The sequence below is a fragment of the Phyllobates terribilis genome, unplaced genomic scaffold, assembly GCF_046119375.1.
Source record: "Phyllobates terribilis strain yellow unplaced genomic scaffold, ASM4611937v1 Scaffold_4__5_contigs__length_816908805, whole genome shotgun sequence".
Taxonomy (NCBI): domain Eukaryota; kingdom Metazoa; phylum Chordata; class Amphibia; order Anura; family Dendrobatidae; genus Phyllobates; species Phyllobates terribilis.
In genome coordinates, this window is record NW_027362764.1 from 803859797 (window position 1) to 803931885 (window position 72089).

Consider the following 72089-nt stretch of genomic DNA (forward strand, 5'->3'; position numbering starts at 1 on the left):
TGATCATTCCTACTGCCGCATCTAAAGGGTTCGACCAAAGAGAAGTGTCAAAGTGATTGATAACGGAAAAGCGAAAAAACAAGTTCTTAAACGGCCATGACAGTGAGAAGATATTCAGTGCTAAGGCCGTCAGAAATGAGGTGAGGCAAAAACTAAAGAAAAAAATTATTTTTTAGTGTTCTCGGAACTGAATAACCAAAAAGCAGTTGTGACAAACCCTCAGCTTGGAAACTCCCCAAAGAAGAAACTATTTAGTCTTTTCCTTTCAATGTTCTTTTTGTTAGAATTTTATTTTACCGGGATTAATGATTGTGAAGACACGGGGTCTTCCGTGGGCATAATTCTACTCAGAGTACATATGGTGAGGGTCTTATTGAGTATATTTCTTATTGGGTACATCCAACATGAGTGGGGGAAAAGTGAGGTAGTGGTGGAAGGGGGAATAGGCTTGATGTTCAAGGTGGGGTGGTTGGTAATGTTAGTGAAAGCACTAGTGAACTAACACAGTCATGTCCTATCCAAAGACAATTGACAACTTGTTACTGGACGGGCTACTCCACTCCCTTTCTTTAGCAGCCGCACAGCGATACTCCTTGGGCAAAAAAGGGCAGGTGCTCCAGTGGATGGCAAGCGCTGCATCAAGTGGCCTCTGCTCCTCTTCCTCCACCTCAACATCACACACAGTACAGTCCACAGAGGTGGCACCTCAATTACCCTTGTTTCTCCCCTATCACAACTGTCCAACCGCCCAACTGACTATAGGGCACCACAGATGGGCGAGTCTGTAGAACTGTTCGCACATTCTATACCATGGGCATCAGAAGTCTTCTCCAAAGATTCACAGACTTAAGAGGAGGAAAGCATCTGCACCGATGGCCAAAATTTTTTCCAGTTGGATCCGGGGCAGGACGAAGTAGGGTCTGAGCAGAATCCAGGCCCTTGTCACCAGACGTTAACGCACGGGGGGAGGTGATCCTGATGAGACTCAGATACCTGAGGCTCATGCGGACTGTACTTTGCTGTCAGGGCAGGAAGAGGGTGACTGTGAGGGCGAGGAGTGAGAGAACAAAGAGGAGAATGAGGAGGTTGTAGATCCCACTTGGAGTAAACCCTGATGCACGAAGATGACTAGCACATCTAAGGAGGAGGAGGAAGATGAGTAGTTTATGTTGCGGCCTCCCGCACAGAGTGATGCAACCACGACAAGCACTGCATCATCAGTCACAACTGTGGGTTTTGCCAGCAGCGGTCACGGGTCTGTAGCTTGCAGGGCAGGAAGGGTTTCTTAGCCTGGGCCTATTTTGAGACCACAAAGGTTGACCCAACTCGTGATATCTGCCAACTTTGTAAAAAACTACTCAGTAGAGGCAAAAATTGCAATAATTTGACTGCTACATGCATTAATTGACCCTTCCACTAGATCATTAATAAATATATTAAATAATATAGGGCCCAAGACAGACCCTTGAGGCATCCTGCTAGTAACCCTGACACCCCCTGAGCTTACTCCATTGATAACCACCCTCTGCTTTCTATCACTCAGCCAGCTATTTACCCACTTGCACACATTATCCCCCAGACCAAGCATTCTCATTTTATATACCAACCTTTTGTGTGGCACGGTATCAAACGCTTTGGAGAAGTCAAGGTCTACAACATCCACTGACTCTCCCCGGTCCAGGTCTGAGCTCATCTCCTCGTAGAAGGCCATCAGGTTTGTTTGGCAGGAGCGATCCCTCATGAATAGTGTTGAGCGATACCTTCCGATATCAGGAAATATCGTATCGGATTGGATCGGGCCGATACCCAAAAAGTATCGGATATCGCCGATTCCGATACCGGAAACCAATGCAAGTCAATGGGACACAAATATCGGAATGAAAATAAACCCTTTCTTTCCTTGTAGGTTAATTCTACATGAAGTAAAACAACTAAGAATAATGTAGAATGACATGAAAAGCCGGCAATTCATCAGCGGCATTCACCGGTACCCGACAATTTACAACAGAAAGAATAGAGCTTCACACATAGATTAGATAGATAGAAACATGTCAGTCACATATATATGAAGTACAGTGACAGTGTTGCTTACTGTACTTGTCATTTAGTGTAAAGGATTTATTAAAAAAAATATTAGTGTTTTCGTGCACCGTCTCTTTAAAAAAGCCGGCCGGCAATTCAGCAGCGGTACCCGACAATTTATAACAGACAGAATAGAGCTTCACACATAGATTAGATAGATAGAAACATGTCAGTCACATATATAAGAAGTACAGTGACAGTGTTGCTTACAGAACTTGTCATTTAGTGTAAAGGATTTATTTAAAAAAATAATAGTGTTTTCATGCACCGTCTCTTTAAGAAAGCCGGCCAGCAATTCAGCAGCGGTACCCGACAATTTAGAATAGAAGGAATAGAGAATCACACATAGATTAGATAGATAGAAACATGTCAGTCACATATATATGAAGTACAGTGACAGTGTTGATTACTGTACTTGTCATTTAGTGTTAAAATAAAGGATTTATTTAAAAAAAAATTGGCGTGGGGTTCCCCTTAATTTTAGTCTCTAGCGGAGGTTAAGCAGATGGCTGGGGCAAATGTTTGAAGCCTGGGAAGGGGGTAATACCCACGGAGCTTCCCAGGCTACTAATATCAGCCCCCAGCTGAATACCTAGCCTTTACTAGCTATTAAAATGGGGGACCCCCCCAAAAAAATGACGTGGGGTCCCCCCTAATTTAATAGCTAGCACAGGCTAGGCAGACAGCTGGGGGCTGATATTAATAGCCCAGGAAGGGTGCCATGAATATTGGCCCCCTCCCAGGCTAGAAACACCAGCCGTCAGCCGCCCCAGAAATGGCGCATCCATAGGATGCGCCAATTCTGGCACTTAGCCTCGCTCTTCCACGCTGCCCTGGTGCGGTGGCAGGGGGTAATAGGGTTGGGGTTGATGTCAGCTTATAATGCCAGCTGACATCAAGCCCAGGTTAGTAATGGAGAGGCGTCTATAAGACACCCCCATTACTAACCCCATAGTCAAAGTTAAAAGAAAACACAAACACCCAGAATAAAGTCCTTTAATTGAAATAAAGACACAATTCTTTATTGTTCTAAATTAAACCATACTTACCATCACGCCCATTCCAGCTGAAGCCAACGATCTCCTGCAATAAAAGAAAAATAATAAAGCAACCTCATCCTTACCTTTCGATGGTTCCCAGGACAGCTCCAGCTCTGCTACATCGAGATGACAGGCTGGACCGCAGCAGAAAGCTGCCATCCAGCCTGTCATCCCGCAGACACTGAGAAGCGCAGGCATGCTTGCGCTCCTCAGTGTCTCTCTGTGACGTCATCCAGATGAGCCGAGTTCATGTCCAATGAACTCAGCTCACCTCATGCACGTCACTGACAGCGTGGGAAAATTCTCCTGCACTCAGCGCTTCAGCGTGAGAATTCTCCCACGCTGTCAGTGACATACATGAGGTGAGGTCATATACCCCCATATAGTGAAAATATATATATATATCCCCATATAGTGAATATATATATATATATATATATACCCCCATATAGTGAAAATATATATATATATATCCCCATATAGTGAATATATATATATATATACCCCCATATAGTGAAAAAAAAATATATATATATACCCCCATATAGTGAAAAAATATATATATATATATATACCCCCATATAGTGAAAATATATATATATATACCCCCATATAGTGAGTATATATATATACATACCCCCATATAGTGAATATATATATATATATATATACCCCCATATAGTGAATATATATATATATATATATATATATATATATATACCCCATATAGTGAAAAAAAAAATATATATATATATATATATATACCCCCATATAGTGAAAATATATATATATATCCCCATATAGTGAATATATATATATATACCCCCATATAGTGAAAATATATATATATATATATATATATATCCCCATATAGTGAAAATATATATATATATATATATATATATATATCCCCATATAGTGAATATATATATATATATATATATATATATATATGTATATATATATATACCCCCCCATATAGTGAATATATATATATACCCCCATATAGTGAATATATATATATATATATATATATATATATAATATATTCACTATATGGGGGTATATATATATATATATATATTCACTATATGAGGATATATATATATATCATACCTCCATATAGTGAATATATATATATATATATACCCCCATATAGTGAATATATATATATATATATATTCACTATATGGGGGTATATATATATATATATTCACTATATGGGGGTATATATATATATATATATATATATTTCACTATATGGGGGGGTATATATATATATATTCACTATATGAGGATATATATATATATATATACCCCCATATAGTGAATATATATATATATACCCCCATATAGTGAATATATATATATATACCCCCATATAGTGAATATATATATATACCCCCATATAGTGAATATATATATATACCCCCATATAGTGAATATATATATATACCCCCATATAGTGAATATATATATATATATATATATATATATATATATATATATATACCCCCATATAGTGAATATATATATATACCCCCATATAGTGAATATATATATATATACCCCCATATAGTGAATATATATATATATACCCCCATATAGTGAATGAATATATATATATATATATATATATATATATATATATATATACCCCCATATAGTGAAAATATATATATATATCCCCATATAGTGAATATATATATATATACCCCCATATAGTGAATATATATATATATACCCCCATATAGTGAATATATATATATACACCCCCATATAGTGAATATATATATATATACCCCCATATAGTGAAAAAATATATATATATACCCCCATATAGTGGATATATATATATATACCCCCATATAGTGAAAAAATATATATATATACCCCCATGTAGTGAATATATATATATATATATATATATATATATATACCCCCATATAGTGAAAATATATATATATATATATATATACCCCCATATAGTGAAAATATATATATATATATATATATATATATATATATATATCCCCATATAGTGAAAATATATATATATATACCCCCATATAGTGAAAATATATATATATCCCCATATAGTGAATATATACATATACCCCCATATAGTGAAAAAAAAAATATATATATATATATATATACCCCCATATAGTGAAAATATATATATATATATATATATATATATATATATATACCCCCATATAGTGAAAATATATATATATACCCCCATATAGTGAATATATATATATATATATATATATATATATATATATATATACCCCCATATAGTGAATATATATATATACCCCCATATAGTGAAAAAAAAAATATATATATATATATATACCCCCATATAGTGAAAATATATATATATATACCCCCATATAGTGAAAATATATATATATATACCCCCATATAGTGAATATATATATATACATACCCCCATATAGTGAATATATATATACCCCCATATAGTGAATATATATATATATATATATATATACCCCCATATAGTGAATATATATATATATATATATATATATATATTCACTATATGGGGGTATATATATATATATATTCACTATATGGAGGTATGATATATATATATATCCTCATATAGTGAATATATATATATATATATATATACCCCCATATAGTGAATATATTATATATATATATATATATATTCACTATATGGGGGTATATATATATATATTCACTATATGGGGGGGTATATATATATATATACATATATATATATATATATTCACTATATGGGGATATATATATATATATATATATATATATTTTCACTATATGGGGATATATATATATATATATATATATCCCCATATAGTGAAAATATATATATATATATATATATATATATATATCCCCATATAGTGAATATATATATATATATATATATATGTATATATATATATACCCCCCCATATAGTGAATATATATATATATATACCCCCATATAGTGAATATATATATATATATATATATATATAATATATTCACTATATGGGGGTATATATATATATATATATATTCACTATATGAGGATATATATATATATCATACCTCCATATAGTGAATATATATATATATATATACCCCCATATAGTGAAAATATATATATATATCCCCATATAGTGAATATATATATATATATATACCCCCATATAGTGAAAATATATATATATATATCCCCATATAGTGAATATATATATATATATACCCCCATATAGTGAAAAAAAAATATATATATATACCCCCATATAGTGAAAAAATATATATATATATATATACCCCCATATAGTGAAAATATATATATATATACCCCCATATAGTGAATATATATATATACATACCCCCATATAGTGAATATATATATATATATATACCCCCATATAGTGAATATATATATATATATATATATATATATATACCCCATATAGTGAAAAAAAAAAAATATATATATATATATATATATATACCCCCATATAGTGAAAATATATATATATATCCCCATATAGTGAATATATATATATATACCCCCATATAGTGAAAATATATATATATATATATATATATATCCCCATATAGTGAAAATAATATATATATATATATATATATCCCCATATAGTGAATATATATATATATATATATATATATATATGTATATATATATATACCCCCCCATATAGTGAATATATATATATATACCCCCATATAGTGAATATATATATATATATATATATATATATATAATATATTCACTATATGGGGGTATATATATATATATATATTCACTATATGAGGATATATATATATATCATACCTCCATATAGTGAATATATATATATATATATACCCCCATATAGTGAATATATATATATATATATATATTCACTATATGGGGGTATATATATATATATATTCACTATATGGGGGTATATATATATATATATATATATTTCACTATATGGGGGGTATATATATATATATTCACTATATGAGGATATATATATATATATATACCCCCATATAGTGAATATATATATATATACCCCCATATAGTGAATATATATATATATACCCCCATATAGTGAATATATATATATACCCCCATATAGTGAATATATATATATACCCCCATATAGTGAATATATATATATACCCCCATATAGTGAATATATATATATATATATATATATATATATATATATATATATATATACCCCCATATAGTGAATATATATATATACCCCCATATAGTGAATATATATATATATACCCCCATATAGTGAATATATATATATATACCCCCATATAGTGAATGAATATATATATATATATATATATATATATATATATACCCCCATATAGTGAAAATATATATATATATCCCCATATAGTGAATATATATATATATACCCCCATATAGTGAATATATATATATATACCCCCATATAGTGAATATATATATATACACCCCCATATAGTGAATATATATATATATACCCCCATATAGTGAAAATATATATATATATACCCCCATATAGTGGATATATATATATATACCCCCATATAGTGAAAAAATATATATATATACCCCCATGTAGTGAATATATATATATATATATATATATATATACCCCCATATAGTGAAAATATATATATATATATATATACCCCCATATAGTGAAAATATATATATATATATATATATATATATATATATATATATCCCCATATAGTGAAAATATATATATATATACCCCCATATAGTGAAAATATATATATATCCCCATATAGTGAATATATACATATACCCCCATATAGTGAAAAAAAAAAAAAATATATATATATATATACCCCCATATAGTGAAAATATATATATATATATATATATATATATATATATACCCCCATATAGTGAAAATATATATATATACCCCCATATAGTGAATATATATATATATATATATATATATATATACATACCCCCATATAGTGAATATATATATATACCCCCATATAGTGAATATATATATATATATATATATATATACCCCCATATAGTGAATATATATATATATACCCCATATAGTGAATATATATATATATATACCCCCATATAGTGAATATATATATGTACCCCCATATAGTGAATATATATATATATATATATATTCACTATATGGGGGTATATATATACATATATATATTCACTATATGGGGGTATATTTATATATATATATTCACTATATGGGGATATATATATATATATATATTCACTATATGTGGGTATATATATATATTCACTATATGGGGGTATATATATATATATATATTCACTATATGGGGATATATATATATATATATTCAATATATGGGGGTATATATATATATTCACTATATGGGGGTATATATATATATATATTCACTATATGGGGGTATATATATATATATATATTCACTATATGGGGATATATATATATATTTTCACTATATGGGGGTATATATATATATATATATATATATATATATATATATATTCACTATATGGGGATATATATATATATATTTTCACTATATGGGGGTATATATATATATATATATTTTCACTATATGGGGGTATATATATATTCACTATATGGGGGTATGTATATATATATATATATTCACTATATGGGGGTATATATATATATATATTTTTTTTTTTTTCACTATATGGGGGTATATATATATATTTTTTTTTTTTCACTATATGGGGGTATATATATATATATATTCATTATATGGGGATATATATATATATTTTCACTATATGGGGGTATATATATATATTCACTATATGGGGATATATATATATTTTCACTATATGGGGGTATATATATATATATTCACTATATGGGGATATATATATATATTTTCACTATATGGGGTATATATATATATATTTTTTTTCACTATATTTTCACTATATGGGGATATATATATATATATATATATATATATTCACTATATGGGGGTATATATATATTCACTATATGGGGGTATGTATATATATATATATATATATATTCACTATATGGGGGTATATATATATATTTTCACTATATGGGGGTATATATATATATATATATATATATATTTTCACTATATGGGGGTATATATATATATATATATATTTTTTTTTTCACTATATGGGGGTATATGTATATATTCACTATATGGGGATATATATATATTTTCACTATATGGGGGTATATATATATATATTTTCACTATATGGGGATATATATATATATATATATATATATATATATTTTCACTATATGGGGGTATATATATATATATATTCACTATATGGGGGTATATATATATATATATATATATATATTATATTCACTACATGGGGGTATATATATATTTTTTTTCACTATATGGGGTATATATATATATATTCACTATATGGGGGTATATATATATATATATTTTCACTATATGGGGGTATATATATATATATTCACTATATGGGGGTGTATATATATATATATATATTCACTATATGGGGGTATATATATATATATATTCACTATATGGGGGTATATATATATATATTCACTATATGGGGATATATATATATATTTTCACTATATGGGGGTATATATATATATATATATATATATTCATTCACTATATGGGGGTATATATATATATATTCACTATATGGGGGTATATATATATATATTCACTATATGGGGGTATATATATATATTCACTATATGGGGGTATATATATATATATATATATATTCACTATATGGGGGTATATATATATATTCACTATATGGGGGTATATATATATATTCACTATATGGGGGTATATATATATATTCACTATATGGGGGTATATATATATATATTCACTATATGGGGGTATATATATATATTCACTATATGGGGGTATATATATATATATATCCTCATATAGTGAATATATATATATATATATATACCCCCCCATATAGTGAAATATATATATATATATATATATATATATATATATACCCCCATATAGTGAATATATATATATATACCCCCATATAGTGAATATATATATATATATATATTCACTATATGGGGGTATATATATATATATATTCACTATATGGAGGTATGATATATATATATATCCTCATATAGTGAATATATATATATATATATATACCCCCATATAGTGAATATATTATATATATATATATATATATATATATATATATATATATTCACTATATGGGGGTATATATATATATATTCACTATATGGGGGGGTATATATATATATACATATATATATATGTATATATATATTCACTATATGGGGATATATATATATATATATATATATTTTCACTATATGGGGATATATATATATATATATATATATCCCCATATAGTGAAAATATATATATATATATATATATATATATCCCCATATAGTGAATATATATATATATATATATGTATATATATATATACCCCCCCATATAGTGAATATATATATATATACCCCCATATAGTGAATATATATATATATATATATATATATATAATATATTCACTATATGGGGGTATATATATATATATATATATATATATTCACTATATGAGGATATATATATATATCATACCTCCATATAGTGAATATATATATATATATACCCCCATATAGTGAATATATATATACCCCCATATAGTGAATATATATATATATATATATATATATATATCCCCATATAGTGAAAATATATATATATATATATATACCCCCATATAGTGAAAATATATATATATATATATATACCCCCATATAGTGAAAATATATATATATATCCCCATATAGTGAATATATATATATATATATATACCCCCATATAGTGAAAATATATATATATATCCCCATATAGTGAATATATATATATATATACCCCCATATAGTGAAAAAAAAAAAAAAATATATATATACCCCATATAGTGAAAAAATATATATATATATATATATATATATACCCCCATATAGTGAATATATATATATATATACCCCCATATAGTGAATATATATATATATACATACCCCCATATAGTGAATATATATATACCCCATATAGTGAATATTATATATATATATATATATATATATACCCCCATATAGTGAAAATATATATATATATATATATATATACCCCCATATAGTGAAAATATATATATATATATATATATATATATATACCCCCATATAGTGAAAATATATATATATATCCCCATATAGTGAATATATATATATATATACCCCCATATAGTGAAAATATATATATATATATCCCCATATAGTGAATATATATATATATACCCCCATATAGTGAATATATATATATACCCCCATATAGTGAAAAAATATATATATATATATATATACCCCCATATAGTGAAAATATATATATATATACCCCCATATAGTGAAAATATATATATATATACCCCCATATAGTGAATATATATATATACATACCCCCATATAGTGAATATATATATACCCCCATATAGTGAATATATATATATATATATATACCCCCATATAGTGAATATATATATATATATATATATATATATATTCACTATATGGGGGTATATATATATATATATTCACTATATGGAGGTATGATATATATATATATCCTCATATAGTGAATTATATATATTTATATATACCCCCATATAGTGAATATATTATATATATATATATATTCACTATATGGGGGTATATATATATATATTCACTATATGGGGGGGTATATATATATATACATATATATATATATATATATTCACTATATGGGGATATATATATATATATATATATATATATATATTTTCACTATATGGGGATATATATATATATATATATATATCCCCATATAGTGAAAATATATATATATATATATATATATATCCCCATATAGTGAATATATATATATATATATATGTATATATATATATACCCCCCATATAGTGAATATATATATATATATACCCCCATATAGTGAATAATATATATATATATATATATATAATATATTCACTATATGGGGGTATATATATATATATATATATATTCACTATATGAGGATATATATATATATCATACCTCCATATAGTGAATATATATATATATATATACCCCCATATAGTGAATATATATATACCCCCATATAGTGAATATATATATATATATATATATATATCCCCATATAGTGAAAATATATATATATATATATATACCCCCATATAGTGAAATATATATATATATATATATACCCCCATATAGTGAATATATATATATATATCCCCATATAGTGAATATATATATATATATATATACCCCCATATAGTGAAAATATATATATATATCCCCATATAGTGAATATATATATATATATATACCCCCATATAGTGAAAAAAAAATATATATATATATATACCCCATATAGTGAAAATATATATATATATATATATACATACCCCCATATAGTGAATATATATATATATATATACCCCCATATAGTGAATATATATATATATACATACCCCCATATAGTGAATATATATATACCCCCATATAGTGAATATATATATATATATATATATATATATATACCCCCATATAGTGAAAATATATATATATATATATATATATATATACCCCATATAGTGAAAATATATATATATATATATATATATACCCCCATATAGTGAAAATATATATATATATCCCCATATAGTGAATATATATATATATATACCCCCATATAGTGAAAATATATATATATATCCCCATATAGTGAATATATATATATATACCCCCATATAGTGAATATATATATATACCCCCATATAGTGAAAAAATATATATATATATATATATATATACCCCCATATAGTGAAAATATATATATATATACCCCCATATAGTGAAAATATATATATATATACCCCCATATAGTGAATATATATATATACATACCCCCATATAGTGAATATATATATACCCCCATATAGTGAATATATATATATATATATACCCCCATATAGTGAATATATATATATATATATATATATATATATACCCCATATAGTGAAAATATATATATATATATATATATATACCCCCATATAGTGAAAATATATATATATATATACCCCCATATAGTGAAAATATATATCTATATCCCCATATAGTGAATATATATATATATACCCCCATATAGTGAATATATATATATATATATATATATATATATACCCCCATATAGTGAAAATATATATATATATACCCCCATATAGTGAATATATATATATACATACCCCCATATAGTGAATATATATATACCCCCATATAGTGAATATATATATATATATATACACCCCCATATAGTGAAAAAATATATATATATATACCCCCATATAGTGAAAAAAAAAAAAATATATATATATATATATATACCCCCATATAGTGAAAAAAAAAATATATATATATATCCCCATATAGTGAAAAAATATATATATATATATATACCCCCATATAGTGAAAATATATATATACCCCCATATAGTGAAAATATATATATATATATCCCCATATAGTGAATATATATATATACCCCCATATAGTGAAAAAAAAAAATATATATATATATATATATATATATATATACCCCCATATAGTGAATAAATATATATATATATATACATACCCCCATATAGTGAATATATATATACCCCCATATAGTGAATATATTATATATATATACCCCATATAGTGAAAATATATATATATATCCCCATATAGTGAAAATATATATATATACCCCCATATAGTGAAAATATATATATATATATATACCCCCATATAGTGAATATATATATATATATACCCCCATATAGTGAATATATATATATATATATATATATATATATATATACCCCCATATAGTGAAAATAAATATATATATATATATTTTTTTTTTCACTATATGGGGGTATATATATATATATATATATATATTCACTATATGGGGGTATATATATATATATATATATATTCAATATATGGGGATATATATATATTTTCACTATATGGGGGTATATATATATATTTTCACTATATGGGGATATATATATATATTTTCACTATATGGGGGTATATATATATATATATATATATATATTTTCACTATATGGGGATATATATATAATATATTCACTATATGGGGGTATATATATATTCACTATATGGGGGTATGTATATATTTATTCACTATATGGGGGTATATATATATATATATATATATATATATATATTCACTATATGGGGGTATATATATATATATTCACTATATGGGGATATATATATATATTCACTATATGGGGGTATATATATATATATATATATATATATATTCACTATATGGGGGTGTATATATATATATATATATATATATATTCACTATATGGGGGTATATATATATATTCACTATATGGGGGTATATATATATATATTCACTATATGGGGGTATATATATATATATATATATATTCACTATATGGGGGTATATATATATATATATATATATATATATATATATATATTCACTATATGGGGGTATATATATATATTCACTATATGGGGGTATATATATATATTCACTATATGGGGGTATATATATATATATATATTCACTATATGGGGGTATATATATATATATATTCACTATATGGGGTTATATATATATATATATATATTCACTATATGGGGGTATATATATATATATATATATATTCACTATATGGGGGTATATATATATATATATTCACTATATGGGGGTATATATATATATTCACTATATTGGGGGTATATATATATATATATATTCACTATATTGGGGGTATATATATATATATTCACTATATTGGGGGTATATATATATATATATATATATATATATATATATATATATATATATATATATATATATATATACCCCCAATATAGTGTATATATATATATACCCCCAATATAGTGAATATATATATATATATATACCCCCATATAGTGAATATATATATACCCCCATATAGTGAATATGAATATATATATCTATATATATACCCCCATATAGTGAATATGAATATATATATCTATATATATACCCCCATATAGTGAATATGAATATATATATCTATATATATACCCCCATATAGTGAATATGAATATATATATCTATATATATACCCCCATATAGTGAAAAAAAAAATATATATATATATATATATATATATATTTTCACTATATGGGGGTATATATATAGATATATATATTCACTATATGGGGGTATATATATATATATATTCACTATATGGGGGTATATATATATATATATATTCACTATATGGGGGTATATATATAGATATAGATATATATATATATATTCACTATATGGGGGTATATATATATATATTCACTATATGGGGGTATATATATATATATATATATATATATATATATATATATATATATACCCCCATATAGTGAATATATATATATATATACCCCCATATAGTGAATATATATATATATATTCACTATATGGGGGTATATATATATAAGCACTATATGGGGGTATATATATATAAGCACTATATGGGGGTATATATATATAAGCACTATATGGGGGTATATATATATATTCACTATATGGGGGTATATATATATAAGCACTATATGGGGGTATATATATATATATAAATCTAATACATAATTTCAGTGAACACAGATAAAGATGAACAGGTCTGTGATGGGAGGATTGTATCCAGCGACTACACTGGATGACATTCCTAAAATCTCCTTAGTTTGGCTCATACTGTATTATGCAGTGGATTTTATGGTCGCATTCTGTGAGGAAAACATTCACCAAATGCGACACGTGTGCATCCGCGATTTTAGAGCGAATTCTCATTTCCCTGCATTATTGTCAGTGTACAGACATCTGAGTGACCTTGTAGACCAGAAATCATAAGAAAACCTGTAACTAAGAAATTGCAAAACGAAGTCAGAATTCTCCAAAATCAGCTTCTTTATTCAAAGTTCTGCATTTCTCACAGCTGAGGGAAGCGCTGGCGCTGATCATGGAGCCCTGGGGATAGTATTGATGATTTATCAGCTCAGCCCAGATGATGAGAATAAATGATCCTCCTCCTCAGCACATGAGGAGGAGGATCAAACATTGTCTGATCGAGGGGTCCAGTTTACTTCGCGCTTCTGGAGAGCTACGTGTAAACTGCTGGATGTCTCCTTGGATTTCTCCTCTGCTTATCATCCTCCGTTCAATGCTCAAGTGGAACGTATCAACCAGATCCTTACCAGCTTTCTCCAGCATTTTGTCAATGCTCACCATACCGACTGGGTTGAGCTCCTACCATGGGCAGAGTTCTCCTATAACAACCATGAGAGCGAATCTTCTTCCAAATTCCCATTCTTTGTGGTCTACGGACAACACCCCCGGATTCCGTTTCCCGTCTTCACTTCTGTGGACAATCCTCTTGCAGAGTCTCAGCGAATTTTCTACTATTTGGGAAGACACTAGATCCGCACTTCTTCAATCCTCTGAGCGGATGAAGAGACATGCTGATAAGAGACGTCTGGATCCGCCTCTATTCCGTCCGGGAGACAGGGTCTGGCTCTCCTCCAAACATGTTCGGCTCAAAATACCATCGTATAAGTTGGGTCCGCGGTTTATCGGCCCGTTTGAGGTTCTCAAGCAATTCAATCCCGTGGCTTACAAGCTAAAACTCCCGGTCAGCTTACGGATTCCCAACTCCTTCCACGTATATTTCTCCTCAAACCAGTTGTTCTTAATTCTTTTTCTGATGATCCAGGTACCTCCCCAGCTCCAGTCTCCGCTGAGGACGTCTATGAGGTAGAGAACATTTTGGCCCGGAGGAGAGGTCTTGGGAACCCAGGGAGAACATCCATGCCCCTCTTCTCCTTAAAGAATTTCTTGCTGGCCTGAAAAAGATGGGGGGTACTGTAGCATCGGCGTCTCTGCCCCCTGCCAGGCTGAGATGCCGTCCCTCTTAGCGCCGCAGTCCTGCTCTGGCGTCTTCCGGCCTCTCTGCAGCTGCTGCTGGTGCACGCAGCTTCCCTGGCTCTGTGCTTAGGGTGCGCGCTCCCTCCCTCTTAAAGGGGCCGCGCGCGCCGGCCAATGGCCAGAGGACTTTCACTATAAAAGGCACCTCCTCTAATATGGAGGTGCCTGTGCAAGGTTGTTGATTTTTGATACTTTCTTTGCTTCAGCCCTCAGGTCCTCTGCAAGTCAATCCTGTCCGCCAGTCTAATCTTCAGTCCAGTCCGCCAGCCTGACTACTCTCCAGCCCGACAGTCTGTCTACAGTCCTGTCCGCCAGTCTGTCTATGGGCTCTGCCCGCCTGCTTACCTGGAAGCACCCACCTGTTACCTGCCGTGCCAGCCTGCATTACCTGGAAGCACCTGCCTGTTACCTGTCGTGCCAGCCTGCATTACCTGGAAGCACCTGCCTGTTACCTGCCGTGCTCACCAGCCTGCATTACCAGGAAGCACCTGCCAGCTATCTGTTGTGCCCACCAGCTTGCCTTCCCGGGACACTCGACTGACTATCTGCGTAATCAGCCTGCTTGTTTACCCGGACCACCCGTCTGCCTGCCGAAGCTCATCCGCTGTACCGGTCAGTTCCTGCCTTCTGACCCATGGGAGTCACATACTCTTATACAAGGTCGGTCCCAGAGTGGCACCTGGTCCCTCTGCTCAGTTCCTCCCTGGTTCGCGGAGTCGACTGAGCTGCCGCGCGACCTTGGTCGGGCCGAGTAGATACTTTGTCACGCCCCTCTGGCCCCTCCTTGCACCGCAGCACAGAGGTCCACCACCCGGACCCGTAACAATCTGTAATATATTTGGGCAGTGTCGGCCACGGGAAATGAGGTGAGCTGTTTTCTTCTGTCTGGCAAGGCCTGCTAGCTTAGACGAGTGACCCCAGAGAGGAACCCGCTTCCAATCTGAGTCAACAACATAAGTTTTACCAAAGGGGAGGCGAGACAAATCTAATGGAGTGATCGTAATTATTTTGGAGGGTTCAATAATGTGTTGAGGCTCCTCCTCCTGATCGGAATACAGAAACTATCTAGAGAGTGTATCCGCCTTGATGTTCTTCTCCGCCGGCTGAAAATATAGAGTAAAGTTGAAGCGTGCAAAGAACAAAGACCACCGGACTTGACGTGGATTAATCCATTGTGCAGACTGCAGATAGTCTAGATTCTTGTGGTCCATGTAGATAACCACCGGATGTATAGCACCATCGAGGAAGAATTGAAACTCCTCCAGCGCCAGGTTTATTGCAAGCAGTTCCCAATCGCCAGTTGAGTCCGTTTTGGAGCACAGAAGATCTTAGAAAAACTGCAAGTCACCTTGCGGCTGTATGAGGTCTTCTGGTTAAGAATGGCTCCGGCACCTGAGGAAGAAGCGTCCACCTCCAGATAGAACTGCTTATTAATGTCTGGATCATGCAGCACAGGAGCAGAGGAGAAAGCCTGCTTTAAAGATGCAAAGGCACTTTGGCCCCTTTGCAGGTCAGGGCTGAGATAGTAGCTGTCCGGGAAGAAAAATGGGGGATTAACTGACGGTAGTAGTTTGCGAATCCGAGAAACCCCTGGATAGCTTTCAGACCATCTGGATGGGGCCACTTCAGGACGGTGGACACTTCTTTGAGATACATTTTCAGACCGGTCTCGAGATTATGTACAGTATCCATGAAACGAAAGAGAATTCTGCTCAAAAACGCACTTTTTATATTTGCCGTGTCTCGCCCAGGGGGATATAGGGGACTCTGTACCCGGGCCTTTTACCTTGTTTAGGATGTCACGGCAGTTGGCTCCCGGGCCCGTACTCTGGGGTCACTCTTAAAAAGGGGTTTTGTTAACAGTTTGTCTCGTGACGCCACCTGTGGCTTCTGGTAATGGGTACCAGCGCTGCTGCAGACCTCCGGGGGTGATGGGATGGCAGCTGAGATGTTTCTGCTCCCCACAGGCGGAGCGGGCCCCCGGGGCAGGGTTGATGGAAGGGATGCAGGTGAGAGATGGCCCAGTCAGATCAAGGGGAATGACGGACACGCACACAGGGGATTCGCTTCAGTACCTTTACTGGTGTAACGGCAGGTACGGTCCAGGGTACTTGATAGGAAGGGTGCACTTCTGGACTCTCCCCAGAGAGCGGGTATAAGGCCTCCTGATCCGTTTCTTCCTCTCACTCTGAAGCTTCTGACCAGCCTGGAACTTGGCCTAGCTTCTGTACTCTTTCACTCTCCTAACCTGTATGCTTGGAGAGCAATACTCGTAGTGGCCATCACAGGTATTACATGCTGTTTTACATTCATCTCCCTGGTGAATTTGAATCCGGTTGTACGCCCCCCCCAAAGGTTGAGTTTCGTGAAGACTCTGGACCCTTTTAAAGCGATCGAACAGCATGGAGATGAGAGGCAGAAGATATTTATTTTTTATCTTTATTTGATTTAGTCCACTATAGTCAAAGCAGGGTCCAAGTGAATCATCCTTCTTTTTTACAAAGAAGAATCCTGCTCCAGCTGGGGAGATTTCTGGATAAATCACCTAGCAGGATTCTCTGATATATTCGGACATGGCTCGGGTCTCAGCCTGTGACGGGGGTAGAATCAACCTCGTGGAGGGGATGTGCCTGGAAGGAGATTGATAGGACAGTCATACGGCATCACGGAAAAAAGCAGCCTTACCAACACCAGATTACCAAAGCACAAGCAGGACGCGACAGACCCCCATGATAAAGGCGGGGGCAGCACAGGTGCGAAATACTGATGCGACAGCCACCTGCTCCATGAATTGGCAGATATGTGAGTGGCTGTGTAATATTAGAAATGCATACAACTGCAGCTTGTATATATCTGACCTGGTGTTGATAAGTCTGTTTTTTTTCTGTGATTTTTTTTTTTTTTTTAATTCTTGTCCTTTTCTGTGAGCTGTTTTTAATTTTAGTGTAGGGACTCACAAGTAAGAGGACCCTTGGCGTTGGTTGCAAGCTTGCGTTTTTTTTGGCCAAAATATCTACCAATACCTCATGTAATGTATTTATCTTATACATTATTTTTCATCTTTTTATTGCACATTTTCCATTTTTTGCAGGATGCGGCCAGGCCCTTTATTGTTGGGTGGGTGAATTTGGGCATCTGTCCTGTGTGGTGCACGTATATAGTGCCGGACAGCCTGCTCAATTTAAATTATGGGCGTCATTAATAGGCTGTAAGCCAGACACTGTGCACCACACCTATATCTGTGACTGGCGTCCTATACAAGCTGCAGTTGTGTGCATTTCTAATACTACACAGCCACTCACATATCTGCCAATTCATGGAGGGGGTGGCTGTCCCATCAGTATTTCTCACCTGTGCTGCCCCCGCCTTTATCATGAGGGTCTGCCGTGTCCTGCTTGTGCTCTGGTAAACTGACCTGGTGTTGGTAAGGCTGTTTTTTTCTGTGATGTTTTTTTTTTTTTAATTCTTGTCCTTTTCTGTGAGCTGACAGTCATACGGCCTATGAAGTGGTAGTGTCTCAGCCTCCAACTTGTCAAAGATGTCAGCGTATGTCCAATATGGTGCCGGTAAACTAGGTAACTTAAATGGAGAGACCGGGGGTTGAGCAGGACGAATGGGAACCAGGCAGGTTATGCGGTATTCCTATTCCCAACGGATTACTTCTCCAGTCCAAGACGAGCTTGTGTCTCCGCAGCAATGGCAAACCCAATAGCAGGGGGTGAGACAGACCTGACAGCACGTAGAGAGGAATCTTCTCAGAGTGTAGCATCCCTACTTCCACGGGCTCTAACTGGATGGTCTCATAAAGAGGCTTTCCATCCACCGATGAAACCACCAACGGATCCTGCAGACTTTGGATTGGGATTTTATACCGCTCAATAACGGCCTGTCAACAGCGAGTCAGTAATGGAGAAAAGTGATTCTTGCCCAAGGTAGCCTCTCCAACAGACTCTAGACACTGGAGTTTTCCGATTTCTTGAGGCCGGATTGGATTCGGGACTGCCACAATAGAAGCATGTTCCTTCTGCACGACGAACCTCCTGATGACCCTTAATCAATTTCACCAGTTTAATCTGCATAGACTCTAGGAGAGGTGCTGTAGCAGGGGCTTGCTGGGTGATTGGCATTTGGAAGGTGGGGGTTAGGTGCCCAGATGTGGGTCGCTTGATTGGCTTGCTACTGCAACCTGATGTCTATTCGGGCTGTCAGGGACACCAGGTCATCCAACGAGGTGAGTATTTGCCGACCGGCCAGCTCGTCCTTAATTCGCCCGGAGAGGCCCTGTCAGTAGGTAGCCACCAGAACCTCATTATTCCAAGGGATTTCAGACAACAGGGTATGAAAACGAACTGCATACTGGCCCACTGGGAGGTTACCGTAGCGTAGCCTGAGCAGAGACAATGCTGGACAAGAAGTGCGGCCCGATAGAAGACCTTATGGAAGGCCTCTAAGCAGGTCTGGAGGTTTGACATCAGGGGATCCCCTTGCTCCCATAGGGGATTGAGCCATGCTAGAGCTGAGAGGTGAAATGGGACATAATGAAGGCCACTTTTGCCCTATCGGAAACAAACTGATGGGCCAAGAGCGCCAAGTCTAATGTGCACTGTTTAATGAACCCTCAACATAGAGCAGGGTCCCCACCATAGTGTGGAGGGGCAGACAGACAAGGTCCAAAGCCTAGTACATAAATAGCAGACTGCTGAGGCACATCCATAGTTGTTGCAGCTTAGGTTGACGTGGATGCAGCCAGAGTTGTCAGCGCGACCAGGCGGGTGTTAACAGTCCGCAGGTAGGACAGGATTGTGTCTTGTTGGGTTTTCTGGTGGGAGACCTCCTGGTATAGGTCAGAGATGGAGGAAGCCTGAAAGCCAGTGGATTCCATGGCCTGAGCAAACTGTAAAAGGGTGGATGGTGGAACCACTTTGCTGTGAACCGAGGAGAGCTTGGAAGGGCGTGACCAGGTGCCTCACCATGTCCGACTTCGCATTCACGGCGGCTGACGATACCGTGATCCGAGGAGGGGCGAGAAAGGCCGGACCAGGTGCTACACCAGGATAGGCCTTGGGTGAATGGCAGCTTACCCCCAAGTGACAGGAGGCATCAACGACCAGGAATGGTAGACTTGGCAAGCACAGGCGGGCACGGCTGATAGGCAGGCGGGTACGGCTGATAAACAGTTAGGCGTTCTGGATACTAGCACTGTGACCTGAGAAAAGTCAAGCATGTTAGTGGCAGACATACAACATTGCTCAGGCACCTCCAAGCAGGAGGAGGTGCCTTATATAGTAAATGTCCTCCAGCTGTTGGCTTAGGACACTAGGACGGTGTGTGCGGCCCCTTTAAGAGATGGGGAGCGCATGCCCCCTAAGCACAGTGCCAAGAGATCTGCACACTGTGCACACACCCCGAGCGCTCGCCGATCCAGAAGGAGTAAGTGCGGGTAAGGGGCCGCGATAGTGAGTGAGCTGACCTCAATGCCGTGGAAGAGGGACGAGGTGCAGGGACGCTGGCGCTACAACAGTGAGGGCAACTGATGTCTTCATATAAGATTTAAGGTCTGTAGATGGGTATTTCTTATAATCCTAAGAATTTATTATAATCACTTAATATGTCAGTAAAAAATTGTTGCTTATCGTGATTTTTTTGAAAAACTCTGCAGAAAAAATAACAGTTAGCAAATCTGGTGCTGACACTTTATTCTGCTACTGGCAAACAGGACATGAGCATCCCTGCAGCCTCCTAGCCCATTACACATGGTACATATGGTGCTCAGTCAGTGCGAAGCACAGTATATATGTAAGGGGATGTAGGAGTGAAGAGTCTAACAAAATAGTGTCTAATAATAATAATAATAATAATAATAATCTTTATTTATGTAGGGTCAACATATTCCGCAGCGCTTTACAATTCAGAGATTCATATACAACAGTCATAAGTAACATAGTTAAAGATAATACAATAATTAAAGCAAAAACAATGATGCCCCTGCTCGTAAGAGCTTACAATCTACAATAAGGTGGGGGTGACACAAAGTATAGGGGCTTATTTACAGTGATGGTCCAGCCATTTTGAGGGGTTGAGGATAGATAAAGGCTGTATGAAATCATCACCAGCCAGTATCTGTAATGCTTTTGGGTTCGGTGAAGTTTGGTGGAAACTTATGTTTGGAGAAATAATGAATGGGCTATAAAAATATAAAAAGGACTTTGATTAGGGAACGTGATAGGCCGTCCTAAACAGGTGTGTTTTAGGGGGCGTCTAAAACTGTGTAAGTTGTGGTTCGTCCTAATTTCTTGGGCTAGAGCATTCCAAAGAATAGGTGCAGCTCGGGAGAAGTCTTGGAACCGGGAGTGGGAGGTACGGATTAGTGCAGATGTTAGTCGAAAGTCGCTTGAGGAGCGTAGAAAACGGGTAGGCCGATAAACAGAGATGAGGGAAGAGATGTAGGGGGGTGCCACATCCAATTTAAACTGGATCCTGTAATTCATGGGCAGCTAGTGCAATGACTGGCATAGTCTAAGCTGTGTGTCTGCAAGCAAACATCGCCACCTGCTGACCAAAGATGATAAGAATAGAGAGAGGAGAGCATGACAATAGTAAGAACCCAAGAGTGAAGTACGTGATTCCTTGGGGAGGAGATTGGAGGAGACACCGAGACAGCTTTGGAGTAGTTAATAATTTCAGAAAGCCCGGGAAGGAAAAGAACGGGAGGAGTCGGCGCCTGGACCTGTAGCAGAAAGGACGTGCGATGCAGGGGAGTTGGCTTATAGCCGAAATTATGAGTACCCATCTGCGAGCGAAGAACCAGGTACCCAGCTCCAAGAAAAGGATTGAATAACAAGATCCGGGTGACCACAGCCAGGGACGAGAACCAGAGCGGAGAGATCCAAGCCAAGTGAATAGAGCCAGGGCCGAGAAAGACGAACAGGCTGCAGAGAGTGAGAGAGAGAAGATCGTGTGAGCTGTTACTTCCAACGTAGACGCTACAGAGTATGGGCCTGGGTCGCACTTCAGGAAACGAAGACGGCCAGTGTGATGAGCGTACCGTGTACCAAGTAACTCACCAATCCGGGACTAGCGGACAGCATCACCGACTCCTGTTAGGGCCTGTGTGAAGTCTTGAGCCCCCTAGAGAAAAGACATCAATGGCGGGCCCGGTAGTGAGAGTGATGCCTGTTAGGTTGGGGAATTAGGACTGGGGACTGATAATAGTCCCTTAACTGTAAATATAGAGGACAGTGTATATACCTATATAACGTTGTGTAGATATCCTGTTTAGTTGCATTACCGTGTTTGGCTTGTGCCATAATTTACTGTACTGTCATTATTCTCCTTGACACCATGGCTACATATATATAGATATTTGTGCTAGCCAAATAAATAGTTGTTCAGTACCATTGTCTCCTCATAGCCTGAGCTGTTGCATCCGCGTACCTGTTAACATATACATGACTATATACATATTTCCATGGCATACTGTATATACCTAACAATTACAGTGACATGTCTGTGTGCCGTTCCCCTGTTTGTAGGGTGTCTTGAGGTTTTGATGATTGGCTGCACCCAGAGCCTATTCTTATCCCAGTATCAGTGACACCTTTATTTACCTGAAAAACAGGACTAATTGCTTCCCAGTTACCCGTCCCCTCCTGCAAACCCGGCCGCACTGATCTCGAGCATGGGGCATTATGTACCTGACATTATTAAAACCACCTGCCTGGTATAATGTAGACCAGGGGTCTCGAAGACTCCTGCGGACCCTGTGCTGTCATCTGCAGCCCATAGGGCACAGGAGCTCCTACGACATCCTCGGGACAGCAGGAATTTTTTAACCCCTTCTCAAAAGCCTCTGTAGATGTATTATGCAGCGGGAAGTAACTACCTGCACATCGATGGAATTGGCTTCATCATGGTGCCACACATGTCTATCATCAGCTACATATCATATATATCATAGCTGACACAGTACTGCAGCACCCAGGATCAGTATCAGCATAGATCGTGCCCGTTTAACCCCTTAGACACTGATGTCAATCGTGACAACGGTATTTAGATAGTTATTTGAGGGAGGGGGCTCCATCTTTAAGCCATTGAGCACTCCGCAATCACCATATCACCCCAAGGCAACACAATGGCATTCAGATAAACCAGCTATGGTGGCCTGCAAGGTCTAACAGGCAAAGTGTAACACTGACAGAGCCGCCATCATTTTGAATCTAAACTTTCTAAAATTATTTTTTTCTGTACACGATAATGATATTTTCATGGTTGTAAACATGTTGTTTTTTTCCTCCTATATATCTGATAACAATATTACTGATGAAGGTCAGTTTTTATGATTGACATAAGACCTTATATTCGGAGACAGAGCGTTTCCCACTTGTGAGTGGTTGGATTGTCCGCTCATCTGAGGACATATTTGGTGTTTGCCATGGTTGACTCTTGAGCCCACTGCTGTATGTGTTTGTGAAGATGAACCAATGGAAGGGTTAGTCTGACCCTAAGGGAAAAGGTAAACATGATCAAAACGCTCCTCCCTTTACTAATTTATCTGGGCAGTGTGTGCATCTTGCCGGAGCCTCTCTGGACTCGGGTCTACAGTTTGTTCTTCCAATTGTTATGGCGGAATAGACTGAACCTGGTCAAGAGGGAGGTTACTTACCCAACCGTCCTAGTCTCCTCGTATGGTATGGTCAACCCTGAGGTATTTCTTGTGAACACCTTCCTTAAGATCAATATTGTAAACCTCTGGAAAGAGAGGGCTCCTCCGTGGGTATTCTCCTGCAGAGGATGGTTTCAACCTTTCTTCCAGGAATGGGAGACAGGAGGGCAAGTGAAGGATCTTCGCACACCGCATGGACAACTCCCGGCTTACGCTGCCGTGGTTCTGAAGGTAATTCTTGGATGGGGTCTGGGAATGTAGGAGATCAGGACTCTTCCAAGGAAACTCCTTGACAAAAGGGTTCTGTTGACCCATTTTCAGAGGCCTCAGGGATTGCCCAATTCGGTATCTTGGGATGGATTTGCATCTTATGAATTCTATGATGATCCCCTCAAAGTTTTGGGACTTGGCATGGTGCTGCTTCCATGGGAAACTGTGTATGAAGGACAATCTGAAGTGTAGGAGCTCTGAGGACAGGAACTGTCCTTGGGAGCATTGTGGTACCATGCTGGAAAGCATGGACCACCTCCTGCTTCGTTGTCCCTTTAACACATAAGTGTACAACAGAGTGGGCGACTCCATTGGCTGGCCCCGGCTCGCAGGTCTCTCTTATGCGAAATGGGCCTATGGAGCATTCGGGGACCTGGGTGGTCGGGACCGCTGCACCTTATTTCTAGTTAGCGCAGTGGTTAGGTATCACACGTGGAACGCACGGTGCTTAGTATCGATGCAACGGAAAATCCTCCCTGTGGACGATGTGTTTAGGACCATAATCGGTGACCTGGTAAAGATGCGCTCTCTTGAGTATGAGAGTCTGGGTGCACGAAGGGCCGCTCTCCTCTGGAGGGGTTTTTCTTTTAGTGTGCCCTAGTCTGGTCATCTTCTTTCTTACTGATGGGCTGTAACTTTTTGTTTTGGTTAGTATGTGTAATATATAATGCAGGGCTGCAGGTGCCAAGCTTGAGCCTTCATGGGTGAGTTGATGGTTTTGTTATGTAATGTTTCTATGTTGTTCAGGCCTTCAGATATATTGTATGCGGTGGTAGTATTTATATACTGTATATATTTCCATTTTGCTGCCTGTGTTTGGGAATGTTTAGTTATAGTCAGGTTTAGCTGAGATTTTGGCACATTTTTTATGTTCTTGTATCTGGTGGTGGACCAGTTTTTCTTTAGGATTAGCTTCTTCTTCTTCTTTCTCTGTTATAATTTTGGATGATGAGGAGTGTGGTGTGTGATAGGGAAGGTGATGTGTTGGGCTGGTGACTGGACATGGCTAGTGGCCTGACAACTTTGACTCATTTAGTTTCTGTCTACATTTATCCCTTTGTTTATGTGCCAGGCTGGCACTAGTGATGATGGCAGAGAGGCAGGATGTCCTAGACTTATGTTCTTCTAATGTTTTCAGAATTTTCTGTAATGGTTTTTGCTTTTATAAATAAAGAGCCCTGACACCTTTCTATCATAGCTGCGATGCTCTGTGTCTCCTGACCTCTTTCTACAGAGTTGCAATGCTCTGTGTGTTCTAAAACCTTTCTATCATAGCTGTGAAGCTCTGTGTGTCCTGACTAGTGATGAGCGAGCACGGAGCTACTGCTCCGTGCTCGCCCGAGCTTCTCACTGCTCAAGATGCTCGGTGCTCGCCGAGTATTACCTGGGTTGCTCGGCGGGAGCTTGCGTCCCCTCCCTGCATGTTTTGCGCACTTTACAGAGCCAATGAACATGCAGGGATTGCCTGCCACTCACTGTAATGCCGCAGCCATGTTGGTTGTGGCATTGCAGTGATTGGCTGGCCGCACAGCGTCATCAGGTTTATATAAGACCTGGCGCCGCCATGCTCGTCAGTCACTCCGGAATCAGACAGCGTAGGGAGAACTGCTGCTGAGCTAGGGAGAGATTTGCTTGTTTCTAGTTAGTGTAGGCATACCAAACTATATTAGAGACACATATCCATCTCAACAAACAGTCCTTCTGAGGACTAATCCATCTGCAGAGATATCAGGCGGGCATTGTATATAGGCAGGCAGTGTATATAGCAGACTGCAGTGCATATAGCACAAGAGGCTTCATTCCAATTCTGCCTTCTGCTGCTGTTAGATATTTCTAGAAATAGGCCCAGGTCTCAGGGGCCAGGAATACATTTTTTTGGATCTTAATCCTCAATATTTGCAAAGCAATCCAGAGAACACCGTTTTTCTGCACCATTTGCTTGTTGACACCTCAGAATTAAAAATTAGTTTCAGTGTGTTAGTGAAGCTATTGACACCAGTTTGCTGTTCAAAATAGTTACCTACAGGCCAGCTATTTAAAGCTGTATTTTCTCCGTCACACGGATCACATATATACTTTTTCAGAAAATACTGCCATTTCTGGCCTCCATTAAAAATTTTGTTTCAGTGTGTCAGCGAAGTTTTTGACATCGGTTTATTTTCAAAATAGTTACCTACAGGCTAGCTATTTAAAACTGTGGTTTGTCCGTCACACGGATCACATATAAGTTCGCTCCCAATTCAGTCATTTGTAGTGAGAGTGGAAGATATTGTCCTCCATTTATAATGGGCAAGGCATGTGGCAAGGGAAGGGGAACTGGACTTGATAGTGATGGTGCATGCAGAGGTCAAGGTCGAGGCCGTGGGCAAGCTGAAATTGTTCCACATCAAACACCCACATCTCGCCTGAACTTCCTGTACCAATTAATAGGGGACCACAGAACACCACTATTGAACACAGAGCAGTGTGAAAAGGTTATTGGTTGGATAGCAGATAATGCTTCCAGTTACTTAGCCACCACCACCACCCTGTCTTCCACACGGTCAAGTCTCAGTAGCCGTGAGTCTGGACTGCATATTTCTCACCCTGATCCTCCTTCCTCCCACCATGCTGAGTGCCCAGAGACAAATGATCCCACACTTGGACACTCCGAAGAGCTGTTCACTTTTCCATTTACAGATTCGGGCCTCTCGCCCGGTCAACTGAAGCGGGGCAAGAGGAGATCACATGTAGCGATGCCCAAATATTTGAGCAGCCACGGTCACGCGAAGGCGACCGTGGGAAAGTGTCACATGAGGTGGACGATGATGAGACACAATTGCCAGAAAGTCAGGAAGGAGGACCAAGGGGGCGGAAGTGGAAGACGAGGTGGTGAATGATATAGTAACTGACCCAACCTGGAAGGAGGATATGCAGAGTGAAGACAGCAGCACACAAGGGAAGAGAGGCAGAGCACCCCAACAGGCAGGAAGAAGCAGTTTGGTGGCCGCAGACAGAAGGCAGGCAACCATTCCCCCTAACACCAACACGATGGAAGTTGCCAATATAACTGTTAGGTCTTCCCGAGTCTGGTTGTTTTTAAAAGACTCTGCCAATAGCCACAAAAAGGCCCTTTGCACCACCTGCCAGGCCAGCATCAGCAGGGGTAGCAAAACAAGCAGCCTGACCACCACCAGCATGATCAGTCACATGGCAGCAAAGCACCTGACTTTGTGGGCCGAACCCCAGGGTCCAGGAACAGTGTCTGCGGGTGACACCACGGCTTCTTCCACTGTTGTGCGTGCAAGCCAATCCCCTGTCTGTAGTGCATGCGAAGATGCCTCCTGCCCTGCACCTGTCATTGCACACTCTCAAGTAGCAACATCAGGAAGCACGCCCACGTCCTTGTCCCAGCGCAGCTTTCAGTTGTCCATACACCAGTCCTTGGAACACAAGCACAAATACGCAGCCAACGCCCCACAGGCCACACTACTAAATTCCCACATTTCGCGACTGCTTGCGCTCGAAATGTTGCCTTTTAGGCTCGTGGAGAAGGAAGCATTCCACAACCTGATGGCGGCGGCCATCCCTTGGTACTCTGTCCCCAGCTGCCACTATTTCTCCCGGTGTGCCGTCACCGCATTACACAAGAACATGTCCCAAAAGATTAGCCATGCCCTCAACAATGCAGTTACCGAGAAAGTCCACCTAACCACGGACACATGGACAAGTGCTTGTGGGCAGGGACGGTACATCTCGCTGATGGCACACTGGGTTAACATAGTCGAAGCCGGGACCCAGTCAGACCTTGGGACGGAAGACACCCTCCCAACACCAAGGATCGCAGGTCCTAGGTCAATCAGGGTTGCTCCCACAGTCTACAGCTCCTGCACCTCATCCTCCTCAGCCTCCTCCTCATCTTCAGCCTCCATCTCTGAAATTACTACATCAGTCACAAGCTGGAAGCAGTGCAGCACTGCCTCGGTCAAGTGGCAACAGGATGTGCTGAAGCTAATATGCTTAGATGACAAACCGCACAATGCTGAAGAGTTGTGGACAGCTCTGAAAGAGCAGGCAGATCTGTGGGTCACACCGCTGTACCTACAGTCAGGCATGGTCGTGTGTGACAATGGCCGGAACCTGGTGGCGGCTCTGAGGCGAGGCAAGCTCACCCACGTACCATGCCTGGCCTTTGTGCTTAACCTCGTGGTTCAGCGGTTTCTCAAATCCTACCCGGAGCTGCCAGATCTGCTTGTCAAAGTAAGCCGCCTGTGTGCCCATTTTAGAAAGTCACCTACAGCTTCCGCCGTCCTTGCTGTGTTTCAGCAGCGTTTGCAACTTCCGGCTCACAGACTGGTGTGTGTGATGTCCCCACGCTTTGGAACTCTACCCTGCAGATGTTGGGAAGGATTTGTGAGCAGAAGAGGGCAGTTGAGTACCAGCATCAACAAGGCCGTCGGTATTCTGTTCAGACTCCACATATAAGACCTCAGGAGTGGACATGGATGTCAGGCATATGTACCATCCTCCAAAACTTTGAGGACTCCACCAAGATGGTGAGCAGTGATGACGCAATAATTAGCGTCACCTTCTCGCTTCTGTCTTCTGAAACGCTCTCTGCTCACAATCCAAAGAGGATGCATTGCAGGCGGAGCATGATGAAATGGAGCTAGGAACCATACAGGGTGATTCCACACAGCCCAGCCTCATCTCATCCCAACGTGGATTGGGTGACAGTGAGGAAGAGGAGGAAAAGGAAGAACAGGAGCTAGTTCCCGCGCTATAGACTGTACTACCTGCACAACTATCATACCGTCTGTTCACCGTGGATGGCCTGAGGACAGAGAGGAGGAGGAGAACATGGTCAGTCATCCTCTTGGTGAGGACACGGAATTCTTGCCTGTTAGCAGTCTGGCACGCATGGCTGAATTTATGTTACGCTTTGTTTCCCGTGACCCTCGCGTTCTCAAAATTTTGGGTGACAGTCATTACTGGTTGCTGACACTTCTAGACCCACGCTACAAGGAGAACTTTATATCTTATTCCTGAGGCAGACAGGTCTACAAAAATGGGGCAGTACCAGAAGGTCCTTGTTGCAGAACTATTAAAAAAAATTCCCATCTGAAAACGCTGGCAGCAGAGGTCACAGTTCGTTGGACAACCAAGGAGTACAGGCGAGAGAGACACATCTTCAATCCAGCAGAGGCAGGGGAACACTGCCAAAGTTCTGGGAGAGTTTTCTCAACCCCTCCCATCGCACAGGCCTTGAGGCGCGGAATACTCTCACAAGGAGTGCAAAGTTTGGGAAGATACTGAAGGAGTACCTTGCTGACCATACCAATATCATCTGTGATTCCTCTGTGCCTTATAATTATTGGGTATCCAAGCTTGATAAGTGGAATGAACTGGCTCTCTACGCCTTGGAGGTCCTGGCCTGCCCTGCCGCCAGCGTTTTATCAGAGCGGGTTTTTAGTGCCGCTGGTGGAATTATAACTGATAAGTGCATCCGCCTGTCAACTGAAAATGCTGACAGGCTGACTCTTATAAAATTGAACAAGGGCTGGATTGGGCCAGACTTCTCAACACCACCGAATGATAGCAGCGTAACAAACTCAAATCCAGTGTCTTTTTTTGGGAGGTGTATTCCCATGCACCTTTTCACATCCACACATGGGTATACGCTTCCTGATTTTGGCTATTTGCTCTTGTCCTCCTCCTTCTCGTCATCCTCCACCACCATATCACCAGGGTGACCGTGGTCCATGATGCAACACCCACATCATTTTTTTAAAGAGTGTTTATGATGCCCGTAATTTTTTTTTTATATATATACAGTATGTTCATGTATACCCCCCAGGGATAAATGTTTGTCAGCTCATACAATTTGTGCATGGGCATTACAAGTATAGGAGACCCGCTCCTTTCTAATGGGAACATTTTTTTTGAGGCCCTCCTACACCTCTTTTCCAAGGGGCATTGGAGTGCCTCCCAATTTTTGGCAGCCATTGCATTCACTGCATAGGCCAACACTAAGGGAGACCCTCTTCCTAATAATGAAAACATAGTTTTCAGGAGGCTCTCCGACTTCTATGTCTCTTCCACAGGGAATTGGAGTTCCTCCAAATTTTTGGTAGCTGTTGCTTCACTGCATAGGCAAACAGTATGGGAGACACACTCCTTTCTAATGGGAATTTGTCGTTACTGTGTCCCTGCTATATGTCTCTTTAAATTGTTAGTGGGGTTTTTCCTAAATTTTGTCAGCTGTTGGACTCACTACATACCCTATAACTGTATAGAACACCCGCTCCTTTGTAATGGAAACATGTCATTACTGTGGCCCTGCTCTGTGTCTTTAAATTGTTAGTGGGGTTTTTCCCAAATTTTGGCAGCCCTTGCAATCACAGCATGGGCATTACCACTATAGGAGACCCTCTCCTTTATAATGGGAACATTTTTTTTTACTGGGACCCTCCTCTATCAAAGGGGTATTGGGTTGCGTCCAAATTTTTGGCAGCCCTTGCAGTCACTACATATGCAATAACAGCATAGGAGACCAACTCGTTAATAATGGGAACCATAAAGCATAGCCGGCTGATGGCTCTCTAACAATAGCGATGGCCGACCGCTGGCCCTTTATGAATAGTAAGGGCCGCCTGATGGCCCTATAAAAATAGGCTTTGTGACTGAGAGTCCCTCCATCATAAATGAAACAGGATGTGTCTGATGATGTGTCACACACCACATGGCCAAATAAGGTTGTAAAATGTTAAAATGACATTTCCCAGTGAATGCATTTGTCTTAAAGAACTTAAAAAAAAAACAAAACAGTAGGATCTTTCTTTAGTATAAAATACAGAGTCGCCAATGTAACCTCAATGTAATCACATTGTTCAGCTCCTGCACCTCCTCCTCTATCTCCGAAATGACCACATCAGTCACAAGCTGACAGCACTGCAGCACTGCCTTGGCCAAGCGGCAACAGGCTGTGCTGAAGATAACATGCTTAATGCTTAATTGACAAACCGCCCAGCGCTGCAGAGTTGTTGAAAGCTGTAACACAGCATCCTGATCTGTGGCTCTCACCGCTGAACATACAGCCAGGCATGGTCGTGTGTGACAATGGGCGGAGCCTGGTGACGGAGAAATGACAGCTGGAGTAGATACGGTTTCCCTCTATGCCAGTCCTTTCACCAAGCTAAAGAATATGACTGTGGTGAAATACAACTCCCACTGAGAAGCTGTTTCAGATTGAAAAACATTGTGCCCACCAGAGGATTTGATTCTGAGGGCTCACCTTTCTCCCCCTCTCAAGAGCCCCATAGCAGCTGCAAAGTTTGCGCTATCATGAACTCTCCTGATGGAGAAGCCAAGGCACACCAGAGGATTCTCTGGTGGGACCATCCAACCCTTCCGAGAAGCAGTCCTGGCTAAGAAAAGTGTGTGGGAAGGTTCCAGGACACTCTATGGCTGCTTTTTTACGGAGGTGGAAATCCACGCAAACACGGGGAGAACATACAACATCCTTGCAGATGATTTCCTTGGTGGGATTTGAACCCAGGATCCCAGCGCTGCAAGGCTTCAGTGCTAGCCACTGATCCAATGTGCTGCCGTTCACCCTCTGATATCTAACAGGCTGGAGAAACTTGCACCTACTGCCACTCTATCTTCAGTTCCTTTGTGAGAAACAAATGTATTTGGGCAGCCACTCAGTCTACCAAATAGAAATCCTGAGAAAGAAATTGGGGATGGCTTCGCTACTGGTACTGGGGGCAGTGCTAACACCATGGCGTCGAACCATAGTTTACTGGAAATATTCCCGGCTGGTAGGAGGCAAGCAGATTCCCACAGAAAAGTACCAGCAGTAATGTTCAGGGACCCTTGCTTGTGGAAGGCGAAGATGATACCGTGAGAAATAGTGGCGGCTGGGGACCGATCATGGACACCCGGCCGCTGCCGGCATGAGGTTGTGGACAGCTTCCACCTCCACAAGCCTAAAAGGCCACATTTCGAATGTAAGCAGCTTTAGAGGACATCCTGGGAGAAATGACAGCTGGAGTAGATTCGGTTTCCCGAGTCCTTTCGCCAAGCTAAAGATAATGGCTGTGGTGAAATACAACTCACCGACAAGGTGTGGTCTGGCTCCGTACCGTCCCTAGCCCCTGTTTGTGGTTAGGTGGTCCTTCCCAGTGAGTGCACAGGGGAGGGCACGGTAATGTTGTGGGACCCATGCTTGTGGAAGGCGGAGACGATACCGGGGGAAATAGTGGCGGCTGGGGACAGAGTATGGACACCCGATCGCCGCAGGCATGAGGTTGTGAAAAACTTCCGCCTCCATGAGCCTAAAAGGCCACATTTCAAGTGCAACAGCTTTAGAGGACATCCTGGGAGAAATGACAGCTGGAGTACATATGGTTTCCCAAAAGTCAGTCCTTTCACCGAGCTAAAAAATATGGCTGTAGTGAAATACAACTCACCGACAAGCTGTGGACTGGCTCCGTACTGTCCCTGGCCACATTCTCCTGTCCACATGTTTGTGGTTAGGCGGTCCTTCCCAGTAAGTTCAGTGGGGAGGGCACGGGTAATGTTGTGGGACCCGTGCTTGTGGAAGGCAGACATGACACAGGGACAAATAGTGGCGACTGGGGACCGAGTATGTATACCCCGTCGCCACCGCCATAAGGTTGTGGACAGCATTCGCCTCCACGAGCCTAAAAGGCCACATTTCAAGTGCAAGCAGCTGTCAAAAATTTGGCAGTATAGTATTGCAGCCTGTGGGAGGGTGGGTGGCTGGCTGCATACTTGCGCTTGCATTCCTAGGAATGGGGTATGTACAACTGAACGCTGTACTGGGACAATGACGTGGACGGTGATTGTTGCAAGTCTGCAATGACACGTGCATGGCGGGAGGCATCTTCGCATGTGCCAAGGATCACTTCTGATGGGCACACTTTTAGGCAGTAACCAGGGTGTCGGAGATGCTTCCAGGGGTCTTCCCCATGCTGTTCCCATGTATCTTCAGCACTGTATGCATGTGTCTGATGTTCAAAAAAGGCTACGTGGCACTCCTATTATTTTGGGTGCCCAGTTAGGATTCCATTCTGTATGTAAACAACAATAAGAACCTGGCACTCCAAGAGATGGTGAAAAGATTTAAGGAATTTATTTACATTATTCTTCAATATTCAATTTTTGACGTTTCGGCCTCATACGGCCTTCATCAGGAAAGGGGAATAGTGCAAATCACTAGAACTGTGCACACAACCACACTTGAACATATGTTATTATTTTTATTTACTTTTATTTCTATTTTTTCTATTTTATATTTTTCTTCATTTTTTTTCATTTTTTCCTTTTCTTTTTCTTATCTTATTCCTTTTATTTTCTCTTATTTTCCACTTTTTTTCTTATTTCATTATTCTTTTCCACAACTTCCCTTTTGATTTCCATTCATACTCATATTTCTTCCCTTATTCTACTATTTCTTTTATCAAGCAGTGTCCGTTTTGGTAATGTAATTCTGTTCCACTTTCTAATTAGCATATGAAATATGTCCCTCATTATGCTGTTAAGCACATCACTCCTTGTATGTTGCACACTGTAGCTCTCATACACCAATAAGACGACCCATAGTGAACATTTCTACCTAGCGCGACACTTCCGGGGACGCGCCTTATCATACACCATGTGATCCCACTCTTAGTCTACCAACATGGCGCCTAGTGGCGACATACTTCCCCCGGCGCGTCACTTCCGTTGACGCATCCAGAAGCTGATCGTGTGACCTCCAAGCGCCGGATCAGCGTCATGATCCAGAAATGCAAACATAACATATAAGCACACTCAGTGTCCTGGTCACACAGCACATTTCTCATAGCACGGCTGTGCTCCTCTCCATTTAGCACCACTACATCTATGCCCTCTTCTCCAATGACTTTGGTGAGTAATACTCAGCTGCTGAGGTCTTGTACATATGTTCAAGTGTGGTTGTGTGTACAGTTATAGTGATTTGCACTATTCCCCTTTCTCTTACAGCATTTGGTTGATCCTCCTTACATCCATTGGGCAGAATCTTGGTAACAATGACATATTTGCTATTTTTTGCTGTTACGTCCAATGTATAGTTATGTCTGCAAATCACGCCTAAAGTATTTAGCCATTATCCTCCGTATAATGAATTTCTCTCTTTGATTATTTATTTCTTTGTGTATAGGTAGTATGTACTTGTGGCGCCCTGCTATGCATTAGTGCCACAGATTCTAGAGGGGTGCATTAAAGGATTTCTCCACAAGAGGCCCCCACAGCATACACACACCTCCACCTTCCACTTCAGACCACCAGAGGGAGCCCCTTAGGGCTATAAATAGGGGAGGTGGAGCTAGGCAGTAGAGTCTGTTGAGAGAGTTCCTGCAGTAGAGAAGCCTGAGCGAGGTCAGCCTGCAGTGAAGCATAAGCCAGACTCAGTTGTAGCTCAGAATAGTGAGCTTTAGGTGTGCTGACGCCATAAGAGCGGTGAAGGACGGCAAGCTGCCGCTAGTGTGTATAGCCTGGTGAGGGCCCCGAGTAGGCCGAAGGCTAGAGGAGTGAGTAGCATTGGGGGCAGAGGAGCTTTACCAGCTCACCCCAGAAACATATACCGGACACCGGGTCCGCATCTACAGGGCCGTATATTCCCCTGTAGAGACAACCGGAGACCCCTGGAAGACTTCAGGTCCCAGGATCACCTAAGAGCTAATACTTACCAGAGCCAGGAGTCACAGAGGCCCCACAAGCTGGGAGCGTGTAGTCCAAGAGAAGGCCCTACCACAACGTCAGCCGGTGCAGGACAGCGACAAAGTTAGGCCTAGCTCCAGGCAGGTCAGAAACTTACTACACAAAGGCAAGAAACAGGAGGCCCTACACCCGCTCACTGGGGAGGATCCTGATAGGCACCCTTCACCCTACAGTGCTCTGGATTGTGCCTTGAATACCACCAGTAAAAGGTACTGAACTGACTATCGTGTCTGTCCCTGTTCTTGCTCCGACCTGGGTGGGTCCCATCTGTCCTGCATCTCTTCCCCTATTCTGCCCTGAGGCCTAGCTCCACCTGTGGGGAGCTATACCACCCAAGCTGCCTTACCACCGGCCTCAGTGGGCTGCCGCAGCGCTGGTCATCCTCACCAGATATCACAGGTGGCGTCACGAACTTTCACATAATTATCCACCCCTTTTAAAAGAGAGGCCCAGGGTACGGGCCCGGGAGCCGACCGCCGCGACATTCCTCCAAAGCTAACAACGAGGCCCGGGCGCCGAGTCCTCCCCATCCCCTGGGTTACACATACTCATTATACAAACTTAGATTCTTATATATTAACTGTTATGTTGTGTATTCTGAGAATGTGTTATATATTCACATGATATTTTGCTGATTAATTTACAGTTCTGATGAAGGCCGTATGAGGCCGAAACGTCAAAAATTGAATATTGAATCATGTAAATAAATTCCTTAAATCTTTTCACCATCTCTTGGAGTGCCAGGTTCTTATTGTTGTGTCTGATGATATCTCACACAGCACATGGCCAGATAAGGTTGTAAAATGTTAAAATGACATTTCCCAGTGAATGCATTTGTCTTGGTTGAAAGCAATGCAAAAGTGCAAAAACGCCTCAAAAACGCTACGTGTGAACATAGCCCAAGGTGTGGAGGAGCATTTTTGTTTTTGGTTATTTATTTTGCCTTATATACAAGTCATTACCCTGGAAAGGAAGTTCCTTAACATATTTCACAGGAAAATCCATTTTGTTTTTGTTTTTGTATGTTTTATTGTGAGTCCGTAAAGTGGTGTAATACTCTGACCACGTTGTTGACAGCAGTGACCTGGGTGTCAGAGATGCTTCCAGGGGTCTTCCCCATGCTGTTCCCATGTTATTTGAGCACTTTTCCTATCGATTTGGGCAATTTTTAGGCCGCCGGGGGGAGCCGCCTGAAAAATGCTCGAGTTTCCCATAGACTTACATTGGGCTCGTTGATCGGGTCGAGCACCCGAGTATTCCAATGTGCTCGACCCGAGCAACGAGTACCCGAGCATTTTAGTGCTCGCCCATCACTAGACTTGACACATTTCCATCATAGCTGCAATGCTCTGTGTGTCCTGATCCCTTTCTACCATAGCTGCGATGCTCTGCGGGTCCTGACCTCTTTGTATTACAGCTTCCAGATGTGAAAGAAAAAATAAATCAATTCACGGACAGCAAGCGGAGATCATGAAAATCTTTATTTCTGTATTCTGCTGGTGTCTCGTCTGCGGTTACAGGACTGAGCTCTTCAGGATTGTCAGGAGGGATCCCAGCGCCAGGATGATGGCGACATAGCTGGACTTGATGCTGGCGCCGCCGCTGACGTTACAGATTTGTGCAGGAGGTGGTGGCGGTGGCGCCGGAGACGCTGTAGGACCCTGCAGTGCAGGTTGTTTCACATGTCTTACTGATGACGGTGGCCGAGATCCCACCTAGAGTGAAGAAAACCGAAATGTGACAAAGGGATGTGGCTACGAACTGTCAGTCATTACCGGGTATATAATCTTTATATATGTACAGTGCCTAGGGGTAGTAGTCCCCCGGATATAGGTGAACCAGGACTGCAACCCCCATAATCATACAACAAAATGGTGAACTCACCGGAGGAGGCTGATCCCACTATGGTCTGACAATACGCTGCACCGCTGCCGCAGGTTGTCGAAGTCTTACAATTGTCGTTGGAAGTTTGTAATGAGCAGGTGTAACAATTCAACGAGTAAACTGCGAGCAAAAGAGAGGTTATATAGTATAGGGTGATAGGAGCACTATTACTCTGCTAAGGACACTATTACTGTGTTAGGGGTACTATTACTCTACTAAGGACACTATTACTGTGTTAGGGCACTATTACTCTGTTAAGGACACTATTACTGTGTTAAGGGTACTGTTACTGTGTTGGGGTACTATTACTGTGTTAGAGCACTATTACTCTGTTAAGGACACTATTACTGTGTTAAGGGTACTATTACTCTGCTAAGGACACTATTACTGTGTTAGAGCACTATTACTCTGTTAATGACACTATTACTGTGTTAGAGCACTATTACTCTGTTAAAGACACTATTACTGTGTTGGAGCACTATTACTCTGTTAAAGACACTATTACTGTGTTAGGGGCACTATTACTGTGTTAGGGGCACTATTACTGTGTTAGGGGCACTATTACTGTGTTAAGGACACTATTACTGTGTTAGGGGCACTATTACTGTGTTAGGGGCACTATTACTGTGTTAGGGACACTATTACTGGGGGGATGGCTATAAGCATGGGGCTCCTGGGCCAGCAACAGATACAATAATGGAGGAAGCTGCAGGGAGGATAGTGTCTCAGGAAGGGACAGGATTTGTGAGAAAGCAAAGATGTCTCCGCAGAAATGAGCTGTGGCTAAGTCGTCAATGAGGTCCTGGGCGGATGGAGAAGAAGTGTGTAAGTCACTCCACTGGAAGTATCGTTACTGTATTTACACATATGGTTTGCAGAGCGCAGGTGCAGCCCTCATATCTACCACTGTATGGTCAGTGTATGGTGGTGTTATAGCAGAAGATGGAGTCGCTCAAGTTTAAGGGCCTCATCTATGCTATATAAGTCTGACAGTTATTTTAGGTGAAAACAGCTATGACTGTTCCTTCTTGTATCAATAGCGTGTCCTTGGGAGAAGATAAAGTGATTCTCCCTGGCCAGATGTTTCTTCTTGTAGCAATAATGTGTTTTTGCAGAAAGATGAAATGACCTTGCTAACTAGATAAGTCTAATTAAATATTTTAAAGCATACAGAAACTAGCTTTTTTCGCTTGTTCAGCTAAACTGTATAATCGAACCATATATGGCAAATCCGTTTCCTGCCTTTAGGGTGTATATTAGCCCTGTGTTTTGTAATAAAGTTTTTAGAGTATGTTTAGACACAAACATCCTGTCCTGTGTCTTCATTCTCTCCGAGCTCGTAATCCAAAGGATAGAAGACCCAAAAATTCAGTGACGACAGCTGGCGCCTCGAACAGGGACCTTGAGTTAATCTACCCAAGGGTGCTCGACCGTTCCAAGACGTGGGACGAGTGAAGCTCTCTGTTGGTGATATATACAGCGCTGAGGTAAGAATAACTGTTATATTCTACCTAATTATATCACTGCATAGAAGAGACTCCCTCACCCCCGAGCGGTCGGCTCCCCAGGTAATTCAACAGATTGTTGTCTGGCTCAGGTCCCTTTGAACCAGTAGAATCCCTCAGATAAATTGACAGTCCTGCCTTCTATCCTTTGGAGAATTTAAGAATGAAAGTATGGATCCAATGATTGTGTTGTGGATGTGTCCCGGGATTGATGTTTTTGGTCTGTTTTTCTGGCTGGCGTATAAGTCCTAGAGAGGCTAGTAGTGGAATGGTTCAGAAACCTTTGTGGCCCATTGTCTAAGTGACTATTGTCTAAGTGACTGAGGAGTCTCTTCTAGGTGAGGAGAACTGGAAAAAATGGGGAACCAAAATGCCAAGGAAGGCATTATAGCCAAAGACTTAGTGGTACACAGAGAAGGGAAACAGGCACTGATTGGAATTGACAAAATATTGTGTAAAGCGGGAATGAATGAGAATGGAGAGATGAATGGAGAGAAATGGAAATCCTTCTTTAACTCCTATCATGGATGGTTGAAAGATAAGGGTCTGTTGGAGACAGTGGATGTATGGATGAATGCATGCGCTTATTTTGAAGGAAAGATTGAAGAATTAGGAGACGGACGTTACAGACTGACAAACTGGAATGACAGATTTTCCTCCCTGTCCGCTCCTGACGTCACCCCCACCCCAGTACCAGAATTCCCAGGAACCTAAATGTTGGGTTTGCCCTAGATGTGGACAGCAGAACCCCTTGACAGTAGACATCTGTGTGGCATGTGGAGGACCGAGACCCCACCCAGCTAGTCTATTCCCAATGAGGACGGTAGTTGTGCCAGGAGCACCACCAGCAGCAGCAGCAGCAGGGGGGGATGCAGTGGTTCCAGGTCAGGAAGCTCGTACAATGTTAATGTATAGACCAAGGAGTCCTTCAGAGCAGTTGGCTCTGATCTCCCAGCTGCCAGATCCGTCCCAGTCCCCTATGGGTTTTGCTAGAATGATCACCACCATACAGGATACGTATCATGCCACTAGAATAGATCTGCAGGGGGTAATTAAGGGAAAATTGGCAGATGAAGCCCGCTATGATAGGTTGATAGATGAGACAAAAAAACAGTATGCCAATAGGACCGGACCTGTAGATGCAGAATCTAATGATGCAGCAGCTGGAGTCCTATTCGCAGCAGCGTTGGTAAAAGCATGTCAAGACAGGCAAGCAGAAAAGCAAATTACACTAGAAGATAGAGTGCAGGGAAAGGAGGAAGATCCTAAGGATTATTTCTATGCAGTAAAGAAAACCTGGTCAGAAATGGGGTTCAACCCCGGGAATAAGACTAGTGAGAGGGTATTAGCAAGTGCTTTCATGAATGGACTAAAGAAAGAGATTGCAGAGAAGGTAAAAGCAAGTATACCGGACTGGAGATCAGTGAAGGCAGAAGATTTTAGCTAGAATAGCTCAGGGGGCACAACATGACATAGCGCAGGCAAAAAGAGCTGCCAGAATACATATAGTAGAGACGACCCCCAGAAACAACAGAGGCAGAGGATGGACTGAAGGAGGAGGACAGAAACTGTGTTACGGATGTAAAAAGCCAGGACATTTTAGAAAGAACTGTAGGACCAACCCGTATCCAAATGCTCAGAGTATGGGTCCTCCAGCCGACCAAACAACGCCCCCATAGGATGAGGGTAGCTTGCACATGAACCCCCTCATCTCCTTACCCCCAACTCCCAGTTGTATAGTGCAGGTGAACCTACCAGGGGGACATGAAATTGATTTCCAAGTAGATACGGGGGCCGACAATTCAGTAATTACGCAAGGTGATTGGCCATACACTGACACTGATTTTTCACATCATGTCATTGCCACCCCCTTCAATTCCCCGTCTGTCCTGCTTCCTGTCACTAAAAGAATTCCCCTGCAAATTCAAGGAGCTACTGTACATAGCCAGCTCATGGTATCGCCCCAAGGCCAATGTAACCTTTTGGGAAATGATGTGTTGTCCCAATTACAAGCACATATTGAGTATCATCCCGATGGCACTGTCACCATGACCCCAGGTTTAAAACCCTTTGCAAAATTATGTCACTAGATATTGCCAGCATAGAAGAGACAAATGAGTTTCCCCCGACATTGGAGCAGGCTGTACCACATGATTTTTGGGCCTCAGACAAAACAGATGTTGGTAGGTTAAGAGTTCAACCAGTAATGGTGAAATTAAAACCAGGAGCCATCTTGCCTCAACAGAGGCAGTATCCCCTTAGCTCGGCTCAGGAGAATGCCATAGCCCAGCAAGTCCAAAAATTACTACACAGAGGAGTCCTAGTCAAAACCCAGTCCCCTTGCAACACTCCCCTGTTCCCAGTAAAGAAAAAGAGTGTGCCAGGACAACCAGCCGCATATAGAATGGTCCATGACCTCCGGTTGGTTAACAAAGCCACAGAACTTCTAACACCAGTTGTGCCCAACCCGCATACTCTCCTGTCACAGATACCTTCTAACTCTCTTTGCTTTTCAGTGGTTGATTTGGCAAATGCATTTTTCAGTGTACCATTACATCCTGACTGCCAGTACCTGTTTGCTTTCACATTCCAGGGCAGTCAATATACATGGACAGTGTTGCCACAGGGTGCCCAGAATTCACCCACAATGTACACTGCAAGTCTGCAGGAAATACTGGAGGGATGGTCTGAACCACATATCGTTGTTTTGCAATATGTCAATGACCTGCTCATTTGTGCCCCCTCCAGGAAACAATGTAATAGTGCAACTATATCGCTTATGTTGTTTCTCTATCACGCTGGCTGCAAGGCATCGAAAGATAAGCTTCAGTTTTGTAAATCTTCAGTCACCTTTTTGGGACATTGCATTACACCAGGAGCTCGTCATTTAACAAATGCACGCAAACAAGCAGTACAGGCATTCACCGTCCCCATTAATGTTGCAGCCCTCAGAACTTTTCTTGGACTTGTTTCCTATTGCAGACAGTGGATTCATGCCGTCTCTATTTTGATGCAGCCCCTCTGACTGTCTTACCCCAACACCTTTTGTACTAACATCAGAGGCAATAGACTGTTTTTATTCTCTCAAGAACCGTATTTTGGCCGCTCCAGCTTTGGGTACACCTAATTATGAGCTCCCATTTACTCTGCACCTTCATGAACAAGCTGGACATGCAGCAGGAGTTTTAACTCAAACACACGGTGATAATCAGAGACCTGTTGCCTACTTTAGTGGCAGATTGGATGCGGTAGCCAGAGGTGCACCATCCTGCGTACGTGCTCTGCATGCTGTTGGACTATTACTCCATAAATCCGCAGACATTGTTCTTGACCACCCGCTCACCGTTCTAACACCTCATGATGTCTACACTATATTGAATCAAGTGCAACCCGCTCACCTCTCAGCAGCACGTCATCTTAGGTTACAATGTGCACTGTTAATGCCTCCCAATGTTTCTTTACAGAGGTGTACTACCCTGAATCCAGCAACTTTGTTACCTCTCTCGGATCTAAAGGAGGAGTCACGTACTGTGCTTTTTAAGGAAGATCCAAGAGAGGAAGTTCCTCATGACTGTGTACAAATGATGGCACAAGAAACGGCAGGTTTACCTACTGTATTTGAACATGAATTACAAAATGCAGATTTTGAATTTTTTGTAGATGGATCCCGTCATCAGGACGATTCAGGTACCTTCCATACTGGATATGCAGTTGTCTCCCTCAATGCAGTAATCAAGGCAGAACCAATGCTCCCACACCAGTCGGCTCAAGAAGCTGAACTTAGGGCCCTAACCGAGGCCTGTAAACTAGCGGAAGGTAGTATTGTTAACATTTACACAGATTCTAGGTACGCATTCGGTATATCGCATGATTTTGGTCCAATATGGAAGTCAAGAGGTTTCCTGACGGCAGCAGGACACCCCATTAAGAATGCTGATGCGGTCCAGCAGTTAATTGATGCGCTACAACTACCCAAACAAGTAGCTGTCCTAAAGGTAAGAGCACATACCAGACGCACCGACCAGGTAAGCAGAGGAAACGTGATGGCAGATGCAGCGGCAAAAACAGCAGCCTGTAAGCCGCAACAAGGGTCAACAGTACGTCAGTTAAGTGCCCCTAAAAACCCCTTTGTGTCGGAGGACATCTTATCCCAAATGCAGGCTCAGGCTCAAAAGGAGGAGGTTGATAAGTGGTTAAAGGAAGGTGCATGCCTGAATGAAGCAAATGGGGTATGGGGGAAAGGGACACAACGATGCCTTCCAAGGGCACTGTACCCAGCAGCTGCCCAGATACTACATGGGCCGACACACCAATCTAAAACGGGTGTGATGCAGAAACATTGGGTGGCACCAGGATTCTCCACCTGTATTGAAAACCTGGTACAAGGGTGCATGATATGTGCTACACATAATCAGGGTAGAGTAGTTAAAACACCACCCAAACACACCCCCCGGCCCCTCTATCCATTCCAGAGACTGCAAATTGATTATATTCAGCTGCCAAAGTCAGGATCATGGGAATATGTGTTGGTCTGTATTGATTTGTTCTCAGGATGGCCAGAGGCTTTCCCGATTGCCAAAGCCACGGCTGCGGCAACCGCAAAGAAACTGCTTGCGGAGGTGGTCTGCGGGTATGGGGTACCAGAGGTAATTGAGAGTGACAGAGGTACACACTTCACAGGTGAAATAATGAATGAAGTCATGTCAGCTCTAGGAATTCAACAAGCATTCCATACCCCATATCACCCACAAAGTAGTGGTAAAGTGGAAAGACTGAATGGGACATTGAAATTAAAAATTCAGAAAGCCATGGCTGAGACAGTAAAACCATGGCCGGACTGTTTACCACTTGCTCTGTTTTCAGTAAGATACACGCCTAATAGACTGGACTCTCTCCATATGAGATATTGTTTGGCAACGTACCCAGCCTAGGGTGTTTCTATCCGCAAGCATTAGAAATGAACAACCATGTGCTAAGTTCCTATGTGAGGGCTTTACACAAAAAGATTAAGCAAGTACATGATAATGTCTTCAGTTCTCTTCCAGATCCAGATCAAGACTCTAGCAGCCATACGCTGCAACCTGGAGACTGGGTGGTTATAAAAAGACACGTGAGGAAAAGCCTAGATCCACGGTTTGACGGACCCTTTCAAGTTCTGCTGACCACAAGTACAGCCGTTAAGCTAGAGGGAAAAGAGACCTGGATCCACGCGTCCCATTGCAAAAAGATGCTAGGAGAACCAGCGGACAAAGAATGATGACATTGTTTATACTTACCTGCATCCTTGCGACCACAGGTGCATGGACTAGGTTGAGCGCCACAGATGGAGACGACAATAGATTCATTAGACACCATCTTGCTCTAATCGATGGACTAAAGGAGCAAAACCAGACCATTGCTAATTGTTGGATATGTACACATGCCCTTGTGACGTCCACTAGCATACCCTTTCTCGCTGTCCCGGTCTCATGGGAAGAGAGAAACTTTTGAGTGAACTGTTCAGATACTTTGGCCAATAATTCCACACAGATTTTCCTTTCTAAATCCCGCAAATTGGTTTAAAGGTATCGGTGGGTGGTTGGCTGGTATAGTACAAGCTATTTTACAGGTTTTGCTAATGTGTCTTGGAGTTTATTTGGTTTTTAAGCTTTTTCTAATGTGTATTCAGCGTTGTACTAAAAGAAAACATAAAAATTCGTATTGATAAATGAAGGAACAAAAGGATGGAATGTTATAGCAGAAGATGGAGTCACTCAAGTTTAAGGGCCTCATCTATGCTATATAAGTCTGACAGTTATCTTTGGTGAAAACAACAGCTATGAATGTTCCTTCTTGTATCAATAGCGTGTCCTTGGGAGAAGATAAAGTGATTCTCCCTGGCCAGATGTTTCTTCTTGTAGCAATAATGTGTTCTTGCAGAAAGATGAAATGACCTTGCTAACTAGATAAGTCTAATTAAATATTTTAAAGCATACAGAAACTAGCTTTTTTCGCTTGTTCAGCTAAACTGTATAATCAAACCATATATGGAAAATCCGTTTCCTGCCTTTAGGGTGTATATTAGCCCTGTGTTTTGTAATAAAGTTTTTAGAGTATGTTTAGACACAAACATCCTGTCCTGTGTCTTCATTCTCTCAGAGCTCGTAATCCAAAGGATAGAAGACCCAAAAATTCAGTGACGACAGCGGTAACAATGCAATTCAAATATGTGGTGGAAATACAAGGTCTCAGTGACTGAGTAATACCACCATACTGTTATTAAAAAATACCTCCACACCATGTCAACATAATACTGCCACATAGTGACTGAGAAATACCGCCATATTGGCGCTTAATAATACCTCCGCACTATGTGACGGTAATGTGCGGTCTTGATTTACAGGTATTATTTAGTAACAGTAAGGTAGCATTATTCACACACTAGCGATAATGCTTGGTTATGGTTTGCACATACTATTTCTATTAATTGTGCGGAGATATTATTTGGTATCAATATATATTATTTTGTTTTCATGTGGCGGAAATGCGAAATCTTAGATAATGAGTATTGCCACCATACTGTTACTAAATAATACCGCCACACTGTGACCACAAATTACCATCACATAGTCACAGAAATACCTTCATATTGATATTAAATAATATTTCCACACCATGATCACATAATACTACCACTTAGTCACTGAGAAATACCACACAAAGCGCTGGTAATATGAGGTCATGGTATAGAGGTATTAATTAGTAGCTCTATGGTGGCTTTATTTCAACATTATGTGGAGGTAATGCATTGTCATGGTGTAATAGTATTATGTTTGGCCAATGTATAGTGCTAGTACATTGTTCACTGGGAAACTGTAATAAAGAATATATGTATCTAGATAGAACAAGCAGAGATGGTTCGCCCACACTGCGGCTTCTTCAAGAGTTGTCTGTTGATTTGCCATATCTAAGCCTGATCTAATGTGTGATACAATCTCAGAGGTGCCAATCATTATAGTATGTAGATTATATAGCATCTATCAATAGTACGGGTGTGGGGCAGGTGCAGGGTCTTACCTGCGGCCACGCAGAGGGCGATCACCACGAGGAGGCTTGTGTGCGCTGCCATTGTGCTGTGTGATCAGGGAAAGCTCGATGTCCCTATATATACAATGGTACGAGTAAGGAGGCGCTGGCAGGCTAGTCAATTTGCAGCAGCGAATTTGGGAGACACAAACCACTATGTGTCAATGAGTGCAAATATCAGATTAACAAGTAGTAATTCGCGCTTGGGTAGAGGGATACAGACTCAGAGACGAGGTTTAAAAGTTAGAAGTTAAAAGTGAGTCTTTATTAGGATATCAAGACATAAAATATAAATATAAATATAAAAAAAGGGTGGAGCAGTGGCTTAAACATTGATAAAAATAGGGGGTTTTAAATCTAAGAAACACACACTGTGGTGTGTATAGTGGAGCAGTTGTCCTGAGGATACAATATTGCTGGGTTCAAATACGTCCTCTGTGTGGCTCAGAGTTGGAGGACCTGTAGGGAGAAGGAGTGCGTGGTTAAGATATTTTAAGAAGTGTTCATTGAGGGTTTTTTTTTTTCTTTTTTTTGGTTTGATATGAATGCAATTTTACCTGATCAGATGGGTCAAGGTGATGAACCTGAGGACCGCCTGAGACGACCCACCCGATCACCTCGACCCATCTGATCAGGTAAAATTGCATTCATATCAAACCAAAAAAAAAAAAACCCCCTCAATGAACACTTCTTAAAATATCTTAACCTTGTCCCTGCAGAGCTGTATGATCAGTGCCACCACCTTGTTCCTGCAGAGCTGTATGATCAGTGACATCACCTTCTCCCTGCAGAGCTGTATGATCATTGTCACCGCCTTCTCCCTGCAGAGCTGTATGATCAGTGCCACCACCTTCTCCCCGCAGAGCTGTATGATCAGTGTCACCACCTTGTCCCTGCAGAGCTGTATGATCAGTGCCACCACCTTGTCTCCGCAGAGCTGTATGATCAGTGCCACCACCTTGTCTCCGCAGAGCTGTATGATCAGTGCCACCACCTTGTCTCCGCAGAGCTGTATGATCAGTGCCACCACCTTGTCTCCGCAGAGCTGTATGATCAGTGCCACCACCTTGTCTCCGCAGAGCTGTATGATCAGTGCCACCACCTTGTCTCCGCAGAGCTGTATGATCAGTGTCACCACCTTGTCTCCGCAGAGCTGTATGATCAGTGCCACCACCTTGTCTCCGCAGAGCTGTATGATCTGTGCCCAGACTTCTTTAGATGTTCTTTAATTATGTAACTTGAGCTGCTGATTATCCGCCTCTGGATGCCGGTTGTAGTGTCAGGATGGGGGGGGGATGGGTGTGACCTGGTGATAATGCGGGAGCTGCACTGTACAGCGCCGTGTACACGGGGACATGGCAGTGCAGTTACATCGGCGGCCGCTGCTCCAGGAGCCGCGTGTAAGAGATGATGGGACCTGATTTCTTACAGCAGCGGGAAAGGAGAGCGAACTGCTGAGAGCCGCACTGGGGAAGGCGGAGCTTACTCTTCATTATGATTGGTTAAACACATCAGGTGTTAAGTAGACTCTTTTTATATAAGAACCAATGGCGCGCAGGGGGCGTGTTTCCCAGAGACCAATGAGGACGCGCACACGAGTATAAATACCCTTCTCCCGCCGCTTCGCTCATCACTTCTGTACCCGTCTATACAGCGCTATGGCCAGAACCAAGCAGACCGCCCGTAAATCCACCGGAGGGAAAGCTCCCCGCAAGCAGCTGGCGACTAAAGCCGCCAGGAAGAGCGCTCCTGCCACTGGCGGAGTGAAGAAGCCGCATCGCTACCGGCCAGGAACAGTCGCTCTCCGGGAGATCCGCCGCTACCAGAAGTCCACCGAGCTGCTGATCCGTAAGCTTCCCTTCCAGCGCCTGGTGAGGGAGATCGCCCAGGACTTCAAGACCGATCTGCGCTTCCAGAGCTCGGCGGTGATGGCGCTGCAGGAGGCCAGCGAGGCTTATCTGGTGGGGCTGTTCGAGGACACCAACCTGTGCGCCATCCACGCCAAGAGGGTCACCATCATGCCCAAAGACATCCAGCTGGCCCGCAGGATCCGCGGGGAGAGAGCTTAGATCTGCCCGGGCCCCGAGGACAACACAAAGGCTCTTTTCAGAGCCACCAAATCCTCCAAGACGAGCTGAGAACTCTCATGATTAGCCGCCATTCTGCTCCTCTGTCCGTATCCTCCGCGCACTTACTATCTGTATAATTATAGGGGATCTAGTAATGAGTGAACTATATTGTGAAAGTGCAATAAGCAGAGGAATAACGTCACATCCATCACGTGATCAGTAATAGAAGCCGCACCTGTGTGACCAGAGCAGCGCGATGCGTCCTGTGCACTGCCGGGGCTGGGGGAGAGAAGGCGGAAACTTGTGGTCGGGGATTGGTCGGTTCCTGTGGGCGGAGCTTTACTCCGATGTTTCCTTCTCATTCACTGATCAGTTGGTGGATGTGAATTTCCCGCTCAGTCGCTGCTCGCGCTCCGGAGGATCATTACCGGTCACTGCTGAGAGCAGAGATTACTGACGTCATTACGGATCGGTCACCACGTCCCTCACCCGCGCTGGGTCCTAGTGCCGCCTGAGCCCATGGTCTGCCGGTTGTGGACGGATGGGCTGTTAACTCTTTCACTGCTCCGCTGCTTTCAGTTGTGCTCTCGTCCTTTCTGATCGACCTTTCTGCACTGGATAAATAATATTTTCTCCCCAGACCGGTGACGGCTGCTGCCGATCATTATACCCGGCTCTTATGATAAAGATTTAGTTTCGCGTCCGACTCTCACTTTGCTGTTTTCTTGATGGCGACTTAATGCATTCCAAACTCTTCATCTTGAGGCCACACAGGCAATAGATCCTTCTCGTGCTCTGCGATGGTCGCTACAGATCACATGACCGATGTAATTATCTTTGAGTTGTCTCATCTGCTCCGGGGATGGATCCGCCCGGGGCCCCGTTACTTGCTGCTCCCCGCTCTGTAGTGACCGGTAATGGCCGCCCGTCCGGGCACCACGTGTAGCATGGACGAGGAGTGACTGCGGGGATGTGATCAGTGATGATGATGATGATCGGCCGCTGCCACTTTCCTGAAGATTTTATGTTTTCGTTTTCTAATATTTTACTTTGGCAGCTGGAGACAGCGACAGAAATTGTACAACGGAATGACTCAGCGCTGTATGGAGGGAGAGTAGATGTACTACATGGAGGTTATACAGCACTGGGGGCATATACTGTACTATAAAGGCTTTTCAGCATTATATTAAGTGTAGAGCATTGTATGGGGTTTATAGAATTGTATGGGGAGTATATGTGGGTTTACAGGACCATCTGTAGAGTATACTGCACTACATGGGTGTATACAGCATTGTATTGATGGACGTAATGGAAGGAAGGATATAAAGCACTAAACAAGCGCAAACAGCTCTGTCACCGTATACAGCACTATATAGGGGTACACATTAATATATGATGGATGCTGGATATACAGCACTATATTGATATACTGTAGTGATGAGCCAGCATGCTCGGAGCTCGCCGAGTATTTGCGCGATGCTCGGGCGGGAGCTCGGATCCCCGTCCTGCATGTCTGACGCTATTTAGAGCACCAATCATGCAGGGATTGTCTGCCACTCACTGTAATGCCGCAGCCATGGTGGTTGTGGCATTACAGTGATTGCCCAAATCGATGGGAACAGTGCTCACAGTGAAACATGAAAAGCCGGCAATTCAGCAGCGGCATACACCGGTACCCGACAACTTATAACAGAAAGAATAGAGCATCACACATAGATTAGATAGATAGAAACATGTCAGTCACATATATAAGAAGTACAGTGACAGTGTTGGTTACTGTACTTGTCATTTAGTGTTAAAATAAAGGATTTTTTACAAAAAAATTGGCGTGGGGTTCCCCGTAATTTTAGTCTCTAGCGGAGGTTAAGCAGACGGCTGGGGCAGATGTTTGAAGCCTGGGAAGGGGGTAATACCCACGGAGCTTCCCAGGCTACTAATATCAGCCCCCAGCTGAATACCTAGCCTTTACCAGCTATTAAAATGGGGGACCCCCCAAATAAAATGATGTGGGGTCCCCCCCTATTTTAATGGCTAGCAAAGGCTAGGCAGACAGCTTGGGGCTGATATTAATAGCCCAGGAAGGGTGCCATGAATATTGGCCCCCTCCCAGGCTAGAAACACCAGCCGTCAGCCGCCCCAGAAATGGCGCATCCAAGGGATGCGTCAATTCTGGCACTTAGCCTCGCTCTTCCCACTGCCCTGTAGCGGTGGCAGTGGGGTAATAGGGCTGGGGTTGATGTCAGCTTATAATGCCAGCTGACATCAAGCCCAGGTTAGTAATGGAGAGGCGTCTATAAGACACCCCCATTACTAACCCTATAGTCAAAGTTCATGGAATAATAAAAAAAAAAAAGGGCTTCCTTATATTGTTGTGTCCGGCCAGGTATAAATAGGCAGCTGGTGGTTGGGGGCAGCCCGTTCCTGGATGCTGTACTTGGCTGGACAAAAAAATAGGGCGAAGCCCCACTCAATTATTTTGTAATCATCTCATGAATTTTATGCCTGCGCTCTCCAGTGTCTATGAAGGATGGCATGCTGGATGGCAGCGCTTGGCTGCGATCCAGCCTGTCATCTCAATGCCATCCCAGCGTGGGAGAATTCTCCTGCTCAAGCGCTGAGCGCAGGAGAATTCTCCCACGCTGTCAGTGACATGCATGAGGTGAGCTGAGATCATTGAACATGAACTCGGCTCATCTGGATGCCGTCACAGCGAGACACTGAGGAGCGCAAGCATGCCTGTCCTTCTTAGTGTTTGCGGCATGGCAAGCTGGATGGCAGCCTTTGGATGAGGTTGGTTTATTATTTTATTTTTATTGCAGGAGATCGTTGGCTTCAGCTGGAATGGACATGATTATAAGTATGGTTTAATTTAGAACAATAAAGAATTGTGTGTTTATTAGGACTTTATTCTGGGTGTTTGTGTTTTTTTTTTAACTTTGACTATGGGGTTAGTAACGGGGGTGTTTTATAGACGCCACTCCATTACTAACATGGGCTTGATGTCAGCTGGCATTATAAGCCCTCACCCAGTCCTGTCACTACAGGAGTTGCTCCTCACCTGCCTCCTGTAGCTCCATATCCCTTCACTACAAGAGCTGCTCCTCACCTGCCTCCTGTAGCTCCATGTCCCGTCACTACAAGAGCTGCTCCTCCCCTGCCTCCTGTAGCTCCATGTCCCGTCACTACAAGAGCTGCTCCTCACCTGCCTCCTGTAGCTCCATGTCCCGTCACTACAAGAGCTGCTCCTCACCTGCCTCCTGTAGCTCCATGTCCCGTCACTACAAGAGCTGCTCCTCACCTGCCTCCTGTAGCTCCATGTCCCGTCACTACAAGAGCTGCTCCTCACCTGCCTCCTGTAGCTCCATGTCCCGTCACTACAAGAGCTGCTCCTCACCTGCCTCCTGTAGCTCCATGTTCCTTCACTACAAGAGCTGCTCCTCACCTGCCTCCTGTAGCTCCATGTCCAGTCTACAGATCATCCGTGGTCGCTTCTGTGTAACTCTTATCTTCAACATGTGGCTGCACTGAGCGGCTCCTATTACCGGGAACCTCAGTAGTAGAACGTGCGCGGTATATCGGGATACAGGGGAGCTCTGTATGTGGGGACAGATTCTAGCTCTGCCGTCCTCTCCCGGAGCGCTGGGTCCTAGTGCCGCTGTCTCCATTGTTCTGCTGTAATGTGCGGAGATGAGCTGGTAACTCTTTCAGTGACATTTCCAGCAGTTTCTCTCTGTGATCGGATCTCTTCATTTTTCGCTGATTTACCGATGAAGTTACATTAACCATTTGCTCCCCAGATCGGTGGAGGCGTCTGATCGATGATGAACTCCCAGACTGATCTATTTCCAGTTGTAAATCTCACATTGTCATTAATGGTCGGATCCGGTGTCTCCTGTGGTTCTGCTTAGTGCTGATTGGCTGATCTCTGAATTTGAATCTCCCGCACATTGGCTGACAGTTTCTCTGCTCTTTGTCTCAGTCTGTGTAACACCCGGTCTCCGGTCGGGCGGCTCTCAGGAGATCTGCTCGTGTTTATTGATCGGCGGCCGATCTTCTCCCGCACAGGAGTCGGATCCCCGGGTTAATGGCGCAGTGTCCGCTCCTGTGATACCGGCTGCGGGGAGGGAGCGGGATGTGATCCGCTTTATCCTCCATCACACCGAGCACAGGAGATCGCTGCCGGCTGTAGCTCCGACCGAACATTACACTGATGCCGGGATCCTCCGGAATAATCTGTGTCCACGTGTGGATCATAGAGAAGGAGGACTCCAGCGAGTAGATGATGAGGGTAGTAGTGAGGAGCAGGGAGCAGCCGGCTACCAATAGGGGAACCTGTAAGTGATCGGTGCCGGCGCCTCCTCACTGTCTGCAGGCGGATTCCTGGGAGATAAGATTCCGTCCAGCACAGTTCTCCGCTTATAACGACGTCTTGTTGCTCCGCTGCTTCCATCCTTGTAATTTGGTGACAACATTTATTGTTTACGGTTGTTAGAAGACACAAGTCCAACAGAACCAACCATTGCCTGACGATGCTGTGGATGGTTTCTTATTCGTCCGATCCTACAGCATCTTCACTATGACCATATGCAGACCGATATTACAGTCTGTCACACACGGGATCTCAGACATCTGAACGATGTAAACCCGATCTGCAGAGGATCTGAGTCTGGAATCAGCCGCCGCCCGCACTCCTCTCTCCTCACTGCTCCTTCTACAGTCAGCGATCCCACCAGATGTTCTGATCTCACAGCTCCCGCCTGACATTGGTCCACCGACCACCTACAATCCCCACACCCTCCGATCTGTGCAGCACCTGCGAGATAAAGCTGCTGCGGAGCTCGTCCTTTCTGCTCCCACCACTAAAGCCATTGTACGGGTATGGGGCCACCGCTGCTGGGAGCACAGAGCGAGGATTCCGGCCTCATCTTCTTCTCTGAGTCACATATCCTTTCTCTCCTTCATGGATTCCAGCATTGGGATTTATCGCAGCAGATCGGGGAGCGATGTATGTAACTGTGGGGGTCGTGATGACATTCCACTCGTCCTCCAGTCACTCCAAATTCAAACTATGAGCATGGGTCAACCATTCAAAGAATGAGTCAGACAACAAGCTGGTTCAAGCTCAGAGCATGCTCAGAAGACTACTACAGTCAACGTCCTCAGCAATGTTCTGCCTTTATTTTTTACATGCACAAATCTAAATACACTACATAATGGGAGGGGAAAGAGGTTGTCCGGGGCGGGGTAAGCCATGAAAGTCCAGTGTCTGGCCACTCCTGATTGGTCCACATCTCCTTATCTCAGTCTCTGGGCAGATATTGCAGCCGTCAGCTTATAATCTTGTTTCGTTTCTCTGAAATAAGTCTTGGCAACACTAGAAATATCTTAGTTTAAGTTTCGATTTGAGCACTACGTAGCAAGGAAAGCTTATTGTTATATGACACAAAATGGTGGTTAGTACATTAGCAAAAAAGCGTATAAAAGTTACAAAAGTATAAAAGTTACAAATATATATATTCTCTTTTACCCCGACATTCCCCCCTAAACACTAAGCTTTCCTTTGCTTCGGGGCCTTTGAGACTGTCCATGTGTGGGGAGAGGGGAGGTGGATTTCTTCACCCAATCATCTTAGAAGCTGCCCCCTTATGGGACGCCCCCAGACAATTGAGCCCTACCCTAAATGACACATGGAGTTCTCCCAACTGATCCTAAACTAAATCTTTCAATTGAACTTTGTTATGGGGGGCTGGTCAGACTTTTTCGAAGGAGTATATTTCTCTATATAAGGGGACTATGCAGCACAGGACCACCAGGCCCAATACTAGTAGGCCTCCCATTACTAGACAAACTTGTTGGAGGAATCCCTTGAGCCCTCCCAACCAACTTGAGAAAAAGGAGGTATCTACCCCTGTGTGGTAGCTGTCCACCCTGGGACAGACAGTAAGCATATGGAAAGGATATAGAAGAAGGTAGTCATCTTTTATAGACTCGTTCTGTCTCTCTTGCAGTGGGAGGCGTGAATCCAGGTGCTCTTGCCCTCAAGCTTCAGAGCCGTCGGGGTGGTGAGAAGCACAGTGTACGGTCCCTCGAACCGCGGCTGGAGGCAGTCTTTCCGGACAAACTTCTTCACATACACTAGATCGCCTGGGGTGAAATCATGTACTGCATCACCTGTAGATTCTGGGAGAGAAGCAGATACTGGAGAGCGGGTGTTAGTCAATTCTCTAGACAAGGCAATCACAAATTTTACCACTCTATCATGTGTTTCAGACAACTCTTGGGGCCTAATCTCTCCTATCTTGGGTGGGGTCCCAAACAAAATTCTATAGGGAGTCAGCCCATGTTTGGCCTGAGAAGTGTGTGTGATATGATACAATACTATAGGGAGTAGGTCGGGCCAGGGGAGGGGATGATCTTAGGTCATTTTCAAGAGCTGGGTCTTGAGTGTGGAATTCATCCTTTCCACTTTGCCTGAACTGGCAGGATGGTATGGAGTGTGGAGGCCCAAATCTGTTCCCAACATGTTCCAGAGTTCTTCGTAGATATTTGCTGTGAAAGCTGGTTCTTGATCCGATTCTATGACTTGGGGAACTCCAAATCTGCAGGCAATTTCGGTGATCAGTTTCTTGGCTGTGACTTTAGCAGTCATGTTGACAACCGGGTAGGCCTCGGGCCAGGCTGAGAACATATCCACGGCTACCAAAACGTACTCCTATTTTCCTGCTTTAGGCATTTGGATATGGTCGACTTGTATTCTCTGCCAAGGGTAGTCTGGTTTAGCCAGGTGTTGGAGAGGGACCCGTGCCGTACACGTTGGGTTGCAGGTAGCGCAGACAGAGCAGAATTTTGAGTATGCAGTCACAGTGGAAGAGATTCCGGGTGCAAAGTACAGTTTCTTGATACATGCCAAGGCTTGATTCTTTCCTCTGTGTGTAGGCCCGTGAGCCCATGCTGCCACAGCTGAGTACATGCGTCTAGGCAAGCAAGGCTTCCCATCCACTTGGTAAAGAGTCGAGTTGACCTTTGAATCTTTGCGACCTGCCAGCACGGCTCCTGCCGCTTTCCATTGCTTGACTTCTTCAATGGGGGGTCTTCCTTTGTTCCTCACACAATTTTTCTTTAGGCATCCTGACCCTCCTGGATTCCACTCGTGTCTCCGCTGGACTTGTATGGTCTTCCGCCGGCTGTTCCTTGACTCTTGCTCTAGTGAGCGCCACAGCTACGGTTTGCAGAGTCTCTCCCATCTCTTCTTCCTTTTCCTGCCACTTTGATGACACATTCTCCACTGCTGCAGTCTTGGCTGCTTGGTCAGCTAGGTGATTGCCCCTGGCTTCTCTGGATTCTAGTCTTCCATGAGCCTTGACCTTCATAACAGCAACCTAAATGGGTAGTTCCAGGGCCTTCATTAGGGCCTTAATCCATGAGACATGTTTCACTGGTGTACCTGCAGCTGTGATGAATCCTCTAGACTTCCACAAGAGTCCAGAATCATTGCAAATTCCATGTCCATACCTGGAATCGGTATATACATATTCGCCTTTGTTCCTGCTGCCAGGTGGCAGGCCTCTGTGAGAGCCACAAGTTCAGCTTCTTGTGCAGACATGTATGGTGGTAGAGCTTCAGCCTTGAGGACTGTTAGGTCTGTTGTGACAGCATATCCCGTGTGGAACCTCCCTTGAGGGTCTGCGAAACGGGATCCATCAGTCCATAGGTGCAAGGCAGGGTCTGCGAGCGGATGTGCCACCATATTCTCTGGAGCAGAAGTCTCTTCCTGCAAAATTTTTATACAATCATGAGGTTCCACCAATGGATCTTCACCCTCTTCACCTTCCCCCCTAGAAGGTGGAAGCAAAGTGGCAGGATTGATAGTCAGACATCTGGTCAGCTGACTTGTCAAAGAGGATGTGAGCAGCGTGGACCGCCTTAAGGCACGTGGAGACAGTTCGGGCGACAGGGTCCAGGCGGGCTGAGTAGTAGCCCAAAGGCCGATACTTATGATCATAACGTTGTGCTAGAACTCCAGAGGCATGACCTTCCGATTCAGAGACAAAAAGGTGAAATGGCTGAGTATAGTCTGGTAAGCCCAAGGCCGGGGCAAAAACAACAGCCTGTTTAAGGCGGTCAAAATATAGTCTGTGTTGATGAGAAACACGTGGATCTTCAGCATGAAGCCAAACTGAGCCTTCATCCTTGAGACAGTCGTACAGAGGTTGCATGAGCTTTGAGACATCAGGGATCCATTGCCTGCAGTAAGTGATGAGGCCCTGGAAAGTCTGCATAGTGGAATAGGTGGTTGGGAAAGTGATATCCATGATGGCTTGTTTTCTTTCTTCAGTCAGATGTCTAGTACCTTGTGATATACAATGTCCGAGGAAAATGACCTTGGGCAGACACCATTGGATTTTGCCTTTCGAGACTTTACAGTTAGCTGAGTGAAGAAACCAGAGAAGGGATGCTGACATCTCTGGCAAATTTTCTTCAGTGCTACAGAGTAAAAGATCATCCACATACTGTAGAAGGGTGACCTGAGGGTTCTCTTGAACCCATAGCTCCAGAATAGACTTCATAGAATGAGTGAATTGGTTAGGAGAGTTCTGGGCTCCTTGTGGAGTCCTGGTTCATGTAAACTGTGCTCCTTGAAAGGTGAAGGCAAAAAGAAACCACGAATCTTCATGTAAGGGTATACTGAAGAAGGCGTTGGCCAGATCTAACACCGTAAACAAGGTGGCCGTTGGAGGCACCTGAGACAAGAGGGTGTTTGGGTTAGGTACCACTGGAGTTTCTAAAATGGTAGCTGCATTGACGGCTCTGAGATCCTGAACCAACCGGTATCTTGGAGACTCTCCCGGAACGGTTTTCTCTTTTACAGGAAAGAGGGGTGTATTGCATGGAGATACACATCTGACAAGGACTCCTGATTCCAGGAGGGAAGCGATTTGGGTACCCAAGCTTTGTTCTTGTGCAGCCTTGAGGGGGTATTGTGGCAACCGTGGATACTTGTGTCCAGGCTTGAGGTGTACTCGGACCGGGGGAACCTGCAGGAGGCCGACGTCCTCTGGCCCACTGGACCACAGAGAGTGAGGTTGTATGGTCATCATCATGAGAGGGAAGGCTTTAAGAACACAGCGGTCTTCAGTCCCTTGTTCGGAATGAGGGTCCCGCAAAAGAAGCTCCATACCATGGTTTCCGAAGGTAATTGTTGCCTTCATCCGCTCTAAGAGATCGGCTCCCAACAGATTGACAGGGCAAGTTTCAGAGACCAAGAATCTTGTGAGCACTCCGGTGAACGGTCCTGCAGACACAGGGACTGTGAGTGGAGAGGAAATATGTTGGCCTTCCACCCCAACACAGGTGAGGGTATCTGGTGATAGGGATACAGAAGGAGGGAGCTGTGCAGAGGAAATGACAGATGTGGCCGCCCCAGTGTCCACCAGGAACTCCAGTGGTTGATGGTCCACCTGTAAAGTGACAGTCTCTGAGGATGTGGTCAAGGCTACCACACTCCCAACATAACATTCATCCTTCAGAATCACGAGATTGTCTTCTGTTTCTAGATGATCCCTTGTCATCTCTTCTGTCTTGTTTTCTATATGTGGGAGGAGTATCATCACCTGTGCCTTTAACCATTACCCACTTGATTCCATGTTGGTTGCCAGGGGGTGGGTAGCTTTCTTGAGCTTGATATACCATGGCAGGAGCGGCTTTCTTCTTTGGCTTAGTATCCTTTTCCATTTTTAGCATTGATTTTTGGAAAGCTTTAACGATATCCACCGCGTCGTTGAAAGAAGAAGAACGAATCTCGGGCCGTACTCTCAGGACTTCATCTCTGAGAGCGTCTTGTAGGCCATCTACTAGGGCCTGAACCAACAGAGCGGCCTGCGTCTTGACGTGAAAACTGTATCCGAGATCCTCAAAATGCATGCTGAGTTTTGCAGCATATCTTTCCACAGATTTAACAGGGTTTTGTTGAACATCTTGTACAGACCCAGCTTGATCTGACAAACGATTCTGAGCCCAGGCTTTTAACTGTTTCATGTATTCTAGGCCGGATTCATACGTACTAAGGGGTCCTGCTTTTGTGGAAACCATGGCCTTTTGAAAGCTCTCCGTTTTTGGCTAAGTGAGCCTGGCATTCTGCAGCCAGAGTAGAACCAACAGCAAGGGAAATTTTGCGAGCCAATCCTCCAACATGGCTCATACAGGTGTTTGCAGGGTTGACTATGGCCCCCACCCGATGTGTAAGGATGTCACCATAGCCTATTGACAGAGTGACAGGGCGTCCTGATGGGTCTACTAGATTACGGGAGCGGCAGGGGTCCCAGACTTCTGAGGGGCTGAGGGGTGGTGCTCTTTCAGCAGTTGCTTGGAGCAAGGGCCGGAGTACGGGTAATGGATATGGGGTGGAGGATGCCATAGGAGACGTATGGGGTAAAGGAGGGGGGGGCTGGAGTATCTTGAGCCCATCCCTCATCTGGCTCCGTATCGTCTTGAGTAACAGTATGTTGGCGGAGGGAGAGCAGTCTGGCCTGAAATTCTGGGGAGTTGAGGAGGATATCCCCAGGGTTGTGGGTGACTCCCATAGGAAACAGGGGAAGCGTCTCAGCATCGTGGACTGGAGCAGAGGGTGTCACATTAGTTTCAGATGGGTGCTCTGGGACTGCGGGCTTTTCCACCTGTGCTGGTGGCTGGTAATATGCACCAGACGGATCTAGTAGTGGATATAGGCCGGATTGGGGCTTTCCGGGCCTCCCACAACAAGTAAGAGGTGTAACAAGATGGCCGTTGGAGGGAGGAGGTGGAGTGGGATTGTTCTTGGAGGCAGGCTGGGCATCGTGCCATGGGCGGCCCCCCCCCCACAGACACAGCAGAACTTCGGGTTCTGCTGTCAGCACATACGACACATCCATCCTTCCGATGATTTAGCGTCGGCGCCATTATAGGGTGGTGGCTGAGGGCTCGGTGTAGTGACAGGCATCAACGGGGTTACGGCCAATTTAGGGTCACATAACAAATCACATTCTGCAGCTTTCATGTATCCGAGCAAAGGCTCGGCATTCTCTGTTCCCCCCTGCACCATCTACTCTAAGATGTGCTTGCAGAAATCCTCACCCAACTTTCCCAACTTCTGTGTAACACATTCTTTCTAAACTGAAGACTAAAGCCTGCCTGTACTGGATAAGCTTATCATATTCTACAAATTCCTAACATTCTTCTTGCCTTCTTGCCTTCCCGTAACTCCACTAATTGGCTTAACTCCCACAGCAGCATTCCACAACTTACGAGATCTTTCAAATTTGAATATACTCAGCATTTTCTTATAGAATGCAATGATCTGTCGCGACTCAGATCACTGGTGCAGTCCACAGGTCGCCACTCCTCAGTGTAGAGCACACCTCAATACACTGATGAGATAGAGAGACACCTCAATCTAACTCCTTTCCTAGCCTTGAATGGCGACTTTACAGTGCGACTCACCACGGCACCCTGACTACAGGTCACCACCCGTCAGTGTAGAGACACCTCGATACACTGATGAGATAGAGAGACACCTCAATCTATCTCCTTTCCTACCACGGCACCACCCGACAGTGTAGAGACACCTCAATACACTGTTTAGATAGAGAGACACCTCAATCTATCTGCTTTCCTACCACGGTACCACCCAACAGTGTAGAGACACCTCAATACACTGTTTCCTAACCTTGACTTTACAGCAGTCTCTGTGTTAGATGAAGAGCACTCCTCAATTCGTCACAGATTCTTTCTCCCTTACACTACAATTCAGGAATGCTTTGTAACCTTGACTATCAGTTACGGGAGGCAGCTATCTAAGAAAAGTACAGTGACCGGGGGAGGAGGAGGTGGTGTGCACACGAGCACGCTGTCACGGGTGTGTTGCCACGAAGATCGTCACGAGTACACAGCCTGACTTCTCGCAGCTGACTTGTTGGTGCTTTGTGTTTTCCCGGCAGTGAAGGAGTTAATTCTCTCTCTCTCTGGGCTAGCTGAGGTCCAGCCTCGCCCAGCTGCAATCAATGCTTCGTTAGTGAGACTCCTTTATATTCCTGCAGGTCTGTTTGTGAGGTGTCGGTGAAAGCTTTTCATTCTGACTTACAGAGCGGATCGTGGTGTTTGGAGTTGCTGAGATAAGTGTATTTGAAAGTGTTATTTCCCTTTCCTCGCTTTATCATTTATCTCCTTTCCCGTTGGTGTTCCCTCTGTTGTAGTTTTGTTGAAGTTGTATGCAAGGTGGTTTTGGTTTTTCCCTTGTACTGTCTCGTTCGTCTAAATACTGTGTGTGGGCATATTATTGCTGGTTCCCTATTGTTGTGATCGGGGTCCTTCTCAGGACTAGATTACTGTGGTGCAGGGATCCTCAGGAGGTAGGGGTTACGCTGGCGGCCTGGACCTCTGTACCTTTAACAGTACCTCCAGGATGAGGGATTAGTCAGGGCCCCAGCTTAGGGTCAGCTTAGGCCCCCTACCTCCAGTATTCTGTGACAGTGTGACATTTTCACCGACCATCTTAGTTTTTCTCCAGCTACCATGGATCCAGTAGCCGGTCTAGCTCAGCAGTTGCAGAGTTTGTCCATGGGGCTGGCGGACGTTAGGTCCAAGGTTTTGCATCCTCTGGAGCAAGCCGGACCAGAACCTAAAGTAGCTCTCCCTGACAGGTTCACTGGGGGGCGGGACAAGTTTTTTGTTTTCCGGGAGGCATGCAAATTGTACTTTCGGCTGCGGCCTCGGTCATCGGGCAGTGAAGAACAAAGGGTGGGAATTGTCATCTCGCTCCTACAAGGGGACCCACAATCTTGGGCGTTCTCTCTTCCCCCTAGCTCCCCAGTTCTCCAGTCAGTGGATAGGTTTTTCGCTGCTTTGGGACTCGTGTATGATGACCCAGATCGGATCTCCCTTGCTGAGTCTAAGTTACGTAGGATTCAGCAGGGAGATCGTCCGGCGGAGGAATTCTGTTCGGAGTTCCGTAGGTGGGCCACGGACACCCAGTGGAATGACCCGGCTCTTAGGAGCCAGTTTTGTCATGGTTTATCCGACAAATTACAGGATGTGTTGGCACAGTATGACTCTCCCGCGTCACTGGAAGCCGCTATGGCCCTTGCTATTCGCGTTGACAGACGGCTTCGGGAGAGGTGCGGGATAACTCTACCCCCTGTAATGTCTCCACCTCTTACAAGGTCCCCTCATATGGTGGTTCCCCTGGTCAGTCCGGAGGAGCCTATGCAATTAGGAGGGACATCATTTCGGGGAAGGGGACCGGTGGTGCGCCATAAGACAGGAAGGTGTTTCCTCTGCGGGAAAAAGGGACATTTTATTGGGGGGTGTCCATCCCGTCCCTTGCTGAGTAAAGAGTCGTCGAAAAAACTGTTGATCCCAGGTTGTGTGGTGGACGGCAATCTGGGAGTAGGTATTTCGTCCCTAGGTTCGTCTCAGTTTCTCGTACCGGCGGAGGTGGTGGTGGGTACGAGAACTGAGAGGATATCTGTTCTTCTGGATAGTGGGGCCGGGGCTAATCTGGTTGATGCTCGGTTTGCCCGGGTTCAAGGTATGCGATTGAGTGAGTTGGCTAAACCCATCCCCATATTCTCGATCGATGCCAGGCCTCTCGGTCAGGGAAGTTTTTTGCAAGCTGTGCATGGCGTAAAACTTCAAGTGGGGGCAATACATAAAGAACTGTTGTCTTGCTACGTGTTGGAGGGTCTTCCCACTCCTATAGTGTTGGGCCTTCCTTGGTTAGCTAAGCATAACCCTGTTATTAATTGGCAAACCAGAGAGATAAGCCAATGGAGTAAATTCTGTAATAAAAACTGCATGAACACGGTCATCGGTGCGGTTACTCCTTGGGTCTTACCTCCATTTCTGGCAGACTTTGAGGATGTATTCTCGGAGAATGGGTGTCAGGAACTACCTCCTCATCGCGAGTATGACTGTTCTGTAAAACTGCTCCCTGAGGCCAAGTTACCTAAAGCTAGGTTGTATAACCTTTCTGGTCCTGAGAGGCAGGCCATGAAGGATTATATTTCTGAAAGTCTGGCTAAGGGGCATATTAGACCTTCATCTTCACCGGTGGCCGCGGGGTTCTTCTTTGTTAAGAAGAAAGATGGAGGCCTACGCCCTTGCCTGGATTTCCGTGAACTTAATCGGATTACGGTCCGAGATCCGTATCCGCTCCCACTTATTCCCGATCTCTTTAATCAGATCGTGGGCGCCAAATGGTTCTCTAAGTTGGATCTCAGGGGGGCGTACAATTTGATTAGGATGAAGGAGGGGGATGAGTGGAAGACGGCTTTTAACACTCCGGAGGGGCATTATGAGAACCTTGTCATGCCATTCGGTCTGACTAATGCCCCGGCGGTGTTTCAACACTTTGTTAATGATATTTTTCGCCACCTGGTGGGACAGTTTGTTGTCATATATCTGGATGATATCTTAATTTACTCGCCGGATCTGGTGTCTCATCAGGAGCACGTTAGACAGGTGTTACAGATCTTGCGGGATAATAAACTGTATGCCAAGTGGGAAAAGTGTGTGTTCGCCGTACAGGAACTCCAGTTTTTAGGCTTCCTGGTTTCTGCGTCTGGTTTTCGTATGGACCCTGGGAAAGTGCGGGCAGTTCTTGAGTGGGATCGGCCGGAGAATCTTAAGGCACTACAACGTTTCCTGGGGTTTGCTAACTATTACCGGAAGTTCATTCGTAATTTCTCGTCCGTGGTTAAGCCTCTCACAGACATGACTAAAAAGGGGACGGATTTTTCTAGGTGGTCTGACAAGGCTTGTCAAGCATTCTCCTCCTTGAAAAAATGTTTTGCCTCGGCACCCATACTCATTCAACCTGATGCGTCTCAGCCATTCTTTGTTGAGGTAGACGCTTCCGAGGTAGGGGTGGGAGCAGTATTGTCACAGGGTTCGTCCCCTGGTAAGTGGCATCCGTGCGCCTTTTTCTCTAAAAAATTGTCGTCCGCTGAGAGGAATTACGATGTCGGCAATAGGGAACTCCTGGCCATTAAGTTAGCTTTTGAGGAGTGGCGCCATTTTTTGGAGGGGGCAGTTCATCCGGTCACCGTCATCACCGATCACAAGAACCTGCTATATCTGGAGTCCGCTAAACGTCTGAATCCCAGACAAGCTAGGTGGTCATTGTTTTTTACCAGGTTTAATTTCGTCGTTACATATCGTCCTGGGTCTAAAAATGTAAAGGCGGATGCCTTATCTCGTAGTTTCCCTGGGGCCGGGAATACGGACGACCCGATTCCTGTTCTTCAGGAGGGGGTGGTGGTTTCGGCAGTATGCTCTGAGCTGGAGGAGGAGATATTGGAGGCTCAGGGGGACGCCCCTGTTGGACCTCCGGGGAGACTGTTCGTTCCAGATCAGTTGCGACAAAAGGTGATCGAGGCACACCATAACTCAGTTTTTGCAGGACACCCGGGGAGTAAAGCAACTGTGGATCTCCTCTCGCGTCGGTTTTGGTGGCCTAACTTACATAAAGAGGTGGTAACTTTTGTCGCGTCCTGTGGGGTTTGTGCGCGCTCTAAGACCTCACATACCCGTCCGTCTGGGGCCCTCTTACCTTTGAAGATCCCGGAGCGTCCTTGGACTCATCTGTCTATGGACTTTATTACGGACCTCCCTCCGTCTTCGGGTAAAACGGTCATACTCGTTGTAGTGGACAGGTTCAGCAAGATGGCACATTTTATCGCTCTTCCGGCTCTCCCTAATGCTAAAACTCTTGCGCAGGTGTTCATTGGGGAGATTGTGAGGCTTCACGGGGTACCCTCCGAGGTGGTGTCTGATCGGGGGTCTCAGTTTGTGTCCAAGTTCTGGAAGGCGTTTTGTGCACGGCGGGGGATGCATTTGTCATTCTCGTCGGCTTTTCATCCTCAGACCAATGGTCAGACGGAACGTATGAACCAGAGCTTGGAGACATATCTTCGGTGTTTTGTGTCAGAGAACCAGGAGGACTGGGCTTCTTTCCTACCTCTGGCAGAGTTTGCTCTCAATAATAGGCGAAGCGAGTCCACGGGTAAGTCCCCGTTTTTTGGGGCATATGGTTTTCACCCCCAGTTTTGTACTTTCAGTAGGGGGGGCTCTTCGGGGGTTCCGGAGGAGGAACGATTTTCCTCATCTCTCGCTTCAGTATGGAGAGGGGTGCTGAAGAATCTGAATACTATGGGGAACCGATACAAACGTATGGCTGATAGGAGGAGAGTGTCTGGTCCGGACCTAAGTGTGAACGATCAGGTATGGTTGTCTACCAGGAATATTAAACTTAAGGTTCCCTCCTGGAAACTGGGTCCCAGGTTCATCGGGCCATACAGAATCAGTTCTGTTATTAATCCGGTGGCATTCCGTCTTGACCTCCCCCCTACGTTTAAAATTCACAACGTGTTTCACAGATCATTGCTTAAGAGGTATGTGGCGCCGGTGGTACCGTCACCTTTACCTCCCCCTCCTGTGGTTGTCAATGGTAACTTGGAGTTCCAGGTATCGAGGGTCATTGATTCACGCTTTAATCGCCGGTCCCTTCAGTACTTGGTTCATTGGAAGGGGTATGGTCCTGAGGAGAGGATGTGGGTTCCTGCGTCGGATATTAACGCAGACCGATTAGTTCGGGCCTTCCACACGACTCACCCGGATAAACCTGGCCCTGAGGGTCCGGAGGCCCCTCGTAGAAGGGGGGGTACTGTCACGGGTGTGTTGCCACGAAGATCGTCACGAGTACACAGCCTGACTTCTCGCAGCTGACTTGTTGGTGCTTTGTGTTTTCCCGGCAGTGAAGGAGTTAATTCTCTCTCTCTCTGGGCTAGCTGAGGTCCAGCCTCGCCCAGCTGCAATCAATGCTTCGTTAGTGAGACTCCTTTATATTCCTGCAGGTCTGTTTGTGAGGTGTCGGTGAAAGCTTTTCATTCTGACTTACAGAGCGGATCGTGGTGTTTGGAGTTGCTGAGATAAGTGTATTTGAAAGTGTTATTTCCCTTTCCTCGCTTTATCATTTATCTCCTTTCCCGTTGGTGTTCCCTCTGTTGTAGTTTTGTTGAAGTTGTATGCAAGGTGGTTTTGGTTTTTCCCTTGTACTGTCTCGTTCGTCTAAATACTGTGTGTGGGCATATTATTGCTGGTTCCCTATTGTTGTGATCGGGGTCCTTCTCAGGACTAGATTACTGTGGTGCAGGGATCCTCAGGAGGTAGGGGTTACGCTGGCGGCCTGGACCTCTGTACCTTTAACAGTACCTCCAGGATGAGGGATTAGTCAGGGCCCCAGCTTAGGGTCAGCTTAGGCCCCCTACCTCCAGTATTCTGTGACAGTGTGACACACGCGCAGGCATGCGACGTCACTCGTTTTAACACTTGCTGGTTCAGGACGTGGTGCGGGACGCCCAAGGTCTCACCACTCGACCGATCACCCACCCAGATCCAACCTGACAATCCCACAGGAACCGCTGCGGCTGACACACAGGCAAGTGAAACATAAAAAATACATCTCAACTTACCGTGTTCGATGGAGGTTGATCAGGCCTCAAATTCAGCCACCGCGGTCACCACCAGGGAAATCAGCAATATGGGTCCGGGAGGGCGGCGTACCGCTAGCCACGCCGCACGTTGAGCGCCATTTGTGGGGGTCGTGATGACATTCCACTCGTCCTCCAGTCACTCCAAATTCAAACTATGAGCATGGGTCAACCATTCAAAGAATGAGTCAGACAACAAGCTGGTTCAAGCTCAGAGCATGCTCAGAAGACTACTACAGTCAACGTCCTCAGCAATGTTCTGCCTTTATTTTTTACATGCACAAATCTAAATACACTACATAATGGGAGGGGAAAGAGGTTGTCCGGGGCGGGGTAAGCCATGAAAGTCCAGTGTCTGGCCACTCCTGATTGGTCCACATCTCCTTATCTCAGTCTCTGGGCAGATATTGCAGCCGTCAGCTTATAATCTTGTTTCGTTTCTCTGAAATAAGTCTTGGCAACACTAGAAATATCTTAGTTTAAGTTTCGATTTGAGCACTACGTAGCAAGGAAAGCTTATTGTTATATGACACAAAATGGTGGTTAGTACATTAGCAAAAAAGCGTATAAAAGTTACAAAAGTATAAAAGTTACAAATATATATATTCTCTTTTACCCCGACATAACAATAATGGGCAGCTCCATCCCCGAGAAGAGGAAACCTGTCTGATCTACAAAGTGACATACAAAAATCCATAACTACATCAATCTGTTTAAGAACAAACGTTTTCTATTGGGTGACAAACCCATGTGACCATTGAAACTGTACTAAGCTCCGCCCCCTGCAGCTCATTGGTGTTTCCCCAAGTCTCTACCCCATTGGCAGCTTTAGATTCATCCAATGACAGGAGAGGGGGCGGGGCAAGCGACTTATAAAAAGCGGCGGAGCACTAGTGATGGGTAAAATGCTATTTTTTGGTGAGCCGGTTCTTTTGGCTCAGAAAACGGCTCTTCATTTCCTATTACGTTTGGCTTTAAATTTGAAGCCAAATTCTGGTATGTTTTAACCCATGATTGTATACCTTTTAGTAAAAATCTCCACATCTGCCAATTTATGACATAAAACAGAATAGTTTCCAGAATAACCAGATTTTATATTATTTGCTGTAAAAACTTTAACAAACACAAAATGAACATGCAAAATACCAACAAGATCCTAATTATCAGTGCCACATGTTAAAGCTACCTTCACACTTGGCGAATTCGCTGTGGGCTGTGTGCTGCAAACAGTCTGCAGAAAAACTGCAGTGTGAACTGTGGCATCTGCATCCAGGCGGATTTAGATAAGGAATTTGCTGCGGAATTCACCCGTCCATTGACTGCAATGAATTTCGCATATCGGATATTCGGCACATATTCACATGCTGCTGCTGAAGCCAATTTCACACCTCATGTCAGATTCTGAATTTTTCCACGAAGTGAGAATGTGTTTTGGATAAAAACCATTGCCGCTGTTGGCTTCTGTAAATGCCATGGAATATCCACGCTGATGATCTGCATGGAAACTCCGCTGCAAATCCACAAAGTGTGAAGGCAGCCTAAAATTGTCTTTAGGGCCCATTGGATAGATAAACTAAGTGCCATAGCTTGGATGGACTGATTCCGTTTATTTCTTCTGTTATTATCGGTTTTGGAAAAGACTGTTTTTTTGGTGTCCCATCAAGGACCAATGTCTTTTGCCATCACTAATATAATGTCATTAAAGGGGTTGGATCACATGGGCATTAGTGCCATTAATTGAAGAGAACTTTTTAAAATAGGTATATTCTACATATACTTATTTTAAAAATTCTGCTTCAATCCTGCTGGTATTCCATAAAAACCTATGTAACTGTTTACATGGGTTTCCATGGAAGTTGTCCTGTGCCGGAGCCCTATTCAGCAAAAGACACACAGGATGCGACCATGTTGTCGGCCAGCGCTCGCTGACTGACTGCATGGACCATGCAGCAACCGAGCCTGCGATCCAGTGATGCTCAATCCAGCGATGGTATGTTTGCAGAGGAGATCCTTATCTGCCCTGCCCATATGCATCGCTGGATCATTTGTTCTCTTCCATTCAAGTGAATGAGAGAGAACAAGGGACGCACATTTACATCCGCTGTTTCTCCCTCGCTCAGCGAGGATTTACAAGCTGGAGGTAAATAACTATAATCAAGCTAAATCCAGATGTCAGTGTTCCTTTAATAAAGTGCCTGACTGCCTGACTGCTGCTTGTCACAGATTGGAGGGGGCGGGGCTGTGAGTCAGTGCTATGTGCGGCAGCAGGAGGAGCAGGCATTCTCAGTCTCCTGGATAAGATCAGAGTGACTACTGCCGGGAGGGGCGGGGCAAGAGGGGAGGGGCGGGGCCAGAGGGGAGGGAGGGACCGGGAGGGGTGGGGCAAGAGGGGAGGGGCCGGGCCAGAGGGGGGGGGAGAGGGGAGGGAGGGGCCGGGAGGGGCGGGGCAAGAGGGGACTGACTGTGGAACGTGAACTGGCAAAGAGCCGTTTAAATTTCAATTTGCTCCCTGCCAGGAGCCGACTCATATGATTCACTATAAAGAGCCGGCTCTTAGAGCCGGCTCGTTCAGGAGCTACCCATCACTACGGAGCACGTTCTTGTGATCGCACTATTTTCTGCATTAATCGTCACCATGTCTGGACGCGGCAAACAAGGAGGAAAGGCCCGGGCTAAGGCCAAGACCCGCTCATCCCGGGCAGGACTGCAGTTCCCGGTGGGCCGTGTGCACAGACTTCTCCGCAAGGGCAACTACGCCCAGAGGGTGGGCGCCGGCGCTCCGGTCTATCTGGCCGCTGTGCTGGAGTATCTGACCGCTGAGATCCTGGAATTGGCCGGTAATGCCGCTCGGGACAACAAGAAGACCCGCATCATCCCCCGACACCTGCAGCTGGCGGTGCGCAATGACGAGGAGCTGAACAGGCTGATGGGTGGGGTGACCATCGCCCAGGGGGGCGTCCTGCCCAACATCCAGGCCGTGCTGCTGCCCAAGAAGAGCGAGAGCAGCAAGAAGAGCAAGTGAGCGCTGCAGCCGATCTCCTCAATCCACACAACCAAAGGCTCTTCTAAGAGCCACCCACACCGTCCCCACAAGAGCCGGCGCCGCTGATCTCAGGGGAGAGGATATGGGGGAAGGAAAAGGTGAGGACCTTATGAAAGGGGGAGGAATAGGGGGCGTTATTGGTGGAAGTGAGAAACAATATGGGGGGGAAGTGTATGAAGGCAACACAGGGGAAGAAGTGAGGGGAAAGCATTGGGGAGTGTGAAAGAATGGTAGGAGTGTAAAAGGACACTAATGTATGAGAACTGTAGAAAGTCATACCCAAAAATTATAGACCTCACTTTAGAGAGAATGTGATTAAAACGACTTATTTTTAACAAGGATTAAAATAACCCAGGTGATATTGCTGTGCAGCATTTCTTGTGGATTCCTCTATGGGATCTCAATCTCCTAAAGCGAATATATCTCCTACCTAGATTGCTGTCTGCAGTCCACTAGCTAGGATAGCTTTTCTAAGGATAATTATAGATGTCAGTTGCAAGAACATCACAGCTGATCAAGAGTTCACTCCAAGCCTCCCCGACATGTTTTGTCCATGGGTGGCTTCATCAGAGGACTGAGGCGATGAGTGAGGCGTCACTAATAGCAGGGGTTATACCCACTGTGCCAGGCACTAATAGCAGGGATTATACCCACTGTGCCAAGCACTAATAGCAGGGGTTATACCTAGAGATGAGCGGTGTTCGACTAGAACTGTTCGCCAATCTCAAATTCGAGCTGTTTTGGGCGGTGTTCGAGTTGTTCGACGAACCCGAACGATTTGCAAAAAATTCGGCTGTTCGAGGTTATGTTCGATAACTGTTCGTGCACCAAAAGCGTGTCCTGCATGTCTGGCGCTATTTAGAGCACCAATCATGCAGGGATTGTCTGCCACTCACTGTAATGCCACAGCCATGGTGGTTGTGGCATTACAGTGATTGCCCAAATCCATGGGAACAGTGCCAACAGTGAAACATGAAAAGCCGGCAATTCAGCAGCGGCATACACCGGTACCCGACAATTTAGAACCGAAAGAATAGAGCTTCACACATAGATTAGATAGATATAAACATGTCAGCCACATATATACGAAGTACAGTGAAAGTGCTGCTTACTGTACTTGTCATTTAGCGTAAAGGATTTATCAAAAAAAATAATAGTGTTTTCATGCACCGTCTCTTTAAAAAAGCCGGCCGGCAATTCAGCAGCGGCATACACCTGTACCCGACAATTTAGAACCGAAAGAATAGAGCTTCACACATAGATTAGATAGATATAAACATGTCAGCCACATATATACGAAGTACAGTGAAAGTGCTGCTTACTGTACTTGTCATTTAGCGTAAAGGATTTATCAAAAAAAATAATAGTGTTTTCATGCACCGTCTCTTTAAAAAAGCCGGCCGGCAATTCAGCAGCGGTACCCGACAATTTATAACAGACAGAATAGAGCTTCACACATAGATTAGATAGATAGAAACATGTCAGTCACATATATATGAAGTACAGTGATAGTGTTGGTTACTGTACTTGTCATTTAGTATTAAAATAAAGGATTTATTATTAAAAAAATTGGCGTGGGGTTCCCCTTAATTTTTGGCTCTAGCGGAGGTTAAGCAGACGGCTGGGGCAGATGTTTGAAGCCTGGGAAGGGGGTAATACCCACGGAGCTTCCCAGGCTACTAATATCAGCCCCCAGCTGAATACATAGCCTTTACTAGCTATTAAAATGGGGGACACCCCAAAAAAAATGACGTGGGGTCCCCCCTAATTTAATAGCTAGCAAAGGCTAGGCAGACAGCTGGGGGCTGATATTAATAGCCCAGGAAGGGAGCCATGAATATTGGCCCCCTCCCAGGCTAGAAACACCAGCCGTCAGCCGCCCCAGAAATGGCGCATTCATAGGATGCGCCAATTCTGGCACTTAGCCTCGCTCTTCCACGCTGCCCTGGTGCGG

General features: G+C 43.0%; 2 protein-coding genes and 1 long non-coding RNA gene across 3 annotated transcripts; 2 read left to right on the forward strand and 1 right to left on the reverse strand.

Moving 5' to 3' along the window:
- Window positions 1-38529: 38529 nt before the first annotated feature.
- Window positions 38530-53359, reverse strand: LOC141264579 (uncharacterized). The gene is made up of 3 exons (XR_012319997.1): window positions 53013-53359; window positions 38932-39051; window positions 38530-38762 (listed from the first exon to the last, which is right to left on the reverse strand). It is a non-coding gene; the product is annotated as an uncharacterized lncRNA (long non-coding RNA).
- LOC141264578 (histone H3) lies at window positions 49137-51443 on the forward strand. Its single transcript, XM_073676855.1, has one exon. The coding sequence runs from the start codon at window positions 49160-49162 to the stop codon at window positions 49568-49570; it is 411 nt and encodes a 136-aa protein (XP_073532956.1). The 5' UTR covers window positions 49137-49159; the 3' UTR covers window positions 49571-51443.
- Window positions 53360-69727: 16368 nt separating the features above from the next.
- Window positions 69728-70114, forward strand: LOC141264581 (histone H2A type 1-like). Its single transcript, XM_073676856.1, has one exon. It carries the CDS (start codon window positions 69728-69730, stop codon window positions 70112-70114), a length of 387 nt encoding a protein of 128 aa, XP_073532957.1.
- The last annotated feature ends 1975 nt before the right edge of the window (window positions 70115-72089 follow it).

Bases quoted from the DNA above. Each gene is read 5' to 3' on its own strand.
- LOC141264578 (XM_073676855.1), top strand. From the start codon at position 49,160: ATGGCCAGAACCAAGCAGACCGCCCGTAAATCCACCGGAGGGAAAGCT.
- LOC141264581 (XM_073676856.1), top strand. From the start codon at position 69,728: ATGTCTGGACGCGGCAAACAAGGAGGAAAGGCCCGGGCTAAGGCCAAG.